Here is a 72,089-nt window from a genome sequence, read left to right on the forward strand (position 1 = left end):
CCTAATCTGTACAAACCAGAAGATTTTTACTTTTACCAGGCTTGAGTAAGGCAGTCAGTGGCAAGGTGATAGGGAAGACCAGGCAGAGACTTGAAACGAAACAGTAGAAGCTGGATTCGGGCTACACACCTGCACAGGTTAAACAAAACAGTCACGGAAAAGAAATCCTTTGAATTGACAAACATGACACCTGATCCGCGGTTCATCAGTAAGTCTGACCAAATAAGCGCTTGTAGACTGCTCCACCTGAAAAACGACATGATGGTAACGTGATGCCTCACTTATATAATGCCCTCTCTCTCCAGTATACAGGAGTCATACAGAACTACAGAGGGGATGCAATACACCTGCTGCATGATAGCCGACATCAGATACCGGAATACATAGCTGTCATAAAAGTCGAACTAACCTAGAACACAATCCTTTAGACTCAGAGAATTGACAGGCTAGTTGCTACAATAAAATCCGACACCGGAAAACAGAGCGTTTATGAGAAGAAACAACCGGCTTCAACCGTCTGATCCACGGCACCGGGAGGCGAGATGCCAGTCCAGATACCGGACGACACCGATTTCTTATCGTTCCGAGATCAATGTGAGAGTAATGACGGCTGGGTCGCCCGGTATAATAAAGGAGGAGTGACGGTGTGGTGTCGAGATGAGGAGTGCAAAACTGTCCAGAAACTCAAGGCAAGTGAGCTCGAACACCTCAATGCGGAATCAACAGACGCACAAACACGAATAGTTAGTCTTACCTAAACAGTTTGCTTTAGGTGATTCATTGTTTACATTGTGTTCAGCATGCAAAATTCACGTGCAATTCTATAGGCGCTAAGGCTATTAATACGTCCACATTTTGAAATATAATACGAAAATGTGTAAAAACGCAGGCCTATAAAATGTGTAAATGGCATATCAGCATCAAGCCTAAAGAAATGTCTTAAATTTTGAGGGACACTAGTAACATGCTCTAACATGATGAAAAGACCCCACTTCGGACCTGGTGTGAAACCATAACAAATCTGACATTAGGCTACTTTATGTAGCATTGTGTTAGAAGTCTCATAAGATACATGAGGCGACTCATTCCCTCAAAGGTTCTTATAAGAACCATGTCTTTCTTTTTAATAATCTTCTAAAGAAAAAATTGTTCCGCTACAAAGTTTTTTTGTAAAGCAGAATATCCCGGAACTTTTCAGCTACAAATGTTTCTTCTATTCTATGACATTGAACAACCTTTTAAAGCACCTTTTTAAAGGTGTGTGCACTCTCTTAAATATAAGTTAAAAATATATGCTATAGCCAGGGGCGTCGTGCACCTATTTTTTTTAAGGGGGCACAGTGTGCACAACACACAGAGACATGTCCTGTACGTACGAATACATACATTTAAAGCAATGTTATTGAGAACATCTCTTAAGCGTATTCAACACATCGCACAAACCATCTTTGATTGTAAAAAAAAAGTACATTTTAAGGTAAAATCTGGTGTATTTTGAGAACAAATATCTTGTATGCAATTTTGTGCTAGTAGTAAAAGAGTTATTGTTTGCATACAAATGAACATAGAGCACAAAAGTAAAAGCAAAAAAAAAAAAGAAATGAAGCAATTAGTTACCCTTTGTTAAACTGCCTTAATACAAATCTATTGTCGATTATAAAATTCCTTCTATTATGAAATACAAATATATAATGCAATATATTACATAATGAAAAGTGTCAACTCTTTATGTATTATTTAATATATTATTTTAACTAATATACCACTCTATGTATTGTTTTTATAAATTATTGATAGTTCATTTAGAGGAAAATATATTTTCTTTAAGAGTATTGTCAGTCTTTGTAGCATGAAATTTGAGTGTTGATACTGTAACATAAAAGTTATTCACTTTAAACAATGCTACCTGCATGCCAACTGCCAAGAGGTGTGTTTGACTGTGCAGACTAAACCAACGAGCCATTTAAAAGCATATGAGGCAGCATGTCCTCACAGTAGTTTCTGACATAAACGGATCGGTTTGGGCAGCACCGCTTTAAGTCAAAAACATGCAAAACTGACTGTTCAAAAATCTGAGAGGGCACGTGGCCCCTGTGTTTGAATGGGCATGACGCCTCTGGCTATAGCTATAGGGTTCAGTGATGAAATGGAAGGAGTTTCTAGCTCAATTTGTAAAGTTTTGTGTTTAGCAGGGCAGGTTGTGGGTTTGATCCCTATAGGGGAAAATATGGTCTCATAGAAAATACATACCTCTGTACACTTTTCGCAGCGCCACAAAATACGTACCATCAGGTACATATTGCTACAGTTTTAGACACTGGAGGCGCTAAACAGAAGAAATGTATTGGTCCGCTAGAGAATGCGTGTCAGTGTCACGATTTGCTACCGAAACGATTTTATAAATAATTATTATTTGTTCTCTAATAGATATTTTAGAGCGCCTAACCTTACTCCTACCCTAAACCTAAAACTACCCACTTCCCAACCACGTAAACACGCAACAAGACAATAGAAGTCAGACACGGGTATTTATTGCAAACACTGATCAAAAACAGTATAAAAACATTACAAACAAAAATATTGTTGTGTGAGCACAGCAGGTTTTAATTACTGACGATCGTGCTTAAGGAATACACCCAGAAGTGTTTTATTAAAGTGTGCACTCGAGGTTAGCTTGTGACGCAATCGGAGCGAGACAGCCAATGCCGTTTCATAACGTAAGTTAGCGTAATGACCCAACCAATCACAAGACACACGAGAGCCAATGCCATTTCACTGTCGCCGCTGACGTAACGGTTCACACACCGGCGGCAATTTTTACGTTCTGTCTGTGCACAGGCAACGCAGCCGGTCCGGATTGGAGTTTTATGGTGGACGCAGAAGGGGATCGCTTTCGGGTCTGTTCTTTTGCCTCGGAACGCTTGAAATAACTGCACGTTTTGAATGAACAGCATATGTAGCCCTATCTTTCTTTTTTTTAGGGGCGGGTTTTGGGTTACGTGCTCAAGTACGTCTAAATTGTGCGTACAAAATAATAAATGTAGGCCTATACAAAATACAACGTCTGATTAAATTCAAAATCATATATAATATGGTGTTGTTAACGTTACTGTTGTTGCAAATTGTGATACCAGGTAGCAATATGTACCTGATGGTACGTATTTTGTGGCGCTGCAAAAAGTGTACAGAGGTACGTATTTCGTATGAGACAGGTATACCTTGAACGCAGTGCCAGTCGTCTGCCAAATGTGTAAAATATAAGAACCGTTTTTGGTTTTCCCAAGAACCTTTTATGGTTCAGGCAATGGTTCTTAAAATAAAATTTTCTCTCATTTTGTCTGTAGTCTGTAGAACGTTTTTATCCACAACAAAGACCCTTTAGTGGAAAAGAAATGTTCTGTATTAAAGGGTCTTTGGAACCATACAGTCCAACCTTAGGGACCTTACTATTTAGACTCAACTTAACAGCTTTGCCTCTGAACTGCGCTTCCACAGAAGATCCCAGAAAAACAAATAGGGATATGGCTATGGGCCATTTGCCCTGGGAAAACTCCACAGTGTACGGTGAAGCAGGCCAGTGTCTGAGATGAAAGAGCGTTCTCTCAGGGACAGACTGCACCCATGAGATGTGCTGAAAAATTAAGAGCGGAAAACCGTGGTAACAGCAAGCTCAGATGAGGAAACCTGAGCCTCTCCAGCTGGTTTGCCAAACTTTTTATTTTCATTTTTAAAAAAGAGAACTTCTCTTGACCCATCTGACAATGGCTAAAAATCGTCCCAGAGCGAGGGCCTAAGACAAAGGCCTTTTCAGTAGCGATTCGGGCAGGTGTGGAGAAATTATTTAGTCTTCTGATATGGCCACAAAAAAATGAAAGGAGATGACAGACCTTCCTCAATAATTCATGTCGCTCTCCGGGGCACAGATGCGTTCTTTTCATGAATAATTAAGTGTCGTAGGCTTGACGACATTCCATTCATAGACACTAAATAAAACTTGTTCCAAGAAGCCTGATGGAAATGAGGAGGGACTGATCAAGCTGGGGTTGTAGGGGGTGTTAATAAATTATTAAATGCTGCCAGGCTAGAGTTGATTGGGTTACACGGTTGCTTGCGTTGTTGAGCCATACAATATCTGATCACATTGCATTTGATGTATTCATGCTTACCTGACCCTCCAACCAACCCAGGTACAGTAAAAGGATAAGGTAGCTACAGCTAAATCGGAAAAAAATGCAGATTTCACTCAGCACGTGTGCTGTGAACACACACACACAGAAGCAAACATGGTTAAATATAAAGCAAAACCATGTTTCTCACTCCCCCGAGAATCCTTTTACATTCACTGTGTCAACTTTTAGCTCATCCTAACCTATCAAGAGTTATGTCCAAAGCAGGGCTTTAAACGGTAATGAAATGAATAGATGGTTAGAAATAGAGGCTGGCTTTTGTCAGCGCAGTGAAATGGTTTTGTTTATCATCTGTCTGGTAACACGTTGCATTTTCCCCGTCTTTTTGCCCTTTCAGTTGTCCGTAATAAAAAGCTTAATTTTGTCTGTGCTGTTTTTTCTCAGATGAGAATTGTATGCAAGGATGTGACAGCAGAAACACTCTATGACGTCTTGCACGACACAAGCTACCGGAAAAAATGGGACACCAACATGATCGACACTTTCGATATTGGACGACTGACAGTTAATGCAGACGTGGGATATTACTCTTGTGAGTCACTCTTTTGTCTTTACTGAGCTGTTATTTCCACTTTGTTCGTCCAATACACACTTCAATCAAACGCCCATATTTGGCCGCATTTTAAAATAGTCTGAAGTAGTCTTTACAGGAGAATTTTGGCAGTTAAGTGCCAGAAATGAAAATCAATTGGGCAGACTTATGGTTAAATAACTCTCATACATATTTTCTAATGTAATGTTTATGGATACATCAGTAATTACAGAATGTATAAAGAAACATGGATGAGGGCCACTTTAAGAGATAGGAGAACAATGTAAAATGCAGAAGACAAATTATTTATTTGCTAATGGTGGTGAGTATTGTAATGCAATAGTTAAAAGCATACAAAACAACTTTGCTGTATTTTAGCCATGTGGTGTATACATATATACAGTATATATCATATATATGAAGAGTTTATTTCCAAAATGAGATAACTCCGTTTTTAAAAATTGTTTTAAAAAAATGTTTTTTTATTGTTCATTCCAAACATTCCAAACTGCAGTTGTTTTGATTTATATACTGTATATATATATATATATATATATATACTGTATATCAAATATATCATATACCATATGGTTAGTTTTTTTTTTTTTCGATGTATATATACAGTATATAAATACACAGTATATATATAACATTGATGTCTTCTGTATGTTGGTTGAAATTGTAAACATTTCTAAAGTTTTTCTTTTTTCTCAATTATTTTCTGCTGATCATGTGAACATTGGCTGAATAACAAAACCGTAAACATCGTATGGTAAAATAGATTTACTTTTGGACAGATACTAATGAGTCGACAATACTGTCAATTTACAGACAGCAGGGCCACCTAAAATGAGATAACTCTTTTGATAACGGAAAGGTAACATGCTCTTTTACCTGGTTGTTGTTTTAGTGGTATAACAGCACTGTAAACCATGCATTTTTAATTTACAGGGAAATGTCCACATCCACTGAAGAACCGAGACTTTGTCACTATGCGATCATGGCTCCCACTTGGCAATGACTATCTTATAATCAACTACTCCGTCAAACACCCGGTATGTCTGTGTTTGGTCTGGACTGTGAGGTCTGTAGATGTTCTGATTTTATTAGACGTTTTGGCAAAGGCATCAATGTAGAACAGCACAGTGTGTCAGCTGGTATGTAGGTCAGCTTTCCAGGTCTTGAGTCATTTGAAACAGAAGAGATCGGTGGCAACAGTCTGACAGGTATCAAGTAAACGGTCGGGTGACTGAATCCTCATGTAATAAATAATTACATGTCTAGCGTCCGTTTATCTTTCCACATTTTCTCCATAGGGCAATTTGTTAACCTTAGGCAAGATGATCAGTTACACGTCAGTATAAAGTCAGCTTTTAGTGCAAAGCGATTGTCAGTGTTGATGTTATATTGCTGTTTATTTGTTTTGTTTTTAATTAAGCATTGTGTCCCAGGAAACTCAATGCCCTTTGTTGGCTTTTTTCAGGAATACCCAGCGAAGAAAGATTATGTCAGAGCTGTGTCTTTACTCACTGGATACTTGATCCAAAACAATGGAGCAAACTGCTGTACTCTCTATTACTTAACGCAAGTGGATCCACGAGGTGAACATTTCTAGTTTTTATTAACAGTGCCAATTAGGGTAAAGCAGTGGGGTCTTCTGGACACACAAAAACACATTTCTTAAGCAGTTTTGTCTTGTTTTCTAGTACAAATAGACAAGAAAAGATAATATAAGAACATAAGAAATATGTAAAAAGTAAAAGAGTAAAAGTAAAAGTAAGTTTAGCATAAAAATCTGACAATGGGCTAAGAAAAATAAACCTAAATTGGTACTTAAGAAAAAGGTCAAACAAAACAAGTGGATCCCATTGGCGTGTTACAACGTTTTAAACCCAAACCTGCTTAATTCTTATATTTTCTTTTTATAAAACAACACTAAATATCTTGCGTCACTTTTCTTCTGAAGTAAATGTATCTTGAAATTATTTGTACTAGAAAACAACACAAAAATGCTTAGTAAGAAATTCATTTTTTGAAGTGTGGCCAGTCCGCAACCCCTAGAGGTCTGTGGAAGAACTGTGTTAAAAAAGTATATGACTTACTGTACATCAATTATTATTTGAATGGCTTTACATTATAACCAAGAATGGAAACTTATTGAAATTGCATGTTTTTAAATAACGGGCTTAAAGTTCACACCCCACTTCAATTAAGGTTTCACTTTTAAATATCTGTATACTAAAGCCCCAGCAACAGATGTATCGCTCCTCCTTCCTTTGGTGGAAAAGTACACAAATGCTTGTTTTGCAGGAACATACTGTATGTGCTTACACTCCACTTACACAGTTTACAGTTTCAGGCCTGTATCACGCTACTACATCATTCCAACATCTGAGGAGTGGTGCAGCTTTATCATAATGTTTTCTTTAAAAACATCCAAAAATGCTCATGTTTAGATTAAAAGTGCATTTCATGATAGCTGTATGGAATGCCCCTCTTCTGCATTTATTGCTGCTCCTGTGCTATGAAGTGTGAGGAGCCAGAAAGCCTTTGAAACTCTGGCTTTAGACATATTTTATGAACTGGCTGATGTCATCTTTTCCATGCTGCTTGGGGCGATGGCTTTGATTATTAATGTTTTCCGTTGCTGTGATGCACCAGCTGTTTTTGACCTGTGGGACAGACACACAAGTTTATAGCACTTGTACAGTATGTACAGTAGACTCTGCACAGTAGTTTAGTTTTGCATGCTGTTTTTTTATGACAGTATGATATCTAACTGTTTGTTCATGTTTAAACTGCAATTTGTTTCTAAATGTTTTTAAGCAGAATGTCTGATGTTAACGCTTTATCCTGCTCATAGGGTCTTTACCTAAATGGGTGGTGAATAGGGTCTCGCAGTTTGTGGCACCAAAGGTAACAGTACAGTGCATTACAAGATTATATTTTCTTTTAATATGAAGAGTAATGTGTACATTGAATTAAATAGATAAACACCTTTGTATAATAAACATAAAAACAAACATTCTGAGATTGTAAAAGATGTGTTTGGTAAAATAGGGGTTTACACTGGGGATAGTTACACTTTAACTCCAGTCTGTATTTATTATGGTAGGTTTATGCTTTAAGATAAGTTTTTAGTATGGATACTGTAGATAAGTTAATGTCCTGGCTATTCTTTGTACATTACAACCCAGAAAAAAAGGCACAGTTCATTCAAACATTACTGATTGCTGTCACCTTAATAATTATAACAATGTACTTTTGTATAAAAATCTGCTAATCATTTTCTGAATATGATAAATAATATTGTAATTGTAGTAGAAGATAATAAAATTAATTGATTAACACACAAAAAAAATCTAATTTAAAACGAGCATACAAAACCAATGTGACAACTAGCCCCGGTCTTCCCTATAGTTAGCTCAGCTTCAGAATGTTTACTTTTCATTTGCTGCCATCTGGTGGTTAAACATGTGCACATCATGCAGATCCAGACATGTGCAAAGGGCCACATCATGTTAAGCGTTCCAACTTTTTTCTCCATAGGCCATGAAAAAGATTTACAAAGCCTGCCTAAAATACCCTGAATGGAAACGGAAACATGACCCAAATCTGAAGCCTTGGAGGTATCCAGAGCAGAACATGCTACCCTGCATCAATCTGGCTGACCTGACGGTCCAGAGAGCAGATTCACTGGAAAACATCGATGAGAGCGCTGTGAGTGAGGAGAAAGCCCAGCACCACAGCGATGATGATGAGACCTAAAATTCACAATGACTCTCTCTCGGCCTGTGCGTGTGGCCTGTATATAAGTGAGTTTGTACCATTCTCTGTTAAGGATGGTTTCCTTAAATGTATTCTGTAAATGTTACATTGCTTTCATGGATTGAACAAAATTACATTATATTGTTTTGCAGAGATTCTGGCTTTTAAGACGCATCACATTGTATTAGACATGTTTAACAAACAAGACTTCAAGTTGTACGGTGTTTGATTAACTGATTCAACATAAAAAGTCTTATCAATAAATGTTGAGACATGGTTTTAATCTGTGTTTCATTTGTGGAATATCTCTGTCTGAAAGTGTATTAACTTTATCACTCACATGGCTATACAGACATTATTATGATGCACCTTTATTAAAGGAAGAATTTAGCCAAAGAAAATTCTGTCCTTTTTATCCTTATGTTGTTCACAAGCTTTTTTTTATAAAGATTTATGAAGAAGGTAGAGGGACTGTAAAGCTTGGAATATGATGCACAAGTTATTTGGATGCATTTTTATAATACTTTTCTGGTACTTTTTGACGTTGTGTGACAGACCAAGTGCTCATTTGAGACTTTTAGGCTATATATATATACAGTATATATTGTGGAAAGGAAGTCCTAATGGTTTGGAGCAACACTAGGTTTTGTTTGTGGGGTTGACTTGTCATTTCCGTGCAAACTATGACTTCACCAACATCTTTTAACAACTCATTCTGTCAAGCATTTATATGGAACCATCTTTCAGCCCTCGCTTTTCAAGTGCTGTTTTCCTGTGTGAAGTTTTGCAAACAGCACATGTCACTTCTTCATCTTTACTACTATCTTTACTTTAAGAGGAAATGTGTGTTCTTTTTAAATTAAGTAAAAAACAGTTTTGTTTAATAATACACGTTACGCGCTTTTGCCTCATAGGTCACTTGCTTAATTTGTTTCACAACTTTTCAAAAGTAAATATTTGGTTATTTTTTGGATTGTTTTTTTAAATTCTATTAAAAAAAATTGTCATATGAGATTTATATAAAATTCCAGCACAGTTAAGAAAAGTATTTTTAGCATTATAAAAAACAAAACAGTTCTGCTCCTCATGTTTATATATTTCGTCCGTTTTTGTTCAAGTAAACATGCTTTCCTTTTTCTTTTGGCAATAAGGAAAGTTTATTCACGACGGTATCCTTTTTCTCCTTCCATAAGCTTACAGCTGGAGACCACTCCTCAAAACCTCTATTGTCTCAGACACTTCCTGCTTCCCATTGGAAACAGTTCCTGCCCACATCAATCAGATTGAGCTCGAGAGGAGAAAAGGAAATTCTGTATTTGAACCCTTCGCCTTCTCCCACAGCAAAATTTCACTGCTATTTCTGCACAGATTTTCCTCAAATCCCACACATAAAATCGCACCCTATTATCTATCACACCTGAACACAAGAATCGTCATTTTACTTTAGGATTTAAACTAGCAAATCTAAAATGAGTAATACATACACAGTTTTCCACAGTTATTTACAGCCATTAGCGTATCTACTACTGTCAACAAAGAGCATTTTTTTGTTTATTTTTTAACTTTCGTTGTAGATTAAAGCAAACGATGTATTGTTTAAATCGACTGCTTTAACAGTTTTTAATCTTGTTGCTTTCCGAGACTGGTAAACGAGGTTTTTGCGGTTTAACCAGCGCAATTGTTATCGGCGGATATTCACAGACGCGTTCCCTTTAAGAGCCCACTCTCTACTTTTCAGTGTCGCTGTTAACTCTGCAACGTCCGACACAACAAACATAACTATCAGCAGCTTATCACCGCACAACACGACAAACTTTCACCGGCTTAACACAGAGTTCTGGATTTATACACGCTACCCATATACAACGAGATATGTAACATATAGCAGTTAAGGTAAGTTGCGATCCTTTTTAATTCAGAGTGACATTTGTCCTCATCTGACAAGTGTTAAATTATAACGGACAGTTGCATTAATGTCTGAATGGTGTCCAATGTTAGCAGGACGTTTTAACGGATGCGCGTTGAATTTCTTATACGAAACATTTGAAGTTCTTTCTTAATTTCCATACTCAGTGATCTGAAAGGTTGTATTTAAGTTAGTCTTGAGTTTAACTATTACCCAGCACTGTAGTGTTGACTGATCACATGGAATTCCATTATTTTCCTCACATCATGACCACCTCTCCCAGACGGACACACATATAAGCATCAGCTCTATTTATACTGTATTGTAAAATGTAAGAACGCCTCTTTCCTCTGTGATAGTTTTACTGTTGTTGAATGTAACAGTGTAGTTTATATAGTTTACATTACATACAGCTAATTTGCAAGTTCCGTGCAGACACAAGAACAGTGGGAGTCACTGGGGAATAACATGCTTTTCTATTTTGAAGGCCTCTGCAGAATCTACTTTCACTCAATGTATTCATATTCATGTACAGAAATCCTCCATAAAGACGCTTTTTGGCAAACAAATTGATTCTCTCATGACCCATGTCTTTGTAAGATTGTCCCTGCGTTCACTTTACTTTGTATGCCGTGTGTTTAACTGAGCAGATTTCCAAATGCAGATTAAGTACTCACAACATGGACAAGTATTAATTGTGATAAGTCTCTTGTTGCATAACCTGACCTGTATTTCCCTTTGAGGCTCTTCCTTAGACTTGGAGAATCGATCACTGTACTTCTTCTGAACTGATAAGCGTTATTTTTTATTTTATTTTAAACCCACAGTCTCAATTGTCAGAACCATCCGGTGTGTCTCATATGATCTCAGCATATTTCTGGCATGAATATTTTGAAAAAAGGTGACTCATGGTCACATGAAGGTGTACTCGCATATACATCTTTTCATTATCACAGGGAGAGGAAGTCATTCTTAATGTGTTATACATGTACAGTATGCAAGTACGTTTTATATAGGTTTCGTGCATGTTTTGGCGATTCATGCACAGAACATATGTGTTTATATTTAAGGTTTCACCCTGGTTGTACCATCAAGAGATAGACCTCAAATATAAAGAAAAATTAAATGATCATTACATTAGTGCATTTGGCAGATGCCATTATCCAAAGTGACATACAATTAGGGCTGTGCAAAAATATCGATACATGTAACTATCGGAAAAAATATATATTGATAGTGATACCTCTACTATCGATATTTTTTTATATCGACATATACATACGGCCAAAAGTAAGTGGAAGCGAGCATGGCGAAAAATATAAGAACGCTTGGAGCTCTTAGAGCTGATGTGTGGGTGTGCTTTGGTTTTCAAAATAAGTTATGGAGTAATGAGTTATATAAAATAATGCTGTTTGTAGGCTTCGCAAGTCATGACACAAGTCACTTGGCTACTGCAGTGCATTAGACAAAAAGTTTATTAAGAAAAGTAACAACTGTGCTTTCACGGATGTGACACCAGCACATTTACAGCACGGATGAACCAGAGGTTTTATACTGCCCATGTTCAGTGTTTTAACTGTAATGCACCACAACAGCCAAGTGACTTGCGTGAGCCACCTTATTCCCCTGTGCTACCCACTAGAGGGGCGCAATCCACAGTTTGAGAACCCAAACCTCTGATCTAAAGGTCCATGCATCTCACATCATGGCCACTCTGCAGAGGTAAGGGATGTTTTTACACTTATCCTTACAGAAAACCCCCGGTGGTGCACAGCATGTTGTATTTCTAGCTCTACTTTTTACATTTTCTATTTAAAGTATTGCAATATATCGCAAATGTGTATCGTATCGAAATACATAGCAATATATTGTATCGTGACCCATCTATCGTGATATGTATCCTATCGGGAGGCACTTGCCAATACACAGCCCTACATACAATGCATTAATGGTATACAGTTTGTCAGTATCTGAATCGAACCCACGCTGCTAGCCCTATGCTCTACCAAATGAGCTACACGAACCCAGAATGTTGTAGGTTATCTTTCGACAGTGTGCTGGTGGTGCATTGACAGAGCTGAGATCTCATATGCGTTTGAGCAAAGGGTGCAGCATATTAAGACACAAGTGTGTTCTGTCATCTCAACTACGCGGCCTCCACCAGTTGTGAACAATGTCGTATTGTGTCACACAATAGTGCTTCACTGTTATTTTTTACACCCCCCCCCCCTCCTTGTTACACTGCATCCCAAAAACGTCCTTGATTCCTGCGTTTCACAAATTGCTTTTGACTCTACAGCTTCCACTAATTGTTCATTCTGGAAGCTCTGGGATGTTTGAGTAGGATATGAGAGGGAAAGATGTTTTTCTCCTTTGCTTCTATCTTAACCCACAAAACAAAGCAATCAGCAGGTCATAAAGACATTTATACAGTATAGTCTGGTAGTGATGTTTTTGTTATTATATGCTAATGCAACAACAATTTAACGTACAAAGGATAAAACTTGCATGTGCGTTCTCACTTTGCTCCCATGAGACAGAATTACATTAGCTGTGACTTTACTGTATAAACATACGTTAGCTGTGTTAGCGCTTGTGCCATTTATTAGATGGATTGCTAATGTCTTCACTTCCTCTAAAATGTAGTAGATTAACAGAAGCTCTGTACTGGTGTCCTTCTGAGTCTCTGGAGCTTTTGAAACATTGTTGAAAATGCAAATAGTAATTTTTCCTCCTCGTCGGCCCAGATTGCAACCCATTCGGGAATAATTCTGTAATTCTGTAGAAGTGTTTTCCTGATCATTGCGTTCTGAGAAACAAGTCCCTTCAGTTCCACTGTGGTTTGAGATAGCTTTGCTTTTCAAATGAGTTTCCTTTGAATCAAATCAGTGAAATTGAAACACAGCATTTATGTTTTCCCAAAGAGGGCATACAAAATGTGGTTGTGTGTCAGATAGCATTGGTGCTCAGGATTTAAAGGGACAGTTCACCCAAAAATGAAAATTCTGTCATCATTTACTCACCTTCAAGTTGTTACAAATCTGTATAAATGTATTTGTTCTGATGAACACAGAGAAATATATTTGGAAGAATGCTTGTAACCAGACAGATTTTGCCCCCCATTGACTACCATAGTAGGAAAAAATACTTGATCATTTTATGTTGTTCTGTTGAAAACAGAAGAAGACATTTTGAAGAATGTAGGACAGCAAACAGTTGTGGGGCACTTTTGACTACCATTGTATTTTTTGCCTACTTTGTTCATCATAACAAAGACATTTATACAGATTTGGAACAACTTGGAGGTGAGTAAATGATGACAGAATTTTCTTTTTTGGGTGAACTATCCCTTTAAGGTATATGTAAAAACTTGTCCAGTCAAGTAATCCAAATAGACTACGTGCACAAGCGTAGCGACGAACTTCCACTGTCGCCAGAAGTCGGGATGTCAGTTTCCGGCTTGCTCTCGCACCACGCAAAATGTCAGTGTTTACAAGATGTCTTCAAGATCTGCCAAAAATAAGCATTAACGATGTACACCGCATCGTTGATGCCTGGTCTCCTGCTCCAACAAGCAAGCGGGACAAAGGATTTAAGCTCTATATATCGAGCTATATCCACAACTACGAGGATAAGTAGATTAATCTAATGTGGTGTGCCGACAACTAACGTTAGTGGCTAATTACGTACTAATTTAAGAGTTATATTAAACACGATTTACCTTAGCTAAATCCCCAGGAACGTTAGAAACGCCGGGTTATTAAAGTAACAAGATTATAACGGTTGGTTTATAAGTCCTAGCTTCACCATACACTCAAACTGTGAGGTTTCTCAGCTTTCCTCGTGGATCTGTAGCACAATGACTTCACCTGAGCATTGATCTTTATTAGAAACTATGAGGTGGAGAAAGTTAAAACAATTGATAGTTCATACTAACGTCGAGCAAACCAAAGTTCGTCGCTACACTCGTGCACCTGCTATTTGATCGCATGTTTTGCGCGAGTGGTTTTTATTTTGGGATGCCTGCCAGACATGCTACAGATCTAAAAATCTAAATGCTTGATAATAGTATCACAGGAAGAGAGATGTTGAGCTTGTGTACAAAATACTGAAGAGATCTTCGAAAAATGTGTTTACTGTTTCACCAACTTTGGTGTTTTAACATTTTTAAACTAATTTGTAAATACCATGCTAAAAGAATGACAGATGGAATGCTGATTTGTCAGTACCACTGATGTTAGGAGTGTAGAAATGAATAACTGTACACATTACAAAACCTCATCATTACAAAAAAACATGCATCATCACTTTAATTGCATTTGCTAATAACTTCTGAAGGGCTGGAACAGGAAACGTGCTTGCAAACATATAATGTAATGCCATGCAATGCCAGTTGTTTCATTAAAGGAGGAACTCTTAACTCAGAGTAATTATTGATGTCCCTACACTGCAAAAATGAATTTCTTAGTAGTTTTGTCTTATTTTCCAGCACAAATGTGTACAAAGTCTTAAATCAAGATACATTTACTTGGAGAGTACACGACATCTTGTTTTTCTGAAAAAATCATCAAAATTGAGTTTCTGCTTAAAACAAGCAAAAACATCTGTGAGTTGTGTAAGAAAAATAAACTTGAATTATGTTTATTGAATTAGGTTGAAAATTGAATTAAGTAATTTTTTTCTTGTTTTAAGCGTAACGTTTTTTTTCTCTCCAGAAAACAAGACTAAAGATTAAGTCATTTTGATTCATAAAGTAAATATACATTGATTAAAAATTATTCAGACATTTGGACTAGAAAACAAGACAAAAATTCTAATTTAGAAGTTCATTTTGTTTGCTGTGTTTGACTGTTGGAGACCCTCTTATGTTAGCGGCTTGTTGTATTTTGTGAAGGTCATAAAGTTATTTACATGATGTGTTATTCAGCTATATTGCCTTTGAAGCAAGTATTTGAGCTTTCACAAATCTGATGTGAATTTTTTGCACATCATGTCAGTGACATGGTCTGTCTACATTTCTTTTAGGTTCACCGTAAAACTTTGCTGTAGTTTTGCAGCAGGTTTGCCAGTAACTTACTGTAGATTTATTTACTTTCCTATTAGTACTGTTTTCAATTTGAGTTAAACTTTACTTTAACCAAAATTTAAACACTTTGATTTTTGAGATTTAAAAAGAGCAAGAAGTGACTGGTCTCATAACTGGCATTAGCACAGCAACACAGCAAAAAATGACATTCTTCCTAAGCATTTTGTCTTGTTTTCTAGTAGAAGTATTTCTTAAATACTTCTTAAATTATGATACGTTTACAAAACAAGAAAAGTGACCTAAGATATTTAGTCTTGATTTATGAAAGAAAATATAAGAACTAGGAAAGTTTATGTTAGGGATGCACCGAATGTTCGGCAACTGAAAATATTCGGCCGAAAATAGCGAAAATAGCATGACATTTTGACCATTTAGTTTGTGCAATAGTGAAAAAATTGGCTAAATAAATAGAATAAATGCGAAAAGCCATGTTGGGTATTCAGGCTTCTTCCAAGTGTTTCATTTTTATTCGGCTTCGGCCAAGAATTTTCATTTCGGTGCATCCCTAGTTTATGTTTAAAAAGTTGGTGGCAACTCAACTGCAGTCATTTTATAGCGCACAATGATCATCTTGATGTATTCCAGTCAGGTTTCCGCACGCGTCATAGTACTAAAACCGCTTTAGCAAGGGTTATTATTAATGACCTTCTACTTTTTGGTGACTCTTTTTGGTAATCTTTCCATACTCCTACTACTTCATCTCAGCTCTGCTTTCGACACTGTTTGTCACAAGCTGTTACTCAAGCGCCTCTCAGAGATTGTCATCTCAGGAGTAGCATTTTCTTGGTTTCACTCCTATTTGGTGGACAGACAATATTACATTACCATGCATAACTATAAATCTCCCACGGACTTACTCAAACAGGGTGTTCCACAGGGCTCAGTTCTTGGCCATTATTTATTATTTACATTATGCCAGTTGGTCAAATTATCCGCCGCCATGGTTTTCAGTACCACTGCTATGCGGACGATATTCAGATTTATACCTCCTTCCGACCTGACTCTATACACCAAACTGCAACACTGTTGTCATGCATTGATGAGCTTAAGTTTTGGCTAAACTCAAATTTTCTTAGTTTAAACTTGACTAAAACAGAAATCTTACTTGTTGGTCCCCCAAACCTAACAAAAATCATAACTAATTCTCCAAAACTCGATCTTGAAGCTACATCAATTATTCCATCGGCCACTGTTAAAAACTTAGGTGTCATTCTTGATTCTTCATTAAACTTAGATACTTATATCAGCCAACTTTCTAAAGCTGCATTTTTTCAACTTCGCCGTATTCCCAAACTCCGTCGCTTCATCGGCCAAAAAGATGCGGAAACATTAGTACATGCATTTATCACATCTCGCCTCGATTACTATAATGTCGTTTTTACTGGACTACCGGCGCACTCGCGTTTGGAATACATTCAAAACTGTGCCGCACGCATGTTAACTTACACTAAACGGTCTGCCCATATGACCCGTTCTATTTAATCTTCACTGGCTACCTGTGTCCTCTCGTATTATCTATAAAATCCTTCTGCTTACCTTTAAATCACTGTATGTGTCTTGCTCCTATTTATTTCACCTACCTTCTCTCTCCCTATATTCGCTCCCGATCACTTAGATCATTTGAAGGTAAATTGCTATCAGTACGATTGTAAGACAGTAAGATTTCGCTTGTCATCTCGGGGAGGCAGATCTTTCTCTATAATGGTGCCTAAACTTTGGAACTCACTGCCCCTGCCCCTAACTAGAAAAATGTCCACACTGCATGAATTTAAGACTAACCTCAAAACCTATCTGTTTAACCTATACTTCAGGTCATAATCTGTTTTCTTCTTAAACTCTTGTGGTTGTACTTTATGTTAGCATTGCTATTGCGATATACAACTGTTATCGCACATGTACTGACTTGTGTTCTCTGCAATGACTGCTAGCACTGTTGAGGTGGTATGCAATTGCACATGTAGTAACTGAGCACGTGTGTAATCTGTCTGTATGATTGTCTATACAGTATGTCTCTTGCCATGTCATTGTAAAGCGTCCTTGAGTTTGGGAAAGGCGCTATATAAATTAAACGTATTATTAAAACAAAATTGTAAATGAAATCTACAGTAAGTTACTTGCAAACCTGCTGCAAAACTACAGCAAAGTTTTACAGTGTGGTCGAAGTTGATTTTGTTTTTCCAATTTGGTTACTTTGCCATGGTTGGGTAACAACAACCCAGCATAGGTTAATTTATAACCCAATGCTTGTTCTGTCCATATTTAACCCAGCCATGGATTGAACCCTGCATTTTTTTTAGGTTGTTATAAGGTTTATTCTCAACTAAGATGCTGTCCTGAACAAAGCAACCGACTATGTCAACTGTACAAAACTGACATTTTTTGAAATCCAAATGTACAAGTTGGATGTAAAATAACATAAACTTTTCCTTTCTAAATTTACTTTACAACATTTTTTATTTTACCCCAGCTGCCGGAATATTACTGTTTTTTAATAGTTTAGGCAAAATGTAGCATGTTGGAATCAGAGCTGATGTGTCTATTTTAACATGGTGTGCCTGCTATTCAAATCAGTTTCATTTCATTGCTTGGCACAATGCTCAATGAGTCTTACATGTCTTGATTTTGATAGGCTGTGATGATTCCCAGTCGATTTGTGTATCAAGGAAATGATTAGGGATGCACCGAATGTTCGGCTACTGAAAATGTTCGGCCGAAAATAGCAAAAAACGCTGAATATGTGAAATGGCCGAATAAATTTTACCGAACATTACTCGTGATACGATCAAGCAGCAACCAGCACACAGAGAGAGAGAGACACGCGTGCGCTTTATTACTGCCGCAAACATTTTGTTGCGCGCGTGTGTGTGTGGAGCATTTTAAAGTGTCAGAGAAAGACACAGCACGGGACTTGCCGCACGGAAGTACATTTCCGAATGAAAGCGTCTTTACCGGTCGGTAACTTTACTTCAGACGGAAGCGGGCTGTCTGACAGTAGCCCCGCCGCTCGCGACATCCTTTGACATCATACAGTGGTCGCGTGCACACAGTTCCCTGTACTAAACAACTTGTCAAAGTATGTTCTGTGCACCTTCTGAGAGAACAGTCATCTTTTGTGGGCGGAGTTTGGAGGAGAGACGTGAACTGATATGGTTGTCAGTCAGCATCAGTCAGAATTGCTTGCATTGGATGTTTTTTTTTCTCAAATCATTTTGCAATGTAGCCTATAATAATTCAACAGTTTTAGTTTATTCGTATTTTTTGCTTATAGGCCTAATGTGGAATGACAGTTTTTAATGAAGTGTTTTGTTGTAGGGGTACAGAGTAACTTACATTACATTCTTTTAGCAGTCAGTTATAGGCCTAATTAATATAGGCTATTCATGAAGGGAGAGGGCTCAATTTTTTGTTTGAATTTACTTTGTTTTGCTCAATTTTATATTAAGTTGTATTGTATTTTATTGAAAAGCAAGACAAATTATAAAAAGCACATTTTGACTATTCAGTTTGTGCAATAGTGAAAAAAATAGCTTAATAAATAGAAGAAATGCAAAAAACCATGTTCGGTGTTCGGTATTATTCGGCCAAGTGTTTCACATCATGTTCGGCTTCGGCCAAGAATGTTCGTTTCGGTGCATCCCTAGAAATGATAATTTTTCCTCTACCTCAGAAGCAAGGTGGGAAGGGGGCTTTGTTTGAGGGACAGCTGTATCCTGTGTACTCAGTAGTTCAGAGAAAACCCAGATCGGCCATCCAGATAAACGAAGGTGGGGCGGAGAGGACAGAGCAGCTCTCTGTTTTCCCAGCAAAACACATGACAAATGTTGTTGGTGGTGGCCATCATCTTTACCTTCTCTAGACCTTTAGCTGCGAGAACAGGCCTGTCTGGGTCCATCTCCATGCTTCTTAAGGTCCTTCCTTATCTTCAAAGGTCCCTTCCCCCGGCATCCCCAGGGCACACTGTGGAGGGAATGTGGTCACAGAGCATTGTCCATTTTTAAGGGCTGATCGTTGTCCTACTTCCTTTACAGTGTGTTTTACTGAATGAAAAGTTAACATTACAGAGGTTTTTACTAGATTTGTACTAAAAGATGTGAACATTAAGTGGTTTCCAGGGTGTTGCTATGAGGTTCCTATGGTGTTCCGGGTGGTTGCTGGTTTGTTTCCGGATCAAGTCTAAAGAGCCACTAAAATCTTTTATATTCTGCTCTCCTAAAATGGCGTGAGCCACTGTGTAAGTGGAAGTCTATGGGATTTTTGTAAGCAAATCTGCTGCTTTTAGAAGCAACAGCACACCATTTCTCAGCACAATGCAAGATTTGATCATTTGTATCCTTTATATCCAGAGCACAAATGGATTAGCGGTTTATACAAGGATTTCTTTCCCTTACAGGCTTTCTTGTCATTCTGTAGTTGAGTACCATTTGCATTGGCAGATTGGCATCTTTTATCCATAGTGACTTACAGTGCATTTATATTTCTTCTCAGATCTGGTTTGCATCAGATCTGTTTCAAAATAAACACATCCATGATCTGAGCTATGTGTAATCAAATTGTAATTGTGGTTTTGATCTTTCGACGTAATGGTTCTGTTTCCTTTTACACAACAGTGGCAGATTTTGTCACACATACGTGTGAATGTCTTTTTATGTGAGGTTGAAAAATACTCGGTTAAGTATGTTCCTCGCACTTGGCCAATTGACAGTTTTGTTAATCTATCAGATATTTTTGCCACTGGTGGATGGCATAATTTATTTGGTGATGACAGCTTTCTGAAGTGAGTTTTTCTGCATTGCTGTCAGGGGGAGAGGACAACACCCGAACCCGTTCCTCTGCTTTCCTCAGGTCACACTTTATCAGTCAGCCTCACAAGCTTCCTGCCTCCCCTCTCCGAGTGGGATCCTGTGAATCAGAGCGCCCGAGCCAAAGGTTAGCATCCAGAGTCCAGACAAAGGAAGAAAAGGATATGACTCACCATCTTTTTTTAACAGCCCTTAAAGTCTGCTTTTTTACTCGGTCTTAGTGTCGTAGAATGAAACGGACCCTGTTGATGTCATCACAGCTTTTTAACATAGTTCAGTTTCTTACTTTGAACTTTTATACGTTTGTAGTGGAGTTCTATGGAAATTGACTACAAAAATAGGTTTGAAAAGTCTGCATGCACAATTGCACTTAAGTACCTCCTGTTTGAGAGTCCTTTGAGTATTGTGCTTCCTTTAGGGATTTGAGAGACAACTTCTGATGATGGTTCAACCAATCATCACGCCCACCCATCAGACTCCGCCCTCTTTAGTGTCATGCAATGTGGCGGCTCTGTTTTCTGGCTGGGTGCCATTTGTATCCTTGAGATTCTTGCAAGCCCAGTGTTCTCAAGTGCCGTCAACCTTTGGGACACATAATCAGGAAAATGTCTTTTGGTCGGGGAACACATTATAAATGTTTATCGAATGTGTTCACACAGGGTCAGTCTGCAAGTTATGCCACCCTCTTTAAACAGACGTGGTCCCACCCACACAGATTTTTTCCCAGGCCCACCCCAGTGGAGTCAGTTCTTTTCTCGACTTGTTGCTAGTTCTTGGAGTCCTTATGTTTACCAGATTTTCAGCGGCATTGCTTCTGTGAATTAATGTTTCTATAATAGTCTTCTGGAATCCTGCTTTATTGTGCATCTTTGTGCGTTTGTTGTGTTATATCTTATGATTTGTCAATGTGTAGCCTAATATTCTTGTGTTTCTTCCAGGAGTGCTCATTTAAAAAGTACAGATGTGTTATTGCACGGTTGATGACTTTGCTCATTGTTCTGTTACGGTGGTTTTATTAGTCAGGGAGTGGGGTCATGGCCTCATCTGAAAATGCCACAGTGACTCCATCTCATCCCCCTGAAAAATGCTCTCTGTCATGAAAGGCCATTAAACCCACTGCAACCATCAGACATGTCTTTTGTTTAAGAATTCCATTTTCAATTGACATGTTTATGTTACATTTTGTTATTTAAGAAGATAACTGCAACTTTTTTGTTAAAATAAACAAAAGTCAGTTGTTTTACACACTGCTGGAGAGGTTGGCTCTCCAATCATTTTCTTCAGCTCAATGGAAAAAAATCATATTATTCGGTCCCTCTAAGGCTAAAGTTAGAAGATATCCAACGCTCTTGCTCCCTTATAAATGACAGTGAAAGACAGTGTGAGAAATCTTGCCGTTATAATAGATTCATCTCTCAGTTTTGAAGACACATTTCTTCAGTCTGGCTTTTGAAGTAGGGAAAGTTTGATGTGGGAATCTCTTACAAATGCTGTCGTACGTGTATGTTGTTTATATGTGTATTTTATTGGATTTTAAATTTGTGAAGCACTTTGGGCAACAACATTGCATTTAAATGTGCTATATAAATAAATGAAGTTGAAGTTGTTTCATCGGACGTGCGCGAGCCTGACCTCCAGTTAACCTCCGGTTTGTTTGGCTAGTGTCTAATAATATAACTATTTATATTTAATTTAATTTATGTGTAATAATTATTTGTATTATTATTTTACTGTACAATAATTGTAATAAATAAACGATTAGTTGAATTTTGTTGTTTGTTCATTTTATTAAATAAACAATTTGTTGAATGGGTCCTGTAGTTTGGTCGCATTTAAACAAACCGTATGGTACATTGACATCTAGAATTTAGCTTGTTATCGGAGTCTAAAGTAGGGATGCACCGATCCGATACTCTGGGGCCGATGCGGGTATTTTTTGCTGGATCGGGTATTGGACTGACGGGTTCCATTCAAATCCGATCTGTTGCGTTACCCGTGGATGTTACTCTTAAGCGTCAAAAAGGACTAACTATCAGGAAACCACCGTAAAAGTTTTCATGCACTGTATTCCACGTCATGTATTTCGATAGCTTTATGCGAGGAATAAACCAATATAGCATAATTAAGAAACTCTGACCTCCGCTGGTGCTGTCAATCTCCATCCAGCATGCATGTGTCCGGTAACAGTCAGGACGTTACTCGTTCCAATGTTTTCATTATTCTTCATAATCACTAGATAATAGTCTATGGTTTTGTTTAAAAGCGGTCTATGTTGTGCGTCATTCATACACAATAACACTTTTTTCAACTGTTGGATGGATGCAATGCACTATGTGTTAAACACATAACATAGTATCTCTTCCCTTTGTGTTATAACTGTTTTGAACTTGAGGAGCAAAGATCCCCGCGACATCAGAAGGATCATCACAAGGACGCATCATTATGAGTCTGGGATGCTCGTGAGTGAAACGGTGCATTAAGCGCATCATTCTGCGTCCAACGCGCATGATTGTAAATAACGTAGAAGCGAATTTATTAAGCGCATCATTCTGTGTCCAGGATGCGCATGAGCAAGTCTGTTCCACTCTGCATTGGAGACTTTTATACAGTGATAGTTTTGTGCAATAAACAGAGATTTATTTGTTAAACATTTTTTAAGTATCTGTACTTTATGAGACCATATTGTAAAGCATATATCATACTCTTGTAGAATTTATAAATTCATTTTTATATGGTTTTTACCTTTAATACAGTACTTAATTACATTTAAAAAATCCTACTTTTCTACATTTAAAAGTAAAAATACTTAAGTAAAAGAAAGTAGTAGATTTTAATGTACTCAAGGATTAAAAGGTTGAAAACAACATCTATTTATGAAATGTAGTGGAGTAAAAAGTATGATGTGCTTTATAATGTAGGGAAGTATTTTTTGTAAGTAAAAACACTCTGATAAAGTACAGATATTTTAAAATGTACCTGAAAGTAAAAATGCTTAAGTACTATCCACCTCTGGCAATAAAAGATAAAAATATGCAATTCTACGTTGATCAAGACAAACAGTATAGTATCGGATCAGGATCGGTATCTGCCGATACTCAGAATTCAGGTATCGGAATCGGATCGGCAAAGGAAAATGTGGTATCAGTGCATCCCTAGTCTAAAGTCAAAATATTGGAGAGACAAGTTTAGCCAATCGTTCTTCAAGGTTTCTTTTGATTGTTATCAGAAATAATCTACAGGCACTCTACACTGGGTTCCAAATTATTATGCAAATGATATCTTTCTCTGGTTTTCCTAATTTGTCGATGCAAATGACAGTCAGTATAATTTTCAAGTAATCAACAGTTAGGGTACATTTGGAATTTTATTGAACAAACCTCCCACTGACAACAGTATTTATTTAAAAAATGAAAAACTCAAAATGCACTGTTCCAAATTATTATGCACAACAGAGTTTGAAAACATTTCATAGGTTGTAAAAAACTGAAAATGGTCATTTGTTGAATTTGCAGCATTAGGAGGTCATATTTACTGAAATCAAAAGCTATTTCAATCAAAAACATCCTAACAGGGCAAGTTACATGTTAACATAGGACCCCTTCTTTGATATCACCTTCACAATTCTTGCATCCATTGAACTTGTGAGTTTTTGGATAGTTTCTGATTGAATTTCTTTGCAGGATGTCAGAATAGCCTCCCAGAGCTGCTGTTTTGATGCTAACTGCCTCCCACCATCATAGATCTTTCGCTTGAGGATGCTCCAAAGGTTCTCAATAGGGTTGAGGTCAGGGGAGGATGGTGGCCACACCATGAGTTTCTCTCCTTTTATGCCCATAGCAGCCAATGACACAGAGGTATTCTTTGCAGCATGAGATGGTGCATTGTCATGCATGAAGATGATTTTGCTACGGAAGGCATGGTTCTTCTTTTTGTACCATGGAAGAAAGTGCTCAGTCAGAAACTCTACATACCTTGCAGAGTTCATTTTCACACCTTCAGGGACCCTAAAGGGGCCCACCAGCTGTCTCCCCATGATTCCAGCCCAAAACATGACTCCGCCACCTCCTTGCTGACGTCGCAGCCTTGTTGGGACATGGTGGCCATCCACCAACCATCCACTACTCCATCCATCTGGACCATCCAGGGTTGCACGGCACTCATCAGTAAACAAGACTGTTTGAAAATTAGTCTTCATGTATGTGTGGGCCCACTGCAACCGTTTCTGCTTGTGAGCATTGGTTAGGGGTGGCCGAATAGTAGGTTTATGCACAACTGCAAGCATCTGGAGGATCCTACACCTTGAGGTTTTCGGGACTCCCGAGGCACCAGCAGCTTCAAATACCTGTTTGCTGCTTTGCAATGGCATTTTTGCAGCTGCTCTCTTAATCCGATGAATTTGTCTGGAAGAAACCTTCCTCATTCTGCCTTTATCTGCACGAACCCTTCTGTGCTCTGAATCAGCCACAAATCTCTTCACAGTACGATGATCTCGCTTAAGTTTTCGTGAAATATCTAATGTTTTCATACCTTGTCCAAGACATTGCACTATTTGACGCTTTTCGGCAGCAGACAGATCCTTTTTCTTTCCCATATTGCTTGAAACCTGTGGCCTGCTTAATAATGTGGAACGTCCTTCTTAAGTAGTTTTCCTTTAATTGGGCTCACCTGGCAAACTACTTATCACAGGTGTCTGAGATTGATTTCAGTGATCCAAAGAGCACTGAGACACAATACCATCCATAAGTTTAATTGAACAATATAAAATTAAATGTTTACGACACTTAAATCCAATTTGCATAATAATTTGGAACGCAGTGTATTGTTTATGAATGTGTACCGGAAATTAAGTTGGGGTTACAAAAGTGTGCATGCGCAGTAACGTTTGTTTATGTCGTTAAGATGAAACGTCTATATAAAAGTGCATAAAACATTGTTGAAACTATCTTTAGTCGCAATAATAAGCTAAAAAATATGTTTTATAATTTCATCCATTGGGACAGATTTTACAGGAAATGTCAGTTTGACGTCCATAAAGATGTAACTGTAGTAACCTGCAGTTTTATTTTTCAAACACAGTTGGCGATAGAGAGGCAAACTTTATGGATTGCAGCTTTAAATAGTTGGTTATGCACTTTAGCAAATAAACCCTGATTACATCTACATCACAATATCAGATTTTACTACACAGTAATCGTGGCCAAAATAATTCACAATATTCATTTTATTGAATCAATCAATTCAAATTCACGTTACATTTTGTTGATATTGGCGCTATCGGCACATATTACTATTGCGCTCTTTAAATAACTAAAAAAATATTACGCCATTGACTTTAGACCAGGTTTCAGTTGGTCAATAGCGCAGTCTATTTCAGTTGCCTTAAAATAGCAACGTGCCAACAATGCGCCTGAACGCACCTCGTTTTCAGACCAGCATGCCCATGGGCGCACAAATGGGTGCAAACGCATTTGCTATTTGAACAAAGTGGCGCAGGATGTGAAAATGATAACTGCATCGGACTGAAATTAGCAAAAAACCCTTGCGTCGCAATAGGTCCCAATGAGTACCGCTGTTGTTTGGTTAAACATTCTTAAAAATATCTTCTTTTGTGTTCTGCAGAAGAAAGAAAGTCATACAGGTTTGAAATGTTTTTTGTGAACTATCACTTTAAGGCGACTTTTAAATGGGTGCTGAATTGTCTACAATATTAGGATAGGTGTAGTATTAACACAATTTAATATCACCATTAGTTGTCAATACTAGTATATTGTGAAACTAGTACATTTACATTTATTCATCTAGCAGACGCTTTTATCCAAAGCCACCTATCAAATAAGAAAGTATTTAACATTTTGTCTTGGATTCTAGACTAATTTAATTTATTTTTATTTAGGTGATTGGGTAATGTAAATGTGTTGTAATTGAAAAAAAAACATATACACATACAGTATTCTTTGCTTGTTTTCTCAGATGAAAAACTGCTGCCGTCTTCTCCTGGCCAAATCTGCTGCAGTTTTGCCTGCAGCCTAATGAGCACTCATGCACACTATGGCAACAATCGGTCCATGCTCGGATGCAGAGGACCTGTTGGCTTCTATCCACCTCGAGAGGTATCTAAACCACTTCCGTCAGGCCGGCTTTCTCCTCGCCCGAGACTTCTGTCATGTGGACAATGCAGCCCTGAACAGGGTAGGAGTCACTGCCACCGGCCACAGGAAGCGGATCCTCAAACTGGTGGAGCACACTCAAATGATCTGTCAGCATCAAAGGAAAGAGCCACTGCTAGATCGCTGTAATTCAGAGTCGGACATTCACGAGGTGACCCCTGTCAAAGCGGAGCCTCTTTCCCCTTCAGGACATTCTGGAACGTCCTTTGAAGCCTTACGTAACAGATCTGCCCCGAATCTTTGTGCACAAGTGAAACGTTCATACTCTGAGCGCAGTGCTACTGTCGTGAAGCCGGTACCCAAACCAAGAACTGTCTTCCACAAACTAACAGAAGAAAAGATTTCTTTACCAACAAAACATATAGCTGTAGATGATCCGAGTTTATTCTATACTACGTCCAGAACAGATATTGTTAAAACGTTTACTGAATCACCGCAAAGATTTGCAGAGACCTATGGACCATCACCCCCACTACCCCCCAGGTTAAATCGAGGAATCCTTCCCACCACATTGAAGAGAATGTCAGACGAGGACCGGCACAGCTCCTCAACCCTCTCCACCCCCCCTGACTCTCCCTCCGGTTATCAGTGTTCTCCTTTCACCAACACACCCGGTTCACCCCCAAGTCCTCCCTGCTCAGGGCTCGAGATGGTCTCGAATGAAATCTACTGTGGCACTTTATCAGACACCCCTCGCACGTCGTGGAGTCGCTCTGTACCCGTTCCCCCTCCGCGCCAGGAGGTCAGCCCATCTACTGAAAACCATAGGTAAATATGATTTTAGAACAGCACAAAAAATAATACCATTTTAATGTTTTGTTATGTGTATTTACACACGGATATATGTGAATAATTGGGAGTAATTGTAGTTACATGTTTAAATGTAGTTTATTGGACGCACACGCCGGGCCCGAAGTTAACTTACGGTCTGTGTTTGGTTATAGTATAACGATTTGTTTTATATTTAATTTACATTCATATTCATTCATATTAGTATTTTATTGTATATTAATTGTCTTAAATAAAATTAAAACTACTCAACAGTTATTGATTCTTAGCGGAGGTCTACCGGAAGTTAAGTTTGCACCACATAACATTTGTTTACGTTGTTGTCGCCAAAACCGTCTATTGGTTCTACTAGTGTTGTTTATTTATAAGATTCTATCATGGTTCAGTCACAACAATTTTGTTTGTATTCCTACAGCACTTTACAAAATGTTTTTGAAACACCTGCAAGAACGTCTGGTAGGTTTATTATAGCGACACAATTCACATATTATCATTCATGACTAGTTGTAGTTGTTAGTACCACTGGCAAATTGTTTTCTGTTTAAAAATAAACTGTTTAAAAATAAATGTAACAGTTTCTGTAAATTAGGATTATTATTCACTTTTTTATTTTGAAGGATATTGGTTACCAATACGTTTTTGTAAGGATATTGAGATATTTTACTGGAAAACAAAATAATGATTAAGAAAACATTGTTTTTGCAAAGTGAAAATTAGTTAATTCCCCAATAAAAATGAATTACAACTTTTGGTCCAAACAACACAGCATCTGCTGAGGAGGATGATGAAATGATCAACCCATACTGTGAAACAGTTTTTCAAAGCAAGAGACAATATCAACATTCAGAGGTGAGAGACACTTTGAAATGAAAGAAGAGTCTTTACTGCAGAAGTGGAGAAGAATAGAAGTGAGTTTATTGATGGTTGAATATGTTTAGGCTGAGAGGACCAAAAGTGAGGAAATGACTGGAACTGCAAATAAAGATAAATTAAGAGATGATGGGTAAGTGAAAGTGTTACCTGCTTGTATGCAAATGTTTTGCTGTGAGTGTCATATACAGCTATTTGTAGAGTTTTGCCTAAAACAAAGAATTCTGTGACTTCTTCAATCTCTGGTGGTGTAATGTGTCATTTTTAGGGATGCACCGATACTACATTTTTCCACCGATGGTTCCGAGTGATATCTGCCGATACCGATTCTGAAGACTAAAATAATATTTCTTAACCTTGTAACTTTGTTCTTAATGTTCTTAATTCTTGTAAAGACTATTTTCAATCATAATTTACATTATTCTGGTCATTCGCATGAATTTCCGTCTTTGAAACACAAAAGGAAAAGTTCGGCATAATATCCAAACAATTTCAAGAAATTAAAATAAATGGGGACTGACACTAAAAAAGTCACTAAAAACACTGATCTAAAAAATGTCAAGATCCTTAAAAGTAATTTTAATTTGTAAGTTTCATTTGGAGTATTTTCATCACGTTTTCTAACCTTTAATAACATCAGTCCTTGTGTTTATAAAAGTACAGCTTGGAGATGGTAAACTTCTTCTTTTGTGTTCACAGAGGACAGTTAAACAGGTTTGGAGCGATACGAGAAAATGATCAAAGAAATGTCATTTTTGAGTTGAACAAGATGTCTGTTTTGGGCTGTACTTCACTTTTTTTTGCAGTATTTATCATTTCCCACAATGTCCCTTTTCTGCTTTTACAGGCAGCGAAATCATTCTTGGTTGAAGCGTCTTGATTCTCCAGGTTACTGTACAGTGGGTGAGCCCGCCCCGGCCGCTCACTCCTTCTCCCTTCCTTATAACATCTGCTCCAATGAAGCGGACGAGGACCACACCATCTCTCCCTATGCCAGTTTTACCTCACTGTCCGAGCGGGTGGCACCCATCCTCAGCGGCTGGCTAGATAAACTCTCTCCTCAAGGGTACGCCCCAGCGGGTCTGCTGCTCTCCTCTCACCTGCTCACTTCCTGCTGTCTCCTCACAGACTGTTTCTGCCCTCTGTCTGTCCTCTCTAGCCGGTTTGTCCTTCTTCATGTATTTGTCTGTGTCTCCTGCTGTTCGTTTTTCTGTCCTCTGCTTATCCTTTATGTCTAGATTCACTTCCTTGTGGTTTGCAGGCAATTTCAAATGAGTAAAAATGACAAAATACATTTATGTTGCGTTAATGATGCATTATTACAATACAAGTCTAATTTTATGCTGTTGCTTTCTTATATCTTCTTAATGTTTTATTTTAATGTACACACAGCAGAGTTATTATAGTTTTGTTTTTAGTCTTATTGTAGTTTTAGTCATATTTTAAATTAGCTTTTAATTTTAGATTTTTAGTTTTTATGTTAATTTTAGTCATTATTTTGATCAATTTTGTTATATGCTTTTGTCATTTTATTATTTTTATTTTTTTATGTTGCTTTATTAGACTAATTAATTTTTATTTTAGTTTTTGTTTAGTATTATAATTTTAGTGCCTTAAACTTATTTCAGATTATTTCCGAGGCGTCATTTTTCATTTACTTTAAGTTTTTATAATAATTTTTAGGTCAATATTTGATTTGATTTTAATAGACAGAAAAGTTTTATTTTAGTAAACTATAATAACCTTGACAGATTGTATAGATTTAAAGCTGAAAATCTGTAACTTTTGCCTTTCTATCTATCTCTGTTTCAAAACAAAATAATTGTAGAGTACTTTTTATTCCCATGTCTTTAAAAACAACAGACATTGTCCCACGAAATCCCACCTGACAGTTTAAATTATTAGTCATTATTACACCTTAGCATTGTAAATTGGGGTAAGGTAAGGAGACAGTTTAAAACAATGATTCAAGACACTGATGTACTTACTCAACACATGACAGGATTTTTTACAGCGTCTGATGTAAAATCAAATCTGTGTTTCTGTCTTGTAGAAACTATGTATTCCAGAAGCGATATGTGAAGTTTGATGGGAAGAACTTGATGTACTACGGTAGTGAAAAGGTGCTTGTACACAAACAAACTCATGGCGTGTTTTCGTTTTTTAAAGAAATCACATCATACATTTATCATTTGTTGTGATGAAATATGATCCACTTACCATGGCCAAGTTTTGCACCAAAACTGTAAAAATGTAGTTTTTCATACACTCACGTACTGCAAGTTAATTTGCAGGTGCTACACAACCAGAAAGAACACATCGACAACACAACATTTTTTACTTTTTACACTCATTTTTTTCTGATGTCAAGGAATAATACATATCCTGCTTTTACATTCACACAGAGTGACATTGAGATTTCTGGTTACGTCTGACATGACTTCTGTAAGTGGGTGGTCATGTGTCCATGACATCAGACATCCATGGGTTTTCAGAACGAGATAATTCTTCATACCGTATTAGTTTAAATAGATAATCCTGTTTCACTTTTCAAAGTTACACTGCGTTATTTCACGATATGACCTCTTTTAATCTGAAAACCTTCTGCATTTAAACTCCTGTTGTTTATCTGCCGAGGTCACACATGCTGGTACATTCCTAACCCAAATGGTTTTTTTTGTTTCTCACAGGATGCTTATCCCAAAGGCGTGATTCCCTTAGCTGCCATCCAAATGGCCCGTCTAGCCAAAGACAACAAATTTGAGGTCGTGACAAGTCACAGGACATTTATCTTCCGTGCCGACAGTGATGGTATGCGCATTCTTTTAACACCTTTCTGTTGTTGACTGAAAACATTGAAATTGCAGCTAATCATTTTTTTATGTAATAATTTGCTGTATGTCTCCTTGCAGTCCAAAGGAGCAAATGGTGCATCACATTGCAGGAGCGAGTGAAGGAACAGCTGGTTTTCGGCCGCCCACGTTTTGGCCCCGGCAGTCACTGCCAAAAGAGTGGTTTCCTGGAGCTCAAAGGAACCAAGTCAAAGATCTTCGCTGCCATTATAATGGAGCAGATCTGGTTGTACAAGAGTGAGCAGGTGATGGGTTAATGCTTTTAAAGGCACACTACTCTTGATTCTGGTCTTTTTTATCCTATTCCTGTCCGGTTTGATGTCATTTTGTTTTGGGGCGCACATACTCTGGTCACTAATACACTCATAAAAAGCCCTGTATTGTTTTCCTAATGTGGTTTAACGGTCCATTCTCCCTTAAGTGACTTGTGTGTGGTATGTGCTCTGCAGTGCTTTAAGAATGGGATTGGAATTACTGTAATTGAGGCCAGAGGTGCTACAATTCGTGATGGGAAGGGCAAGAGCTTTGATCTCATTACACCTTATAAAACCTTCAGGTAAATCGCTAGTCACGCTATGCTTATCTGTTAAGTAAGCTTGCTCCTGTTGCAAATACTTCTTCCTGATTCTTAAATATTACATTGAATTTAAAGGGCAAGTTTACCCCCCAAAAATCTGTCTTCATTTATTTACTATCATGTCTTGTATATGACTCGTTCATCTGTGGAACACAAAAAAAGATATTTTGAGAAATGTCCATAGGGACAATTAATAGGATCCTCAGGTTGGAAGTATTAAGCAGGTTGTGTGCTGTCTTGCAGCTTTACGGCAGAGTCAGATCGAGACAAGAGGGACTGGATGGAGGCCATACAGGAATCTATAGCAGAAACACTATCTGATTATGAGGTGGCGGAGAAGATCTGGTCCAACAGATCCAACAAGATCTGCGCTGACTGCAAAGCCATCAATCCAGACTGGGCGTCCATCAATCTCTGTGTGGTCATCTGCAAGAACTGCGCAGGTGTGTGCGTGACTGATGTGAATCTTATCAGCTTGATGGCTTATTTGTCATCATGACTTATTGTGCACAGACTATCTTGACGGTGTTGACTGTTTTTATATCCAAGAATTCAAATGTAAGAATAGAACTATGTCATATTTTAATCTGTTGTTAAATTTATTAAAGTAATTGCAGTCAAATCTTATTAATATTTATTTCTTTTAATTACCAAAAAATGTCATATGAAGCATCCCACTTTTTGTGTGCAGTCTTGGCAACCAAGGTTTTGCCCCAAAAATGTAACATTTCATAAAATTGCGACAGCCATGATTTTCAAAATTTTTACACAGAGTTGTGTAAATTCGAACACATTTTTCATTACTTGTTTGCAACGTTTTTCTTTTATTATTGTTTTTTTTCAGAGATGAAAGGTGAGCTTGATTTTGATGTAGAAGTTCAGAAACCTGCCAGTTCTTTGTTTTTGTTTTCACCACGGGGAAATAATAATGTGGCATTATGTAAACAAACTAGTATTTAAAATCCCGAAAATGAATGAAAGTTAGGTAGTTATGATCAGGACTGGCTAAAAAACAAGTCAACAAAATTGGGAAAAATATAATATTTTTTTTACCTCAGTTTAAAAAAATGAATGTTGTTGTTAATCATTGTAATATTCAAGACTGTGATAATAATAAAATATTTATAATTTTTAATTGATATATTTTCATCAAAATTATTATGTAAACAAACCAGCATTTAAAGGGTTAAAAATCTGAAAATAAATAAATAATTGCTGCTTATGATCAAGTAGGGAAAATATTAATATATATATATATATATTTATGACAGTATTTGGGCACTCGTGTTTTTATCCTCTTAAGACAATTGTGTTATTTTCTATAATTGATGCAAAAGGTTTGTTTTGTGGCCTGTTGCTGGAAAGTGTCGTGTAATGGCAGTGCAGCGTCTTGGATTAATGCAGATGCTGTTTAGAGTTCTTAAACTCATTGGAGAGATAAAAGTGGCTCAGAGGCACCATATCAGGAAGTCATTGTGTGCCAAACAGAGTGAATGGTGTGTGGAGAGTGATGTGATGCCTCTTTTGTTCTGTTTGCCTGCAGGCCAGCACAGAGGTCTCGGCACAATGGTGTCGAAAGTGCAGAGTCTGAAACTAGACACCAGCGTGTGGAGCAATGAGATCGTTCAGGTGAGGGTGACCGGCAATTGTGAGACCCTGATATCCCGCTCTGTTTTTTTTTCAAAATTGACAAATGAGGTCAACTTGAACCCTCGTTCTCATGTGTTGTAGCTCTTTATAATGCTTGGCAATGACAGAGCCAATGAATTCTGGGCGGCCAAACTTCTTGCGAATGAAGAGCTGGACTGTGATGCCTCTCCAGAACAGCGGAGGGAATTTATTACCCACAAGTATCGTGAGGGCAGATACCGCCACCCGCATCCCAGTTTTAACACACAGGAAGAGCTTCTTAAGGTAAAGGATGTGTCTTAAAGTTGCAGTAGTAAAATTAGCATGATGAATTCTCCAGGTCAGACAGAGGATGGAAATAGCGAAGAAAAACCTAAAACCACTGTTGTTGGTTCAAGTCATGCTTATTATTAACATTATTAAGTAATGTTATTAAATTATTATATAGCATAAGCCCTATTTAAAATAAGGTGTTTTAGATTTTAGTATACTTATTTTAGTTTTAATGAGATCTTAAGGGATAGTTCACCCAAAAAAGGAAAATTCTGTCATCATTTACTCACTCTCTTGTCATTTTAAACCTGTATGACTTTCATCTGCAGAATGCAAAAGAAGATATTTTGAAGAAAGTTGGTAACCGAACAGCACTGGCACCTATTCCCTTCAATTGTATGGACACAAAACCAATGCAAGCGAATGGGTGCCGGTTAACAACATTCTTCAAAATATCTTCTTTTGTGTTATGCGGAAGAAAGAAAGTCATACAGGTTTGAAATGACAAGAAAGTGAGTTTTCATTTTTGAAAATTCTATATTTAACCCATAGTTCAATGAGTTTACCACAAAAATTCTTATTTTCATGCCTAAGATTGTGGAAGTGAATGAAATCACTAAAGGAAGAAATGCAGAACGTATAATGTTTTTTTCCATATTATTCTTCAAAACATTTCATAGACTATGAATTGTTCTTTGTCAGACCAGTCTTTGTAAATAAAGTATTCTTTTTAATTTATTGAACTCATTTTTTATCCAATATGAATAACTGTAATGCCCGGTTTCACAGACAAGGCTTAAGGCTAGTCTCAGACTAAAATTAATATTTGAGCGGTCTTAACTGGATATAACTTGCCCTGAAATATAATTGAATATGTCAGTGCCATTGTTTTGTCTCAAGATGCACACCAGTAATGATTTATTTTAAGACAGTTTTGAAAAGTGACTTAATTATCCTAATTTAACTAAGGGATAGTCCTGGCTTAAGCTAAGCCTTGTCTGTGAAACCGGGCCTAAAAGTCGCAGATATTCAGCAGTCAAGAGTGATTTCCCAATAGACTGCAATAACCGACACCGTTGCGTAAACCTCGTTCACATGAACCAAGCCTTTTGCGCAGAGGTCATGTTTTCGTCAAAGCCGTATAACCCCAAAACCTTTGCACAAATACACAAATCCGTTTCCTCTTTCCACCACTACAGCAGACAGGATATTTTGAAATACCCAAACACTTCCTTGGAATCGTTGTAAACTATTGCATTGAGCAACTTTAATTCATCCTTTACTGGAGCAGCAAGGACATATTTTCTTAGTATAGCCAAAGCCATCCAAAGATTATGCCAGCGGTCAAGCCAAGATTTGTGTGTATTATTCTTCATTTCAGGCATACCCCTGAACAGGCTGATGGATGTGCTATGAATTGTAAATAATGAAGAAAGCTAAAAGCACTGCTGTGTATAAATGGGTTTTTGGAGGATTGAACTCTTTTAATGTCCTTTGGCTGTATGTGCTGTTATCGGTGCATTTGTTTAAGTGCATGTGTGTAATCGCCCCGCAGGCCCTGTGCACCGCGGTGACCGAGCAGAACCTGCTGAAAACAGTCACTCAGATTTTTGCCGAGGCCGAGGCCGTGCGACTCTCCAACGCGAACGGAAATGACAAGCGCGTGTCTCCACATTACTCATACACGCAGTCTGCAGGTACGATGACATCACGGAACCTCCTCTCTCACTATTTCGCCACAGCAGATGTGTCAATTATACTTCGTACGTGACGTTTTTGTTGAATCTTGTTTTGATGCAGATTCCTGTGTGTATGATGAGATCATGCAGGCCATCCTGTACTCGGGCTACCTTTACAAGTCAAGCTCCCTCAACAAAGGGACATTATCTCGCAGAACCAGAGACGGTAGGCGAATGTGCCAAGCACAAGCCAATTGGCAGAGTTCAAGGAGCAGAATATACCTCTTCAGACAAAAAATGCCGTTTTGTACTGTTGCACAGTTGCACATTTTATAGCAGCGTGGTGGTGCAGTTGTGCATTGATGCTGCTACACAGTTTTCCTGGGACTTTACTCTATAAACGCATATGTTATGTATCATTTTTTCAGGGATCCTTTATTATTATACTGAAGTTGAGCTTCAGTTTACACTCCTACGCAAGCTACACAATACACATGCACCATTTTTAATACATCTTTAATGATAAAAAGGGAAGATGTTTACAGTTTTCCATCACTTTTGGCCACTGTGGTAGTAGTCCATACGGTCATATCTGCCGGCATCACAAATCCTGTGAGGGGATTTTCATACCTTTTGATTTATGTTCCTCAGCAGATTTTCAAAAGTACTGGTGTTCGGTGGAGAAGTCCATCCTCTTTTATGAGTCCGACAGATGTCACGAGCCCAGTTTGAAGATCGATGTTAAAGACATCATCTGTTTAGGAGTCAGCAGGCCTGACTCCAGCAACAACAGCGGCTTTATTGACAAGTGTGTTTCACATTCACAACTGATCGTAATATCTTACAACATGTTACATAATACAACATTCCCTAATTCATCCTTTTGTTCATTTCAGATTTCGATACACTTTCGAGCTTTACCTCACATCTGATAAACTGGTCCAGTTTGGCCTGGAGACTCCGGATGCGTTGCACAGTTGGGCGAGAGCGATCGGGAAGGTAAATATGAATCAGTGGAGCTGTGCTCTCTACACACATAGGAAATAGCTTTTCACACCAGTGCACTAGAGCTCGACTCTGTTTTGATCGCTGGCAGGCCACCACCCCTCTCAGCTGTCACTGCCTGCTGGCGCGAGAGTTCGAGCGAGTGGGCGTGCTGCGATACAAGGCCATGCTAGACCCACAGCAGTGGAAAGAAGGCTTCTTTGTTCTGCAGAAGTCCAACCTGTTCATCTGTCCTGGAAATGACGGCGCCGCTGAGGATATCATAAACCTAAAGCGCCTCCAGGAGCTCAGTGAGTCTGCTACCTCAATCACACGATAGTGTGTTTCACAGATAAACATGCTTCTCAGTTCTTTTTTTAAATTTGCCCTCTGCTTGAATAGTATGTGTTTACGCGTCTTTGTCTTGGTTTAAAAATCAAGGTATTGCATCAGAAACTGAGAACCATGAGAAGAAGGACATCCTAGTTCTTGTTGAGAAAGGAAGGTGGGTGTCGGTCTTTATTTATACACTTTATTCCCACAACCAAGTTACACTTCACATGAAATCAAATAGTTCACTCCAAAAATGAAGAAGTTCACTTTATTTGTCTTTTTTGTTTTTCAGCTCATTTTTTATTTATTTGTGTTTTGTTTGTTTATTATTTGGTTTGTTTATAAAAAGGCAAAATAACAAACAGAAAGCTAGAAAGAGGAAAGGAGACAAAAACGAAAATATAAGTCCATTAGTAAATCAATTTTTTAGAAAAAGTACTTACGGTGATATTGTTATTAACTAGTATTTTACAGTCAGACGTGTTTCTGTTTCATGGTAATATGATGGGATGCAATGAAGGAATGGAGTCCAAATCTTGTTGAAAGCATCGTTTTGGATTTTATGGACGCTATAAGCATCAGAGTTATTCCAAATCAAAATGTTGTTCTTTTTCTGTCTTACACAAGAAAAAATGTTCAGATGTTAAGCAGGTTGTAGTGTTACAGATGTTCTTTTTCTACACAGCAAAAGTGAATGGAGATTGACATTACACCAAAACAATAGCTGTTATGACTTTTGTGCTGTATAGACGGTTTATAGGATGCACATGCTGGCCCAATGTTAACTTCTGGTCTGTGTTTGGTTATAATACAACAATTTATTTTAGATTTAACTTATATGAGTATTTTATTGTATATTAATTGTATTCAATTAAATAAAAACTTCTCGGCAGTAAGGTCTACCGGACGTTACGTTTGGGCCACATAACGTTGTATGTCGTTGCCTCTGAGACCGTCTATAATCCAAGTTACATGAAAGCATACAAATCATGCATTGTCAATTCGATTCTATTCAAATATGGCTGAATATCCAGAAATGTCAATTTGATTTGAGAGCATCAGGATGAGTTAATAGTTTTGGGTGATTCCTTTGAGTGCTGTTTATAATTATCATTGTCATGAAATGGTTTTGTCTTCAGGACTCTGCATCTGCAAGGCATGGGGCGGACAGATTTCTCTCTGTGGTGCACAGACATCCAGAAAGCTGCTGGAGGAAAAGGAAACACTCTTAAAGATCAGCAGCTCAGCAGAAATGACATCCCCATCATCGTAGACAGTTGCATTGCCTTTATAACGCAATACGGTAAGACAGACTAATATACATTCCCTGTGCTTTGATTTTTAGAAATTCTACTCTGTCCAAATCTATAATTTCATGCAGAATGAAAATCGCAACGATTTTATCTGAACCGCACAGGTTTGGCCCATGAGGGTATATACAGGAAAAATGGTGCTAAGTCCAGAATCAAACTTCTCATGGATGAGTTTCGTAAGGATGCCCGGAATGTGAAACTTCGTATCGGAGACAATTTCATCGAGGACGTGACCGATGTACTGAAGAGGTTCTTCCGGGAAATCGACGATCCCATATTCATGGCTGATCTGCACCCCTTCTGGAGAGAAGCTGCCAGTTAGTACAGCTTTCATTCAGACTTGAGAAAATGATCATGAATTTGTCACACGCATCAGATAGCATGTTGGTAAATCTAAATGAATAAAACATTTTTAATATTGCGAGTTATCTCAGTGATTTGTTATACTATATGCAGAGACACCGCAAAAGACACAGCGATTGGACCGATACAAAGAGCTGATTCGTGGTTTACCGTGGGTCAACAGAACGACATTAGCTGCGCTCATCAGCCACCTCTACAGGTCAGTCAGATCTCATCTTCTTTTTCCAGTCCGATCCCACCGGGCGTATCTCACTATGTCTGTCTCTGTCTTCCTCTCTCAGAGTACAGAAGTGTGCTGACCTGAATCAGATGTGCACTAAGAACCTGTCCTTGCTGTTTGCTCCAAGCTTGTTTCAGACGGATGGGAAAGGAGAACATGAGGTCAAGATCATAGAAGACCTCATTGATAACTACTTGTATATTTTTGATGTAAGTGGATCACTTTAGATTATGATTTGTGTTCTCTTCTATCTTTAGTAAAAACCCTACAAGATGCGTTCTTGTACCATGGTGCAATTTGGTACTCTCTTGTCGGTGGAATACATTTTATATGAATATAATTCAATTGTTTTATTCATTGTTATTTGTCGTTTAACCTCTCCTTTTGTTGCTTAGATCGATGAGGAACACCAAACACAGATTGAACTGGAAATCAGTTTGATCACCACCTGGAAACACACGCAGGTACAGTAAACCAACCTGCTTTTATTTCTGTTCAAATTTCACAAACGTTAAAATGTCGTTTGCTGTGATTTCTTCAGCTCTCACAGGCAGGGGACCTGATCATTGAGGTTTATCTGGAGGAAAAGATGCCAGACTGCTGCATCACGCTAAAAGTAAGATCAGCAAAAAACTTGACTGGAAAAAAGCTGCTGTTGCACAACACCACCACATGGCGGCACACACAAACCATTGATCACATAAAGTCATGCCTGTTGTGCTTGTATGACAGGTGTCTCCCACAATGTGTGCTGAAGAGCTGACCAATCAGGTGCTGTTCATGAGAAACATCCCTGCAGGGGAGAAAGACGTGTGGATGACATTTGAGGCCATTGAGGACGGAGAGCTCGGTAGAAAAATGCATACAAATTGACAAATTCAATTTGGAATGAAAGAACATACAAATATCTTTAAAAAATACAAATAAAGTTAAATGCAGGATGTTATTTTCACAGAGCGACCTCTTCACCCCAAAGAGAAAGTTCTGGAGCAGGCCCTGCAGTGGTGTAAAATGGCCGATCCCAGCTCTGCATATCTGGTGGTGAAGAAGGTGCCCAGAGGAGAAGCAATAGACATTTTCACAGGTGAACTCAACACCCGTTTCAGACAAGTGAAGAAATAAAAACGAAATAAAATAAAGTTGCGAAAGTATTCAAACCCCTTCGTTTTATTCACATTTTTTTATGTTGCTGCTTTATGTTAAACTAACTTATGACCAGAGTTATGATAGTTTTGATTTTAGCTTTATTTAGTTTTACTAATATTCAAAATTAGCTTTTATTTTTAGCTTTTTATTTTTTATGTTAATTTTAGTTAAAGTTTTAGCAATATTGGTATATGCTTTTGTCATTTTATAATTAAAAATGTTATGTTGCTATGTCATATTAATTACTTTTTATGTTTGTTTATTATTTTAATTTTAGTGCTTAATTAAGTAATTTTAAATATCTTTGAGGAAACGTTTAAATTTTTCCTTTGGTTAAGTTTTTCCTAATCGTGTTTAGGTCAATATTAGATTTGATTTCAATGAACAGAAACATTTTCAAAGTTTTAATTTTAGTAAACTAAAATAACCTTGCTTTTGTCACATCTATCACTCCAGACGTTTCAAAATTGATTAAAAATAAAAAACTGAAATAATTGCATAAGTGCTCAAACCCTGTACTCAGTACTTGGTTAAAGCAAACCTTTCAATGTTAAATTTTTGTATTAATAGTAGTTTGAAATAAGGCAGCAACGTGACAAAATGTGAGTTAAATGAAGGTGTTTGAATACTTTCACAAGCCATTCTATAGCACACACACAGACATTTTACATGTCATGCGTGTGCTTTAAATTATGAGTACTAACATTTAGAGCATAAACTTGTTATACATGTTGCATAAAGAACACCGACTTTGTATTTTTTGTATTGTTGTTTGTTTCTGACCTTGTGTCTGTTCTCTGTGTTGTGGTTCACAGCCTACAAGAGTGAGATAGTAAAGTCTGGAGTTCTGAAGTGTCGGGATGAGCCGCCCAAACTCCTGCACGGAAACAAATTCCAGGAGCGATTATTTCAAATTAAAGACCACAAACTGCTTATGAAGGACAGAAAAGTATGTTTACAGTACATCAGCAAACTCTTCTAACTCATTAAAAGTTGTTAAACGCATGACTGAAGGCAAAAGTTAAAAATGTATTTTTATTTCTTTACACCTTCACAGAGCATCAAGCCAGAGAAAGAGTGGCAACTGAAAACCTTGAAGATATACATGGGGATAAAGAAGAAACTAAAGCCACCCACAAAGTAAGATGCATATCTCAAAAGTAAAAAGAAGCCTTTCATAAAGGTAGATTATTTAACTAGAAATAACCAAAATGATTGTACTTGCAGATGGGGACTCACTGTGATATTGGATAAACAGCAAATGTAAGTAACAATAATAAAAGTCTGATGTTACACAAAAATGTGTTGCAGCAATTTTTGATGCATCCAATATACCGTATATAATACAATGCATTTTTAATGGATTATAATTTGTGTATTGTATGCATTATGACTGTTCATTAAGAATACAATATATAATGTCAGGCATCATAGCCATCACTCAAAGAATGACTCTCTCTGACCTAACAGGTATCTCAGCTGTTCCTCTGAAACTGAATCATGGGACTGGATGACAAATTTACTTAAAGCACAGGTACACATATACTTTGCACATAGAGCAAATGCTTCCTTTATTCAACAATAACAATCAACTAACACTTTTCTCAGAACGATGACCTGCGCCCGCCCGTGATGAGACGGCACTCTTCCTCTGACATTTCCAAGCAGAAATTCGGCACAATGCCACTGGTGCCCATCAGAGGAGAGGAAAGCAATACCAACTCCACCATGCTCTCAGCCAATCAGACTCTGGTAGGGCACATGGGCGTCCTCTAGTGGTTCAGCACATGCATTACACACTAGTTGTACATTTTGAGACTTAACATTTGTGTGTGTATTTTTGCAGAGGAAGCTTCACACGAGAAGGGCACTTTCAATGTTTTTTGTAAGTATTTCTTTGGGTTTATCTGCAAGAAAAAAATTTTTTTCCCTCTTTGGCTTTCACACACCAATGCTGGTTTGCAACACAGACTTAGTCACAGTTACTCAGTTTACAGCGGCTGGTCAAAATGAAAAAGCGGGGGGTTTAGAAAGTATCAAATTGCGTCTAACAAGCTTTTGAGAGTTTAGGAGTACGTTTCACAAAACAAGCTGTACTTAATTGAGGAATTCCCTTTGACTTCCTCTGTTCTTCCACCCAATTCCTATTGGGAAACCGGGTTTCCTGATATGACAGGATGCGTTTGAGGGAAGAATGCTTCTGCTGCATTGTTCTGCAACTGTAGCCTTGAGGGAGGGAGGGACCTCACTTCACCTCTTGTGTTTTGGGAAAAATGCCACTGCCTCTGGTGCGTCCCAGCCCAAAAGCCTTCGCGAGCAAATGGTCTGCGGGCTTCGCGCTTTTGTTCTCTGTGTATTCGGCAATTATCTTGATGTTGTCGCTCTGATACTGAGACAAAAGTTTGAACTCAGAAAAGGAAGTCATTTCTTTTGGACATTGTTGAGGGGTGAATCCTTTTCTGTGTGGGTCCGGATAAACACAAATACTTTTGTTGTTTGCATAATGCTATCTTCATTTAGCCTGACGTTGAGATGAGGTATTTTCAGGTGGAAATAGTCACTTGTTTGGTCGTAATCTAAAACCACACGATTTAGGATTAGATTCTGTTAATTTTGGAGATTTAGGGATTCATTCAAACACACAGACACCTTTGTGTACACAAGGAATGTGAGCTTGCTTGTGTTTATTAATCTGATTGAGATATAAAATCTGATTGGACGCACATTAATTTGATTGATATTGAGTCATACCGTGATAAATCAACCAAATTTTGGAAATTTCCCGTGCTACAATTTTTTATGTTATTTTGTTTTGATTTCTTCCTGAAGAAAGACAAACATATTATTAGATCAGTATTTTCTTACCATTATTAGGAGGGTCAAAATGACCAACTGTAACTGAGATTTGGAGCCAAATTACAGAGGGTTGAAATATATGTTTTTACTCTTTTACTTTATTTATGTGCAATAAATCTTGAGTTACAGGCATGCAAACTTTGAAAAAAAAAAAAAACCCTTCCAATTAAATAAATATATAAATAAAATGTAATATTTTGGCTGATGATGTCTATATATATATATATATATATATATATTGTTTGTTTATATATAAATGTATGTAATTATATACACATTTATTGCATTACTGAATTCATTGCATTATTGTGATGTAAACTTCAATTGTGAATTATTATTTTTTGTGCATTTTTGACATTATGACAGATACTCTTGATAGCGCTTACCTTATAACATTCCTTTAAAAACATCCCCAACCATTGTCAAATCATTGTAATGTATAACTTTTTATGTCTATTTCCTTTAATAAGCTCCTTTATATTTCTTGCATTTCTTTTTTTCTCGCTTTTTTTTCTATCCAGCCCATGAAGATGCAGCAGGACTCGTTTGAGGAGCGCATTGAAAGTCCCGAGCCTTTGTATGAGGATGTGGGCGACTTTGGCCTGCAGGTGCTCAAGTCTTTAGAAACAAGTTTCCTATCCAGCACTCCTGCTGAGACACAGGAGGTGCCAGCACGGCCCGTCAGCCTCGGACAGAGGAAGACTGCCTCCCTGGATCGCATGGTTGGCTTTAACTCGGCTCACACTCTGAGCGGAGAAAGTACCTTGTCCTCTGGTGAATCTATAGACATTCTGGGACAAGAAGATCACAGTGACTCTCTGCAGGTCACTGGCAGGCCCAGGTCCCATAGATCATGTAGCCCATGTAGCCCCCAACAAGAAATGCTGTTACAGGAACTCTCCACTATGTTCATCAAGAAACCAGAGTCTAAAAAAACAACACACTACTGAGAACCTTTTCTGAATCCACAGATCATTAGAAAATTGGCCTAGATTGGCCCCAAGTGCAAATTTGCTGTGGAACCTGAAATTTTCCTTTATCTTACTGATATTGGATAATAAGAATGCAGTATTAACATGGTTTGATTATTATTGTAAGTACTGTGCCAAAGCGAACACCAAAATTAAGAAACAAGTCTGTAAAACTGCTATTGTTGTTTTTAAAAAGTGGGTTAAATGTGCTTTGCCATGTGCATCTCTTTGTCACACTACACTGACAAACCTCTCAGCATTTTTCAGCATGTCACCACTTATTTTTATATGTCTTTTTATTGTATTATTTGTACCTAAAGATGAAATTACATTTGATTTAAATTTAATATCTGTTTTAAATATTTTTTATTGTTTCTTGGCTCAGTAATGCAGTGTTTTCTGTATGACAGTAAGACGTGAACCTTAATGCATGTTGTGTGCATTACATAAACAGTAGTCTTGTTAAAACATTTATGTGGGTATTCCTTGGCTTCATACAGAAAATTAAATGACTGTTGTTTGGGATCAGTTCTCCTGAGACTTCAAACTGTTTTGATACAGTTTATTGTATTTATTGAATTATTTATATAGACTATTTGAAGAATGATCAAAGAAGTGAAGGAAATGAAAAAAATGAAGGCAATCACTGGAATTATTTTCAGGTTTGACAATAGAGGGCAGTATAGATACATGTCCTGACAATCTGCTTCAGCATTTTCAAATTTTCACTCCTCTTTACAGGCATTTATTCAAGGCATGTACTGTATAAAGTCTAATAACAAAATAAATATGTGATTTCACCCCAGCCTTCTCTTTTATTTTATCAATGAAATTTCCCTGTTTTTGCAAACCTTTGTTTTAGTTCTCTTTATAAATAATTGAACATTCAATTTTAAACACATTGAAAGAGTTTTGTTTTAATTAGATGCGTGATTTTTGTTAATATTGTACTCACTTTTAATGTGTATAATGTATGTGTTTTGGGTGTCTTTACTGCATTTACCAAATATTGTGTTCAATAATTCAGAAAAGTTTGTTTATAAAATTTGCTAATTGTTTACTGAAGATAAATAATGTGCTAGTTATGAGTATCATGAAATTCAAAGCCTCACTCAACCTAATGTGTCACCTCAAAAGCTGTGATGGATTTGATGTTTTAATTTGAAACATCAAATAAAGTACATGTCAATAATTATTGAGATTTAATAGTGTAATAATAATTTAGTTACTTTCCTAAATACTACTAATGAATCATGTATCAGAAATATTATTACTTGTCAAATAAATAAAATGATGTCTAATTGTATTAAAATTACTTCAGATATATACTATAAAAAAGATTTAAGGTAAGTTGTGAAAACATTACATTATAATGAAGATTTTTTGGAAATCATTTTTGCTCCTGAGGGCAAACATGTCGGTCTGGTTGAAGATCAGTCAATCAAAAGTGTCTTCTGGGGAGATTGGATTTAGAGTAATCTTATTATCTAGGCTTTTAACAGCCTCTCATTTCCTGAAGATAATCCATAATCTTTATGTCCAAATCAGTGAAATATCTATTTAATATGTAGCAATATTGTACACGCTATAAATAAAACATTTATTAATCCTATTATATTAGATGATGATAATGATGATTATAATGGCTAATGTTCTTATGTTTGATTTGATTGTTTTATAGGAAATAATTTCTTATACTTTTTATTAACGAAGAATATTTTCCTCAAAATAAGTGAAGTCATGCCGGTGTAAGTCATTAAACAATGAGCATTTTTAGGCACTGATTTCAAGAAATATACAACTTTTGTTATATTTATATCTGTGGCTCATATATGAGGCGTTTCACTAATACGTATTTTTTTCTAGAAACATTACATGCACAAATTCTGTGTTTTTGTTGTTTAGTAGATAAAAATAAGTAAATAAAAAAATCTGAATCATTTAAATGTGTCCTACTTTGCAACTCTAGCTATTGTTATTTACCACAAATGACTCCGTTTCTTAATTCTTGCACAAATTACAATGTTCACTGTGTTTGTCAAGGATCAACTTTCAACCCTGTAACTCAAATTATTTGAAGTGTTTCTTAATAACAACAAACATTTCATCTAGTCCATACTGCGTGAAACCTTAACTGACAACCAACTGTTATAAGTGTGTGTAGTTTTATTTTATAATTGTGATTTTTATTTACTTTCTATATTTATTTAGTCACATTCGTTGCTCGAAAATCACATATATTGTAGGTTTTATTTGCATTTTCAAGTAACAGATCTGCAAAAATAGCAAACCTCCTACAAAATGTTAAATACATAAGTAACAGTTTCTATCTAGTTGCAGAGTGACATGACATATCCTGTCTTGACTCTTTTCCTGCTATCGGTTTTCCAAACCGATCATCTCAGAATCTGACAGAAATATTGCAGCTCCATTCATTTCCCACACAGATGTGTGCGCGGGTTTTATTTCTGTGAGCATTCAGCGTGCTCAGAGTGGACCTCTTGTTTGAGTTGCTTTGTAAGTTTGGGGTCTTTTCTGGGGAAGAAGGGACAGCAAAGACAAGCCCCAACAAGAGCTTAGGGGATTAAGTTCATTCTCACTGCCAATTCGTCACCTTCCTAGTGCCCTCTGCTAGTGGTCTCAATGTGCTGCAGTGTTTTGTGGTGCGTGATTCACTCCAGTGAACAATTATAAGAAACATCAGCTCGTCCGAAAGCAGGAGGAAAAATATCCTCGGGGTTTTAGGCCTTCATTGAGAACAAGGGGACAAAAAAGCTCTAAATCATGAAGTTGTGTGCGAGCCGCTTGGGCATCGACCGGAACAATGTTGGGGTCTAGAAGATCCTTTGTGCGCCTTTGTTCCCTTTTAGTGTAAAAGTTAATGTATCAATTCTGTATGACTAAAGAAAAGAAAGATTTATTCGCCAATGTGATGCTCTTGTGACAAACACTCTCCGCACATACACTAGGACAGATATTTGAAGATCATTGGAATGCATCGCTGACCTCAAATAGTCAAATGCCGCTTACTTTCTCTAATGGCCCGCTGAATCGCTTTAAAAGTAAATGTTGAGATGATGGACAGTTGTCAAGTGATGTGATACACGGGTGCAGGTCTTCCTGCGCCAAGCGGGCTCTTGTGAGCAAACACTTATTGTTGAGTCTGTCTGTGTATGAGTACCCCACTCTGAAAGGCTTCATTGAGTCCATGGATGAGTAACCTCAGGCTGCTGCGAACTGTCCGCTCCATCTTCAAAAGGATCTTCTAGTGTGTCTTTGAAAGCAGACTCCTTCAGCGTGGATCTGAAGGGGGACTCCAGAACCATTTAATAGTGTTTTTGGAGTAAGCCTCACACTCGGGGTGTCTGACCCAATGGAGAGGTGGAAGCTATACAGAAAGGTGAAGAAACTGCAGGAATACCACAGACCGGGATCTCGTTTCATTCTTTCCGAGACCCACGACAATTGGGAGTAATTGGGACTTTTGTCCGAGTTGCATTTCTTCAGAGACGAGGCAGCCTCTCAGATAACCTCCATTATAGTTGTCCTTTGGCCTAGTAATTAGGATTTCAATTGGATGGTCACAAACCAAACCTCTCGACTTGGTTTGAAGGGATAGTTCAGCCAAAAATAAAAATTCTGTCATCATTTACTCACCTTCGAGTTGTTCCAAATCTGTCTAAATTTCATTGTTCTGATGAACACAGAGAAAGATATTTGGAAGAATGTCTATAAGCAGACAGATTTGGCCCCCCATTGACTCCCATAGTAGGAAAAAATACAATGGTAGTCAAAAGTGCCCCAGAACTGTTTGCTGTCCTACATTCTTCAAAATGTCTTCTTTTGTGTTCAACAGAACAAAAAAAAATGATAAAGTAATTTTTAATTGGGAGTCAATGGGGGCAAAATCTGTCTGGTTCATCAGAACAATGAAATTTATACAGATTTGGAACAACTCGAAGGTGAGTAAATGATGACAGAATTTTCAGTTTTGGGTGAAGTAATCCTTAATATTGACCCAGCCTGGTGTACAGTTGATCTGATTTAGGGGGGAACAGTGGTCATGATAACAACAATACACTAATGTGAATACACTTGTCTAGTATGTAAACAGTATTGTAAAATGATTGAACACTTTCGGACATTGAATTGCATTTGAATATGCATTTATATAACATGTAGCGAGATTTGTCGAAGAAATAATGCTTAACTTTTGAGATCTAACTTTTCTAGGTGATGTTTTTAACCAACTGGTGTCAAGGTTATTTCTAGTGAATGCATAAAGTGAGTTCGCCATAAGTTCACTGGTTTATCTATTGGACATGTTTCACTGACAGCTGACACCTTGCAAAGTGTCACAATCGTTTTTTCGTCCATTGTTATGTTGAAAATTTGCATGCGTTCCATATTTTCTTCAAATAAATGTTGATATTTTGTCATATAGATGGTTTCAGCGGCAACAAAATGAACAAGTGTTATGTGGCCTAAACGTAACTTTCGGTAGAACTGTGCAAAGAATCAATAACTGTTGACTAGTTTAATATACAATAAAATATTAACAGCAATTCAATATTAAATAATTGTTATATCATAACCAAACACAGACGGCCAGGCAAGTACATCCAATGAAACCGTCTATAATGAAAGGTATTATTAGATGTGGCTTAACTGTCTGTGAAAAAAGTCAAAATCACAGGTGTTAACATCTCAGTTATTTCTCCTAGGCATAAAGAAAAGAAAATGTTTACTTAAGTTTCCTCTCTCTCAGATATTTATCCTAAAAAAAGACCTAGAAATGTCACAAATATCTCCATTATAGTTTCTTTAGAGATCTCAACAATGTCAGAAAGTGAGCTCAGATTTGTCAAATTTGCTACCAAAAGTCAATATTTTTGAAGATTTCAATACAAACTAAAACAAGTGTTGTCAGATTACTTAACCAAATCCAGATTATTGTACCTCTACAAACTACATTCATTTTACACCTCCATACTTTTAATGTATTTAAACAATTGTCTCATTTGTTTCTGATCTATTTCACTTTGATACTTAAATGAAACAATTGAGAACTCCATCACATCTCTTGAGCTATGAAAGAGCAACATCTTAATAAAATTTAAATAGAAACCCCTTTAATAAAAGGTCAAAATAATCTCCGGGTGGGACCACTGAGTGGTTGAACAGTGTTTCTCTAAACACAGTTTGTCACTCATTACATCAACAAAATCCAAATTGTTAGCAATTTTTGTGTGGGCATTTCAGAAAAGTTCAAATCTAAAATGTTTCGCATTAACATGTGGCTTAACAAATGTGCAGATCCACATAAATAAACAGCTCTGGTCCGAATAAAACACGCTTAAGCACATTTCTACGTGAACTTGATAAAAAGGTGCACCTGCACATTTTTCACGATGGCGGCATGCGCGCATGCTAACGAGAATAGGATTTGTCTTTGGTTACCCACAGAGAGAGCCTCCCTTACAAAACAATTGCATCCTGTTAGTTGCCCCAATTATTTAAAACAACTTGAGCCTGTTTAGATGAGAGCGAGTTATGCAAATGTGCAACGGGGCTGCATTGTTGCACACATATCCCTGGAGGGATGAGCCGGTAAACACCATGGCGGCATTCTTCCCTCTGCCCAAATTTCCCCCTCAGCGCCCAGTCGATAAATAAAGGCAACGTTAAAGGGGTCTAATCCTCGGGATGACCCCGCTTTGTCACGTCACCTCTCCAGAGCTGAAGGGGGGCGGGCCCCCCCAAAATGGGAAAAATGGTCCGCATTAAATTCACAACAGTGCACATCTAAGCTGTCCTGTCACCTCTTTAAATGACCCCGGGGCTCAAATGGGAGAAGATGGCCAAAAAGGACACACTTTATAACTCGGGCTCAATTCAGCCCCGAAGGCTCCACCTCTTATTTTGCCTGCACAAAGTGTTGTTGCGGGCTTCTCCGTACATTAATCTTCAACCCCCCGGTTGTCCCCCCCCATCTCCACTTGGACGGCTCCCTCTATTGTAGCCAGCCTCATTGTAATGTGAGCCTATGCACCGACAGGCACAACTGTCTTTTCCCCTGTCCTACGCTCCACACTGCCCCCTCCCCTCTGCCTCATACCCCTGCCTTAATTGCCCCAGACCACCAGTATGTTTCGGCTGCAGATGTCTCTCTCCTTAATTTGCGTAGGGAGCACAATCAGCCCCATCTGCTGCAGTTTTTCCTTTCCACCATTGCCCCCCTCCCAACAAAAAAAATCACCTCTGCTCTCCCTTAAGTCTCTGTGGTAAGCCCCCCCAACCACCCCACCGCCCAAAAAAAGCCACAACTCCTACTCCTCCAAAAGAAAACCTTGTCAGTGGGGCTGGGATTGAAAGCCTATCAAAAAGCTATAGAAGAGTGCTTTGGTTTGGAAAGGCACAATCGAGGGTTGGTGTGAAATGAGGGCCCCCTACTAGTTTACTTTTTTCCACGGATACTCCCTGTCAGGCTTATGAAAGAGGCTCAGGCCACAGAATCGTGGACAGATGGGAAGACTTTAGGGTGGAATAATCAGAACGTGGTGCAGCCGATAAAGGTAGTGCGTTGCGCCGTTGTTTATACAAAACAGAATAAAGTACACAAGCATAAATCCTCTCAATGGGCCGTGTGACACTCCACCAATGGCTGCCACCCCGCAGACTTGCGCCGTGTCTGGATAGTTCAACTTTGTGGAGTGCGTGCAGATGGTGCGTGACATATCAGCCATCAAATGACTTCTGTCTTGTCAGGTGTGCTCCTGTCACACCTTTATTCTTTTGTGTGTATACATAATACAGTCGAGGTCAAAAGTGATGTCCACTTGCAGAGTTGTACTTTTAAGGAGGCTTGGCAGAAAGAATTACTATAAGAAGAATTACTATAAAATATTACTACAAGGGAGCATCAACAAATATTTATAATTTATTAAATTGTAGAATTTTTTTGTCGCCAAATACGTTTGTCCAATAAATAGCAAAAAATTCATAGTTTGTCCTTTTTGTACCATACACCCCATATGGCTTACTCTAACCTGAAGGGACATTAAAGAAAATATTGTATATATAAATATGCCCCCCCAGACATCACTTTTGGCCACTTCTATATAAAATTCTACACCGTCTGTGTCCTTCCGAAATCTTGGATGTCCAAATTCACTGTTTTTCAGGAAATGGAAAAAACACTGTACTTTTTGGATGAATGAAAAGCTTTATTTTGAACATGTAAAAATAATAAAATTTTAGCTAATAAACAAAACAATAACAAAACAAAATAATCTTAACATGTACATATCCGAAAAGGAGTAGGAAGAAGCATCAGCTTATATAGTCCTACCCTCTTCTCCACTACTCAATTATGATCATCATATTATTAGTAATTCTGTCACCATAAACCTATATTAATAAATTAATTACAATTTGCTGCATATATTTGTTTTTATCCCCATACAACTAAAAAACTCAAATAGTCACATTTATATCTACCGCAAAGATGAATAATGTAAGCAAAACAAAACAAAACAAAACAAAACAAAACAAAACAAAACAAAACAAAACAAAACAAAACAAAACAAAACAAAAAACACAACAACAGCAACAATACAAGAAATAAATAAATAGTTGGTGAGAACACCTAGTCAAAACCCTGCTTTTACAAGTATTACCCCAAACCTCCACACAGTAATTTAAATATGGTAATATAAGTGCACACTAAAGAATGTGGAGTAAATTCTAGTTCAGAACATTCCTTGCTTTATTCAGTACTGCAACGCTTTTAGAAAGTTTATTATGTACATGGTTTATATGAGATTTCCAACTTATTTTATCATCTAATATCACCCCAAGAAACTTATTTTCATTAACTCATTCCATGTCTACACCATCTACCTGTATCTGAACTTGTGTACTCTTCTTTAAACGACCAAATAACACACATTTAGTTTTATTGATGTTTAATGATAATTTATAACTATCAAACCATCTTTTTAATTTGCAAATGTCTGAAGTTGTAGTCTCCAATAGCCTTTTTAAATCCCACCAAGAACAAAACATATTTGTGTCATCTGCAAATATAACTAATTAAAAAAAATTGATACTTTGCAAATATAATTTATACAGAGCAAAAATAATTTTGGACCCATCACTGACCCCTGGGGGACGCCACAAACAATATCCAAACATGAAGATGAGTATTCCCCCAACTTCACAAATTGTCTCCTGTCTCTTAAATAACTTTCCACCTAATGCAATATTACCCCCGATCCCATATCGTTCCAGTTTTTATATTAATATGTTATGATTGATTGTGTAAAAGGCTTTTTTAAGATCTATAAATACTCCAACAGTATATTATTTTTTATCTATAGCTTTTGTAATTTCATCAATAGAATCAATTAATGCAAGAGACCTTGAGCTGTTTGATCTAAATCCATATTGACTGTCTGAAAGTATTTTATCTTTATCAAAAAATTTGTCTAATCTGTCAGTAAATATTTTTCCTAAAATTTTTAGAAAATTGTGGAAGAAGAGAAGCAGGCCTGTAATTTGTGAAGTGGTGTTTATCCCCATTTTTAGTGACACAACTTTAGCTATTTTCACTTTGCTTGGAAATTTACCAGTTTGAAAAGATAAATTACAAGTAAATGTTATTGGTTTTGGTTCCCCTCAATTACCTTTTTTCCCCCTCAATTAAATTTTCATATCAACTTCATTGCAGTCAGTAGATGTTTTGTCTTTACATTTATTTACTACATCTATAACTTATTTTTCTTCCACCGCTGTAAGGAACATTGAGTTGGGATTCCTTTCTATTAAGTTATCATTCCAATCTTCACATGACAATGGATCGGGAATTTCTTCTGCAAATTTTGGTCCAACACTCACAAAAAAGTATTAAAGCAATTAACCACCTCACCCATATTATCCTTTATAGAGTTGTTATCAATAAAATACTGAGGGTAACTTTTTTACCAGAACCTTTTGTAATAATGCTATTTAATATGTCCCATATTCATTTAATATTATTTCTGTTATTATCTGTTAATATTTTGCAGTAATACTCCTTTCTACATACCCTTCTGATATTAGTTAGCTTATTTATATATTTTTATATTTATTTTCTGCCTCTTTAGTTCTTTGCTTTATAAATTCTCTATAGAGTGTGTTTTTTTACATGCGTTTTGTAATCCCTTTGTGATCCATGGTTGGTCTGTGTATTTTTGTTTACTATAGTATTGTATAGTTGGACAGATTTTATCATATAATGATGTAAATATACTTAAAAATTGATTATAAGCACTATCAACAACATTTTCCTTATATACGATTTCCCAATATTGTGCAAGCAAATCATTCTTTTATGCATTCATAGTTTTTCTCAGTTCTCATGTGTCCATATTTTTGTTTTACATCTGAGTGCTTTCTCTTATATTTACTAAAACCGGTAGGTGGTAACTAATGTCTGTGATTAGTAGTCCACCCACAGTTTTGTGTACAATGTCATTGGTAAATATATTAGTAATTAGCAGCCATATCACCCTGTAGCCCAAGACTGGTTACCCACTGGAGCTAAAAAGGGCTGAGCCTGGTCAGTACCTGGATGGGTACCTGCTGAGGAAGCTAGGTTGCTACTGGAAGAGGTGTTAGTGAGGCCAGCAGGGGGTGCTCACCCTGTGGTCTGTGTGGGTCCTAATGCCCTAGTATAGTGACGGGGACACAATACTGTCAAAAAGCACCGTCCTTCAGATGAGACGTTAAACTGAGGTCCTGACTGTGGTCATTAAAAATCCCAGAATAAGAGTAGGGGTGTCACCCTGGCATCCTGGCCAAATTTGCCCATTCGCCTCCATACATCATGGCCTCCTAATCATCCCCAGATGTACTAACTGACTTTTCTCTGTCTCCTCTCCACAAGTAAGCTGGTGTGTGGTGGGCGTTCTGGTGCAATATGGCTGCCGTCGCATCATCCAGGTGGATGCTACACATTGGTGGTGGTTGAGGAGATTCCCCTCTTCCATGTAAAGTGCTTTGAGTGTCCAGAAAAGTGCTATATAAATGTAACAAATTATTATTATTATTAATTAAGGTGGCACAATGGGGTGTAATTCTAGGTCTGGTAATTTTTGGATAGAGACTCGTACTATTCATTATATTAAAGGGGTCATATGGTGTGAATACGTGTATTTCTGTGTCTTTGGTGTGTTATAAGTTGCCCATGCATGTATTAGACACGTAAAATTGCATAAAAAGTGTCGGAACAAAAGATGCATTCTATCTAAAAGCGATAGAATCTACGTCATTTCGTGGTATGACTTGACTAAGACCGCCCAAATGTATACACAAGTAAGGTGGGTGTACTTGTAAATCTCATTGTATAGTCGCCGCCGCAGCCATGTCGTGGAGACACTGTGTGTTTCGTTGCGAAAAGAAAGCCTCTTTGTTTGCCCTTCCAAAAGATGAGACAACTAAAAACGAATGGTTACATTTTATTTACAATACTGTTCCAGAACAGTATAATCCGAATATTGAAGTGTGTGCAGCGCATTTCACAGATGATTGCTTCATGAACCTGGGAGCGATCAAGGCCGGCTGTGCACGAAAGCTTTTGTTAAAAAGTGGGGCAATTCCAACCATTAAAACTTCGCAAGGACAGTCTGGCGCTTCAGATTCGTAGCCTGTAAGTATATTTTCATTGTAAAAGACTTTGTTACGGACTAACGCGAGTTGAGTTTGTCGTGTGTTTGTGATCTGCAAATGCAGACACGCGCGTGTGCAACGTGAAAAAAGACAACATAAGTCCTAATAATCAGTAATTAAGTTCCAACTAGACGCAACAAATGTCGTGTTTATAATGGGGTTTATTGTCTTTGTTGAGTAGCGATGTGACATGGCATAACACTGGTTGATCACTAACGGCAAATCTTTATAACGTCGTATATAAAAGGTAAAACTGTTAGTTATAGTTTTTAACTATTTAACATAATATAAAAAAAAAAAAACTTTTTCAATCCTTTACATCCTGCTCAAGTCGCGCTGGCAAAGTTGATGTATCGGCTTGATCATCTTCATTTTCCATATCAGATTCAGGCTCGAATTGATAAGGAAAGTACCGATGACATTTTATCACCTGTCAGTACAATTGCTCTGAAACCTGATGTTCCAAATATGGTAAGAAGCGTTACATTTCCATCACACGCTTGCAGTATTCGACCAATCACTACGCACTGGTTAACTGGCCAATCATAGCACACCTCGCTTTTCAGAGTGATGAGCTTTGTTAAAAATCAGCGCGTTTCAGAGAGGCGGGGCAAAGAGGAGATACAAACATGCACGGTATGTGGAAAATACAGTGTTTTTGAACCTTAAATCGTGTATACACATTGCATTACATCTAAAACAAACGATAATATTGGTTTTAGCCCTGTCATTTGACCCCTTTAATGTATTCGTCAATCGTTTTATGCTTGATTGGATATAGTAAATCAATGTTAAAATCACCACAGATTAATACTTTTTGATTCATTTTTGAAAACATTTCTTCTATCCAGTCCTTAAATACTTCCATACTAGAGCCTGGTGCTCTATACAAACAACTAATGATAACATTATTCTTTTTTTCCATACATATTTCAATTGTTATATATTCTAATAAATTGTCAATCACAGTTGTCATGCTATCTACCACTTCATGTTTTTATCCACAAACATAACCACTCCCCCTCCACTCTTATTCGTTCTGTTTATCCAGTTTACTTCATACCACTCCAGTTCAAAATCCATACCTTTATCAGTATTGATCCATGTTTCGGATATTGCAATTAATGAGAATGGTTTCGTAAATTGTTTCAGATATTCCTTGATGTTGTCAAAATACAGGCTTCTACTATTGAAATGGATGAATGACAGTTTACTAGTTTTAATGGACTGATTAAACTGTTCCTCTGTATAGTAGTAGCAGTTATTGTGATGTCAGAGAAAAGATTATATTATAATATGTCCTTCTCCAATTCAAATAAATTCAATGAAATGTTCTCAGTTCCAGTTTATCATAAACAGCACTAATTTGACCATTGTTGTCTCCAGATATAAATGTATGAGTTCTTTCAGACTGTGTCATGGTTGCATGATGTACATTACAACAATTAAGTGTTCATACCTCAAGCTTATGTTGATCATTCGTATTTGTCTAATTCCTCTATGTTTTGGATGACCAAAACTTTAACTTGCTTCTGCGATCCATTCAGTTTAATGAATATTTAGCAATTTGTGGTCCATGTGTTTTGAATTCTTCCCTGTTTTAAAGAATTAAACACTGTGCTGTTAAAGTTGACAAGCACTGTTTACTTTTTATTGGTAATAAATTTGCAAAACCCAGTGACAAACATAAAGGGCGACTAATAATAATGATTTATTACAGAAAATAAAAATCACGAAATATGGAGATATGAGGTTTCAGAAGGACAGCAGCGATATAATAAATAATGCTGTATTATTTATAATTCACATGTAGGGTTATGCAATTCATAATATAGTGGACATAACATTGAGACACACAGCCAAAATAGACAGACAGGGCAATTACTCTTAAAGTGACAGATGAACAGAACGGAGGTTTGGAGTGACATGTCAACTTCCAAATACCCATAGATTGTATTGGCATGGGGACTGAGAGTTCAGAATGATTGATGGTGCATTGGGAGAGAAGGAAACTCCCTTTTTGGTGCATTTTCATAATTTTGAGGGGCAACTTTTGTTCTAGCGAACAAAGCTCTTTCTATTTTTTACTCTTTGTCTTCAAACTATAATGAGGGTGTGAGATGTGTGAAGCCACTGTCACCCGTACAAACCCTTATTATGGAGGGTTCAGTGAGCAGTTGTGTCAGTTCATGTGTCCAAATGATTCCCTTTGCTTCATTTTATTTAAACTCTTATTCCAAACAAATTATGGTATATTTGTGGCTAACAGTGTTTGAGATTGGAGCGCTGGTTCGACTTGGATGTTATGGAATTGTGTTTAATAGTGTAAAGGAGTAGTTCACCTCATGTAGTTCAAAACCTGTATATGACTCTTTCTTCTGTGTTACACAAAAGAGAATATTTTAAGGTTTTGTGTCCATACAATGGAAGTCAATACGGACCCATGTTGTTTGGTCACCAGCGTTCTTCAAAATATCTTCTTTTGTGTTCTGCAGAGAAAAGAAAGTATACACATTTGTAAGAACATTTTTTTTAGGTGAACTTCCCCTTTAACATGTTGCAGAATTTGTACTCAAAGTGTATTTTTTAAAGCATTAAGTTAAGCCAATCAAACCCAATCCAATATTTTTAAGAGCAGTTTATTAAAAAATGTCCATATTTTATAGTTTATTAACATTAAACATCTTTCATATCTTTCAAAAACAGGTTGTTAGCATGTTCTCAAAGGTTTCTGGGTGGTTTGTGCAGTCAAAACTGTCCATTCACAAGTCTCTATGATATTCTAATCCTTAGATACTAGGACCACTTTTTAAATGTAAGCTTACATTTTTTTTTAAAGATTTATACATTTTAGATTTTGGCTTGTTTTACATGCAGTGTCAAAACTAAAGGTCTAATCACTGTCTCATCAAGCTGAACAACTGATGAAAAACAAGTTAATAAGAAAATCATTTTAAGTATCTCTTGCCTTTGCAAAATAACAATAAAAGATATAAACCTCAAGTTTTGCTGTGGCCCACACATTGACCACACACCATGCATGCACCACTACACAAGTGTGTCTTCTGAGGGGCCCATGGTGCTGCAGCACTTCATACTCTTCCAGCCAAATGCACACGAGCTGGAGCACGGCCCACCTCGGCCCTCCGTCACGGTCCCATCTAAATCAGTAACTGTTTGCTCTCTATTAGACGCCTTTGTAAAAAGATGAATGTCTTTTTTGCTAACTTTTTTTCTGCCATCTGGGAAGTGTTTTTATGAGGATAAAAGACGTGGCATCCACATTCTCATATCAATGATTCCACTTGCCTGCAATTAAAGGTAAACAAAAATTTGTTTATTTGTAACTTTTGCTCATGGCGAATTGCATTGCAATTCCTGCATGGTTTCAATTCATGCCATTGTATGACACTTTCTTCTTTCTGCAGAACACAAAATATATTTTGAAGAACTTTGGTAACCAAACAACATTGGCCCCCATTGACTCCCATTGTATGGACACAAACCCACTGAGACATTTCTCAGAATATTTTCTTTTGTGTTCTGCAGAAGAAAGAATGTCATTAATGTCGTTTTTTGTAAGGATCTTTTGACAGAAATGCAATATAATGTACATAACTCTGTCTTCAGAAGTGTATAAAGACCTTACATAATGAAGCATTATGGTTTCATTACATTATGAGCTATTTCTATCCACATAAACTGTCTGTCCCCTAGCATGGAATTTGTAATGTTGTTTCTACAGTAACCCTAAACGGACAAACTGCTCTACAGAGCGCGTTTCGTAAATACGTTATCACCTTCGGCAAAGAAGCGAAAACTTGACGACATCTTAGTTCTGTGTCAGCCACCGTAGGGCTTTGAAAGGAAAAGGGAGGGGTGGAGTGAGCCGTTGGTTGCAATTCGCGACCTCACCTCTAGATGCCGCTAAATTTCATTCACTGGACCACTGAATAAAGGTATTTTCAGCTGCACTTCTCAGAAACGCCAGTGTGTGAAGCATCTCTGGTCACATGACTTGACTATTCTGGCACTCGTATTTGTGATCTTCACCCTCTTTGGCACTTACACCAGATGGCACAGCTTAATCCACTGAAATTAGATGAAGAACTTAATTGACAAATAGATGCTTCTTAACCATGCACAGACAGCATCATAATCATGTTCTATGGCTTTAATATGGTCATATGATAGGGGTTGCCTAAGGTAAGAGTAATATACTTTGTGCATGTTTCTCAGCATGCTTACCCCATAATCTAAACTCTTCGGTCATTGCTAAATTGTTTTAACAAGCTGTTGTCGAGCTGTATTCCAATGAGTGCAGTTATCAGGAAAGTAAAGTGCTAATTGTGCCATTTTCCACACCAGAGTCCCTATGAGAGACCGTCTGACAGGGGACAGAGAGACACACAGTTCAGAGGTGCGATCATCACTGGGGCTCATAATGGAGGCTGGAGGCCTCGGCCCGGTTTTAGGACGTGAGCCCCCCACAGAGCCTGCTTCGCTGTGAAGCACCGCCTTTTGTTTGCCATTTATTTACCTTGCTTGCCCAAGCCATAGTAGTCAGAACAATGAGGTCTAGATGAACAGCTCCTTGAATGGTGGTGGCTTCTTTATCCTTTAGCCTCTGAACACTGGTTACCTCCAAAAGCCAGTGATTAAGATCCCGACGGGCTATCTGCAGTTCAACAGCACAAAAGAACTCCACTTATCCAATAAAGAGTCCCACATTCTGTATCCGTAGCTTGTTGCCCTTAGATATGGCGTTCAGAGTGTCACGCGAGTGGGGCGAGATTTCTGTGACGATATTGGCACTGGAATGCTTATTAAAATATTAGATGCAGAACTTTGTGTTTAATGAATATCGTTCATCTCCATGAGGTTTGTTAACACATTAAAAGTTGTGTAACCGTGATATCTGGTGGCTAGTTATTGGGGGTTATTTTGGCTGCATGGGGTGGAAGGGAGGTTTGGGAACCGGCGGTCTGAACCAGCTGCATGGCAAAACGCCGCCCATTCCCTGCTCAACAACAAAAGATGAAAGCATGTCCTGCTGGGTGGCAAAGACACCAGGTGACTAGAGCAACCTGAAGGGTATAGTCCTGCGTTCCCTAATGCAGAAAAAAGCAGGATCCCATTCTATGGCCACCATTTAAGAATTTTGCAAAGGGGAGTTGTTTCCCCAAGCGTTTTAAACATGACCACATAATCCTTTCCCTCTCGTAATACACAATAGAATGGTAAGAAGGTGGCACCACGGAAATCTTCCCATAAGAAAACCAAGCATTCTGGACCAATGCACACAGGTCAGGTTTCACAAGGAACTCTGGATCGCCATTGACATCCCTGCTGAGTTTTCATTTCTAGATTTATTGTTTATGAACAATGCGGTTGTTAATTATATGTACAAAATAAAAATTCACGCGCATAATTTTTTTTAGATCATTTCAAAATTATTTTCTGTTTTTCTGAATTTACTATTTATAGGTGTGTGTTTAGGTAAAATGATAATTTTTGTTTCATTCTGTGAACTAGCAACATTTCTCCCAAATTTCAAATTAAAATATTGTTTCTATTTGCATTTATTTGCAGAAAATGAAAACTGGAGAAACAGGTCAAAATAACAGAAAAGACGCTCTGTATTTTTTCAGCTCTCAAATACTGAAAAGAAAACAAGTTCATATTCACATATAAAATACAACAGTAATATTTGTATGTTTGTATAATATTTTTTGTATATTTGTTTTTAGGAAAAGTTGTGTTAACCTTGATTTTTATCACAGTTTTCCTCAACAGTCTTTCACATTGCTGTTGGATGACTTTGTTATTCCTGAGGTTTGCTTTTGTTGAAATTCATCGACACTGGACTGGAATGACCACAATACACCTAGAAATGACAATTTGGTCTCTTAATTTAAAATGAATTTTCTTTTAATTTTTTCAAAGCATCCCACTGTGCAGTCACTTTACAATCAGAGTTTATTTAAGGTAGCAGATATATGATCTAATTTACAAAATCTAGTTTACAGTACGCCAAAATATTTGCCTTATATTTGAACAGATAACGGATTAGCACAAATATAATAAAACATCCTTGAATCTTTTATTTAAAAAAGGCTAAGATGCCAAGTGTCTAAAACCTCCTCTATAGGCTCTGTTGCTGAATTAAGTTTTTATTCAGATTGCTGCTGATCAGATCTGAGTCAGCAAAACATTTAGAAAGTAAGATGCAACTCTAATTTTGCAATAAACTTTGCATTAGAACACAACTTGCAGAAACGTAAGTAAAAGATAATGGTTGTTAGTCTTGAATTTTCATCAAAAACAAACAAAACAAAAGTGGCAATTTCGCACACTTTCTGGACACACAACAGAGCCACTAAATGCAGTTAATAACCAAAGTATACTAAGCTTTTGTTAAGATATGTGTTTCTATGGTGTGAGAGTTTGTCAGAGTTTCTAGTTTTGTGTTTACACAGTGGTCAAAATGGGTTCAGAAGTTCATTGATAAACCTGCCAGTTCACAATTGTTACTGGGAGAAAAGCAGAATCATAAATGTGACAATAGCATATATATCTTTTTTTTCTTCATGCTATATTTCTTTCATGGCGTGATATTAAAGGGACAGTTCACTCAAAAATAAAAATCCTGTCATTGTTCTGATGAACACATAGAAAGATATTTGGAAGAATGCTTGTAAACAGTTCTTGGCCACCATTGACTAGCATAGTAGGAGAAATGACAATGTCAAAATTGGCCCAGAACGGTTTGCTTTACTACATTCTTTAAAATATCTTCTTTTGTGTTCAGCAGTGTTCATTCAATTTTTCCTACTATGGTAGTTAATGGTGCACCAAGAATTGTTTGATTACAAACAGTTTCCAAATATCTTTTTCTTAAATGGTGCATTACAGTTAAAAAGGAGTATCATAACAAATAATAAATGAACAAAAGAATAAATTACCCGAATGTAACAGCAAAAAAAAATTGCTTCATAACTAGAAATTACTTTTAAACATAATTATGTGTGCACATATTATTAAATTAAATAAATGGAATTCAGTTCCTATGGGATTTATGAAAACAAAAGACTTTTTAATGAGCATTGATGAGACTGACCAAATTGACTTAACCCTATTACTGGGGCATTTTAATATCATCAGCATTGTTTATTGTTAATGTTTACATATTCATATATTAACCCTTAAATGATACTAATGCTTTTCTAAAATCTATAAATATTCCATTTGACTCCTGTAGTTCAGTTTGTGTCAAAATTTACAGTGTGTCTATTAGATACAAAATTAGGGTGCACATGTCAAAGAAAAATACATTTTGCATTTGCACAAGGAGCCGACAACAAAATCGTTTGTTGTGATAATGTATGTATGTATAAACTGTGTAAACTTCTCACATCAAAACCTTGAAGCAACTTCATCTTCTCACACAGGCATGGCAATAGGAATGAAGAAGAAGAACTGATGATTCCTCAGCATTACCCTATGAAAGAGAGGTGGCAGGTCTAGTTAGGTTAGAAAGGCTAATCGGTACTGTGTTAATCATTCTCGTGACAGAGTACTGGCATGAACCCTTCAAAAGACTCACACTGTCAGGTCCTCAGGACGAGTGATGGATGCTGGCCCCTCTCTGAGCTTCCAGAGGAGTGATCAACCATCTCCTCTGGCTTCTCAATAATAAGAACAGGAAGCCCAGTTTGCAAAAGAAGTGCTACGTCAAGAGTGGAGTGGGTTCCTCTGTGCTGAATAAGAAAAAGAGAAGCCGCAACTGATCGGCAGCTTCATTGATCACTGCTCCCACTGTTTTGCCAATCCGGAGGTGTAAGCGGAGCAGCTGAGGCGTCGCACGTATGTCACACCGCAGGCACTGTCCTCTCACGGCATTATTCCTCTGACACGAGCCTCTTTAGCGTGCGCTGGAAAGTACAATAGCAGAAATGTCATTGGAGGAGAATGTTTATTCATGATATATGAAGATATATTTAGATATACAGACTAATAACAAAAGATAAAAAAATATGGAGACCGTCATATTTCATGTCCTGTAAAGCTTCTCACAATCTATTTTGCAAGAAAGTTACAGAGAAACACATAAACAAACAAACAAACATAATATTTTTTGTATATTTGTTTTTAGGAAAAGTTGTGTTAACCTTGATTTTTATCACAGTTTTCTTCAACAGTCTTTCACATTGCTGTTGGATGACTTTGTCATTCCTGAGGTTTGATTTTCTTGAAATTCACCAGACACTGGACTGGAATGACCACAATACACCTAGAAATGACAATTTGGTCTCTTAATTTAAAATGAATTTTCTTATAATTTTTTCAAAGCATCCCACTGTGCAGTCACTTTACAATCAGAGTTTATTTAAGGTAGCAGATATATGATCTAATTTACAAAATCTAGTTTACAGTACGCTAAAATGTTTGCCTTATATTTGAACAGATAACGGATTAGCACAAATATAATAAAACATCCTTGAATCTTTTATTTAAAAAAGGCTAAGATGCCAAGTGTCTAAAACCTCCTCTATAGGCTCTGTTGCTGAATTAAGTTTTTATTCAGATTGCTGCTGATCAGATCTGAGTCAGCAAAACATTTAGAAAGTAAGATGCAACTCTAATTTTGCAATAAACTTTGCATTAGAACACAACTTGCAGAAACGTAAGTAAAAGATAATGGTTGTTAGTCTTGAATTTTCATCAAAAACAAACAAAACAAAAGTGACAATTTCGCACACTTTCTGGACACCATAACAGAGACACTAAATGCAGTTAATAACCAAAGTATACTAAGCTTTTGTTAAGTTACAGAGAAACACATAAACAAACAAACAAACAAAATCTAAGAAACGTTGTATGTCCATTTCAGAAGAGTGATTATTAACTTTGTATATAATAGAGCCATAGCGTTTGTATTCATCTTAATATTTTTGTTACCCTTGCATACCAACCACATAACAACTCCTATCAAGACTCAAAAACATGGAAATGATTGTTACTGACAGACGGATTGTTTGCATAGCCATTCAAGATCAATAAGATCCAATGGACAATGTTCCAGCGTGGTTTACAGACATGTGGACATTGAGTCTGTGTGTCATTCAATATTTCAGCTGAAACATTGTTTTATAATTCAGTAGGCGAATGTGTCTCTTATTTGAGGAAATAAATAAGTTATTGTTATTCAGTCCTCGGATCTGATTGGACGAGAAGTGATAGGCCCAGAACATCACTGGGACGATTTATTGCTTTGTATCACTCCGCCGCAGTTACCTGTTCAATCCATAACGTGTCAACGTAAACGATTCCGTATGCCCAGTGAACACTGCAATACTGCAGCAGTTCGGAAACGCGACACCTCAAAAAACATTTGTGAACGTGTCGCGTGGCGTCTGTAAGCAGGCCAGTTGCCGCGTGCGGGGTACTGCACGTGCTCACGCAAAGACTAGAGGTGATCTGCATCTTTTTGCTGCCATGTAGTGCCGAACTAAACATACCAAAGCAGGCAAATTCTGCTCATGTAGTTGGCACAAAGCATCAGCAGAGCGGATATATATACGGCAAGGTAATATTTCTCTCTCTCTCTCTATCTAGCTGGCATGACAAAAACTGTACAAGGAGTGCAAATGTATACAAATTAAAAAAGAAAAAGTAAGACGTTGGAGATATATATTTAATGAAATAGCAAAATAAATGGATATATAAAAACAGAGTTTTGGTGGCTTTGCATAAAGATTTATATACTTGAACTGTAACTTTGATATTGCCTAAGCTGTTTCATCTTTTGCAAAAACTCTTCCCACGGTTATCCTTATCCAATTTAAGCTTATCACAGTAGATTTCACATTTACAAAGCACTTAAACTTCCTAAACACTTTATATATGCCTTAAATAATTATTCCAGGTAATTATTCCATAATACTAAAGGTTGTCACTGGACAAGCACACTTTGTCACTGCTAACAACCACTTCTCATGTTTATAGTACAAAATTATAAGTTGTCCCGTTTTATGGTAATGAAATTGAAACTGTAAACCCCTGTGTAGCCTGTTCAGCAACAACAGGAATAGGAATCAGCTGTGGTATCATGTTTTATTGATTGTATTTAATTTTGGAATTGTATAATTTCAAAAACAAACTGTTTTTGGTCATTGTGTGAAGAGTTTTGCAAAAGTGAAACAATTATTGAGAAATGTGTCCTATAGCAATTTAAAAAATCTTTATAATTGAACTTAGACTGTTATACAATAGCAGTATTAATTTTTCATGCATCAATGAAACTGTGTGACACCAAACAAAATCTTTTTTTGTGTAAAACATTTAAAACATGTTTTATTAGACAAGTGTGCATGCTTACATTACATAAATGTATCAAATGTATTGATTACACTATTTTTGTCCAAAACCACGCTTAAATATTTTTAAATATCTTACCTTTTATATTTGTTTTATTTAAATTAATCTGGCAGGTGCCACTGTGGCAACCTACCACATTTTGTGACAACATTTCTAAAAGGTCAACATTTTCTTGGTCTTCCCTATCACTCCTACTCATCCATCTGTATGCATGTTTTGGAGGCTATGATTTTAGGTGTTTGAAATCTTTTTGTATTTTCGAATTCTACCTGTAGGTCAGCAAATTTTAGTTAATACAAATGCTTATTCAGTGGTATTTGTTATTGTGCTGTTGGCATTTAGCATTCAGCAATTTGGCATTTATTAATATTTAAGAGTCTCATGCTTTCATTCGTTCTTCTAAACAGCTTTTTGTCGTTGGAAATGTCAGGCCTACTAGTTGCTTACTTAAAATTCTTTTATTATTTGATGTTTACATTATCATGCCCTGGCCAATATGAAGTCCTGCTGATCCTAAAAGCTTAAATAATTTAAAGGAATTTTAAATTTTTGCCCACATTATTAAAAGCTTTTCTGTAGGCACATAAAGGAAAGTTGCCTCCATTTTTTTTTTCAAATCTCTATGACTTTGGGTCTTCCATTAAACACACTATTTTAATACATTCAAAAGTAAAAAGTGACTGAAGCTGTTTTGTCTCGCAGTAGATCTTACTGGTTTAAAACGACTTATGGATGAGTCCATTTTGACAGATTTTTTTGAAAACCCTTTAAGAGAGAAATCAATGAACACATTAAAAAGCTCTGACATTTGAAGAACTGTGGCATTGGTGTCGGCCTCATGCATTCAAAGGTCCAGTGTGACAAATCCTCTAAATTCCACCATAGAAATGCCTCAGCTTGGTCATGATATGCAGTCTCAATTCATTTTCCACTTTTTAACCGTATAAAACAGAGATGCCTTTCCAATTTGACCATATACCATTTTCGCTCTTCTTCATATGGCCTTTTGCCCTGATCACCTCACCCTCCCCTTCTCGCCTTTAGTCCTGCCAGCATCACAGAACTGGCAATAATGGCCGATTTTTAACTTCCCCTGGAACTAATGTGATAAAATCTAAGAAAAAGACAAGGTAGACAAAGAGAAAGATGTAGCCCTGGGCAGAACGGCTAGCAAAGGTCTAAGCCAAGGCAACAAGTGGCTTTGGGACCTAATGGGATTTTCAGGGGCTTGCATTGATCTCCTGCATGCCCATTCACAGAGTCTTTTGGCAGCCGGACGGCACACTTCAGCCCCCCAGCTCTTCCTGGTGCACACGGAGAGGCCCCCCGCACAGGAGCAGATCAGCCGCCCTCGGAGGTCAAAGCTACAGGTGATGCTAATGCGCAGAGGATCCGTCATTAGGAAAAGTGAGCTGAACCGTTGCATATAGCATCTGTGACTGTTGCCGACTGGTCAAGAACCATGTGCTTCACATCATGCCATATCACCCTTCAGTTATGACTATATTCATTGTTAATTGTTTTGTGCTGTTTTTAATTATTTTACAATATTGTAGGTTGAGTAAAAATGATTTGTAATAAAAAAATTAGGACACACTTTGTTTTTAACAAGTATTAGCAAGGTTGCCAGATCAGCATAACAATATCCGCCCAATGGCCAATCAAAACTAACCTTAAACTATCCTAATGACCTGATCACGAATACCAAAACTTAAAATATTCCACTATACCTAAAATACAAATTTACACTTATGCATTACACAGAGTTTCTTCTTGACAATCACTGAAATCAATAATCATAAAAATAATCATGATTTAATCATAAACACAGTGTGTTTTCATTAATAACTTCATCTTACCTTAAGAATTACATCTGATGAACAAAATTCTTGAACCCTGGGGAAAAAAAACCCTGGCAACAGTTAAAGGTACTTCATTTCTGCAGAGAACTGCAGACTTGGCAACCCTAGTTATTACGGACAAATTGTTTCTTGTGGAACAGTTGAAATGTGTAAAAACGGAAAAAACACACATAACATAAAACTGTCACGAGTGTGGGTGGTGGGTGAGACAACAGACAAGGATACACAGACAGAGGACCCAGATGCAGACAGCGGGTAAGGGGTTAACATGGACGTTTAATAAAATAAAACACAAAATACAAAACAAAGACCCACGTGGGGGTAAACAGAGGGAACAAGAACAAGACTAACTAAACTGACAAGACTAGACTAATAACATATCACATAACTACAAAATAAACCAGACTAACTAAAAGACATGAACTCTAGACAGAACACAGGGGCATTAAATAAAGGGACAAATCAAAGGGGAACAGGTGTGGGGCATGAACTAATAACAACGAGAGATACAAAAGGGCGGGAACAGAGACGCCACACGGGAGAGAGGGAGTATATGGAATGCCAAAACGGTCTCTCTCCACATAAAACAAGAGGTTCTGCCCCACCTTGTCTTGCTTTTCTTGACCTAGTGGCAGAACCATGACAAAAACATAAAAACAAAAAAAAAATTACTTTCATGATGCAGTTTAATAGTTTAAAATTTAAGGTCTAGGTTACATCAGATGCATTTAAAGGCCCAGTGTATGAAATTTAGCGGCATCTAGCGGTCTGATTTGTGAATTGCAACCAACGGCTCACTCAACCCCTCCCCCCTTCCTTTCGAAGCACTACGGCTGACACAGAAGTAAGATGTCGTTTCGTTTTCGTTTCTTTGCCGATGGAGATAAAGTATTTACGAAACACGCTTTGTAAAGCAGTTTGTCCGCTTAGGGCTACTGTAGAAACAACATGGTGAATTCCATGCAAGTCGACCTGTGGTGTATGTCAATAAAAATATCTGATTCTAAGGTTATAAAAACAGAACGCTTCATTATGTATGGTCTTTATACACCCCTGAAAATATAGTTATATATATATTTCTGTCAATACATCCTCCAAAAATTGCACACAACACCTTTAAAAAGCAACAAAATAAATTATAAAATGTTTTTAAAAGCAAAAAAGTTATTCTGTGAGATTTAATAAAACCAATTACCGGGACAAAACGATGCATCACACCTAAGGAAACACATTTTGTTTCAGTGACCACATTGAAAAGATGTTTATATGGTACTGCAAGGTATAAGATTAACATAGTAATGCTACAGTACATCAGTACATGTTTAAAAACATTTTAATATTATCATTAGCTTCTTGAAAGTGAAACCTTCTCGACTAACTATGGGTTAATAAAAATGACATTATTTCAGCTAAATTTTAAAAAGTTTTTGTGTTAAATCCACAAATCCAGTACTTAAAGGGATAAGAATAAAATGTAAAAACCAAATACAACATAAGCACTAATAGTAATAGAAAATTTCAATATGCAATTACTTTTGGTTTATTGTATCCACATTTGGAGAGAACTGTCACCTCGAGCAGCGTTCAGTAGCTCTGTCTGTTAGCATAACACGAGTACACACGCACACACACACACACACACACTTGTTCATTCATCAGTCTTGCCATGTCTGTTGTTACAGCATGTACTGTATATAGACAAGTGGGTTCATTCTCTGCGACGAGGCCTTCCTTTGACGGCCAGAGAGAGAGAGAGAGAGAGAGAGAGAGAGAGAGAGAGAGAGAGAGAGCTGCAGGGCTTGATCTGAGGGTGGGCAAATCTGACAGGCCACACTTTGAGTTGCTGCCGATAGGAGGGGGGAAGGGATGCAGTAGCTCTGTCAGGCAATCTTCAAGTGGCAATGCTTTTCAAAGCTTTGTTATCCACTTTGGGATGCCCCCGCTGACCTCACTGTGGACATGCTTAGCCCTTCAAGGAAATGGAGAGGGATCTAGGGCGTTCTGTATTGTCGTCCGAGGGAAGCAGGGTTCAGACTCGCATGACCGCCAGTCCCCAAGGAGCGGTTGGGGTGAGGACCCGGCACAAAGGTGAACCAGGGGAGTTGTCATCGGACACATGAGAGAGGCAGAGCGGCAGAAAGATTTAGGCGACCTCCTTGTTTTGCGAGGCTGTAATACACAGCGCCTATTCTCTCTTTGTTTTACTTTGCTTGTAGAGCTGTGTCTTCTCTCTATATAGTTCTCGTATGGCAACAAAAAGTTCCAATGAATTGAGTAGAGTATTGAGTATTTTCATGCTCTTTGGATGCTTGTAGGTTAAGAAAGGAAATCCAACACAGTCTCACGGCAAAAACGCGTAACTATTTTAAAATGTTGCTAGGCTAATTCGTATGAATTTGGTCTCATTCGTACATTTTAGTATGATTTGCTTTCACGCCTGTATTGTTAGATTTAGGGGCAGGGCTTCAGTATTGCTTTTTTCTAGTAAAGTGTAAAGTAAGGTGTTTTTGTACATTGCTCAACTACGGATTCATACGAATTAGCCACCTCGTGAAATAGGTATGAATTCACGGGAGATCGGGTGGAAATTCAGATGGTTAAGGAAGAAAATCTGATGAATTTGGTTCTTGGATTTTGGGGCAAATATACGGAGCCGTGGAAGGGACATTGGCGAAAATAAAAAATTAGAAAAGTTTCTTGAGCGCACGCGATAGTTTCTCATGCGCAAGTCTTCTGATTTATTATTTTTGCCTATGTCCCTTCCACGGCTCCATACAAATATGAATTTTGAGCCCATTTTTAAATAGAAATGTAAAAAATCTTTATTTACCCTCTCATGTTTCAAACAAATATGACTTTATCTTGTAGGAAAAATACTGCCCATTCTTTTTAATATAATAGAAAAGGGTAGGAGCTGTCAAGCGGCAAGATAACATAAAAACACCTAAAAAATAGCATAAACTGTCATAAAAGTTTGATTCCACATGATATGTCTTTTGTCTTATGAAGCCGTATGTTTTGAAATGTATGAACACTGCTCTTGCTCTGCTTCATGAGGGAAAAGACAATTTGTTCTTTCATTCAGATTTTTTCATCTTGCCTCACACTGTAAAACTTTGCTGTAGTTTTGCAGCAGGTTTGCCAGTAACTTACTGTAAATTTAATTACTACTTAATACTACTTTCCTTTGTACTGTTTTCAATTGGAGAAAACTTTACTTTAATCAAAATTAAAACACTTCAGAATGAGCAAGAAGAGACTTCTGTAGGTAAGTTTATGTTTAAAACAAATTTGTAAATTAAATCTACAGTATGTTTCTGGCAAACCTGCTGCAAAACATTTTACTTTTTTGATACATTTATGGTCCATTTTGTCAACTTGACAGTTCTAGTTCTTATTCTCTGTCATTATTTAGAAAATAGCATCCAGGATATTCTTCAAATATTCACGCTTTGTGTGCCAAATTTTTTTTATGTGATTTATTATTATGTGGATTTTATGTGAATTATTCTGCTTGTGTTGTTTAAGGAACATTCTGGTTTCCAGAGACTGAAAATGTGAAGAGTTAATTTGCAAAAAGACATAATTTCAAAAATCATGTTTTGTTATTGTTATCATATTTTTATTGTGTTTCAGTTAGCTGTATATTTTGAGTTATTATTACTTAATTAAAACAGCCCAATTGCAGTTTGATTGATATTACTTGGAATGCACCATAAACAAACAAGATTTTAGAAAAAAATGTAAAACTGAGTTTTCTGTTGAAAACTGAACTCTTCATGTGCATTTATGAACAGATGAAAAGAGAAACAATTTGTAATTACTAAAAGATTTATTTATTTATGATTCAATTGAACAAATAGTGCAACGCTGCAAATGTAATGTAAGCTAAAATCAAAGCAAAAAACAACACTGCCAAAAAGCATAAACACTTCTCCATACTAGAAATGAGCTAATCACGTCAAATAAAGCCCTATTAGGATGCTGGGTGGCAATGCTGGCAGTTCTCTTTTCTCAGTGGTTGTCTCTCTCATGTCTCAGTGGTATCACGAAGGATCATAGAAGAAGCAGGTGTTACACACTTCTCTATGTGCCAAATCAAACAGCCACCCAATCCCCTGCCGACATCACCCGAGACACCCAGTAACAAATGTGCAACAGTTGGCTATTTCCAAATCTAAAAGCCTCCACCAAATCCATCATTGCGGTTCATTCATCAGCAAGGTGAAGAGTAAAAGTTGCGCTCCATCTCCTTTGATTTAACCCTTGCTTTCAGATTCTGCCCAGTCTGGGGTTCATCCCTGGCATGCCAATAGCGACACACAAAATGCAATTAAAGAGCCTGCCTTCTCTTTCTCTGTTCTAGACACTTTCACTCAGAGCTTAATCCGTCCCCCAGTTTTAAGACCCTTATGTGATCTGGGACACACGGTTCCCATTCACACCGCATCATCCTGCCCTTTTGTGTTCTTAATCGTTCTTCAGTATTAAGCAGCCTTGGCAGCCCAATCCCCTTAGGAACACACAGCCGCCGAGCTTTGTTAGGTCCAGGCCTGCCTTTGCACATCACCCCCATTCTCTGAGCCCCACAACGCCCCTCCGCTGCCCCTCTCCTGCCCGAGAGGCCCTCTTCACACCGCACGGCTTATCCCCTGTCGATTCACGTGCCTGTCGTGTACCCCCGGATAGCGAGAAAGGGACTCAAATAGTGGAATCTTATGAACTTCTCAATTATTACGGACATCGTGTGCCCTCACGACTAGAAATGCGAAATGCAGGGTGTTCGGAACGTGACAGTTTAATGGTTTCAGTTGTATGTTGAAAATGTATCAAATATCTAAAATAAAAATAAAAATAAAAAATATGAATTTGACACATCCTAAAACATGCATGTTTATTTGGCACAGCTTTGCTTTTATTCACCGAAATTGAAATATAATGTCTAGCTATATTTATTGGTGGGTTATAGTCATCTTTTCCACATCCACAAGGACTTTTTTACTTATTGGAGATTTAGATGATGTAAAACTGGCTGACATAAAAAGATGCATTCATAATAACACACACAAAATATTCTAATGCTTTAAATGACAAAATATGCAAATGTGTAACATAATTCAGTCAAGAACAATTCAACTTGTTGATGATAAAATCTTGAAGCGTTTGAAGGAATCCATAGTTGCTCAAAATAAAGTTTTCGAGGAACTTTTCTCGGACACACTGTTAGATCATAAAAAAACATTGTTATACAGACGTAACAGTTTGGTAAATCACAACTTTATATACCTATTAAGGATAACAATAGCTTCTATTTTGACTAATTGGATGTATATTGCACGTCTTACATTCTTTATACGGAAGCCGATTTCATTTTCCTCGTCTATAGGTATAATTTTCAGGTTTGTTATCCTCCACTTTCATTCTTTGAAAACCACCTTTATTTCTGAGTGCCATCAACTTGAATGAGCAAGAAAAACAGTACAGACCATTGTAAAGCCATTAAAAGAATATTTTCCCCTGTCTTTGTTTTTATTTCTCTCTGTCTCTCTACGAGTGCTCCTCCACGCAGCTCTCAGCCACACAAACAAATGCAAATGGCTCAGAAAACTTTACATAATGTAACTCGGAGCCCTATTTTAGAACAGGGCTTGAATGGCTCTTAAAGGGGGCCTAATTAATCTAAGTATAGACGCAATGGGCCCTCTTGGAATTTCTTCCCTTCTTTCTGTGTGCGGAAAAAGAAAAGGATCAGGCCTGCCCTTTCTGTCTGGCGAGGAGTCCGCCTCATTCACCCATTTATGTTAACATTAGCGAATGTTATACCCCGTGGGTGAGCT

General features: G+C 37.3%; 2 protein-coding genes across 5 annotated transcripts; both read left to right on the plus strand.

Annotated features, from left to right (window-relative positions):
* Positions 1 to 341: 341 nt before the first annotated feature.
* stard15 (StAR-related lipid transfer (START) domain containing 15) lies at positions 342 to 8,717 on the plus strand. The gene is made up of 6 exons (XM_057349861.1): positions 342 to 689; positions 4,572 to 4,719; positions 5,671 to 5,774; positions 6,203 to 6,320; positions 7,583 to 7,635; positions 8,269 to 8,717. Exons 1-6 carry the CDS (start codon positions 543 to 545, stop codon positions 8,485 to 8,487), a joined length of 789 nt encoding a protein of 262 aa, XP_057205844.1. The 5' UTR covers positions 342 to 542; the 3' UTR covers positions 8,488 to 8,717.
* Positions 8,718 to 10,231: 1,514 nt separating this feature from the next.
* Positions 10,232 to 44,156, plus strand: arap3 (ArfGAP with RhoGAP domain, ankyrin repeat and PH domain 3). Of its 4 annotated transcripts, none has more exons than XM_057350035.1 (34): positions 10,232 to 10,380; positions 26,249 to 27,213; positions 27,650 to 27,690; positions 28,001 to 28,083; positions 28,173 to 28,237; positions 28,952 to 29,266; positions 30,158 to 30,227; positions 30,795 to 30,915; positions 31,017 to 31,201; positions 31,406 to 31,512; positions 31,777 to 31,976; positions 33,077 to 33,162; positions 33,265 to 33,447; positions 34,991 to 35,132; positions 35,236 to 35,340; positions 35,766 to 35,922; positions 36,011 to 36,113; positions 36,211 to 36,409; positions 36,540 to 36,603; positions 37,571 to 37,734; positions 37,849 to 38,061; positions 38,201 to 38,306; positions 38,389 to 38,536; positions 38,723 to 38,791; positions 38,869 to 38,943; positions 39,060 to 39,177; positions 39,283 to 39,411; positions 40,289 to 40,422; positions 40,531 to 40,613; positions 40,701 to 40,736; positions 40,944 to 41,007; positions 41,082 to 41,225; positions 41,320 to 41,358; positions 42,851 to 44,156. In XM_057350035.1, the coding sequence occupies exons 2-34, from the start codon at positions 26,318 to 26,320 to the stop codon at positions 43,277 to 43,279; spliced, it is 5,073 nt and encodes a 1,690-aa protein (XP_057206018.1). In that variant the 5' UTR covers positions 10,232 to 10,380; positions 26,249 to 26,317; the 3' UTR covers positions 43,280 to 44,156. The 4 variants fall into 4 exon arrangements, with proteins under 4 accessions (XP_057206018.1, XP_057206019.1, XP_057206020.1 ...); XM_057350036.1 differs by having other exon boundaries at positions 35,769 to 35,922; XM_057350037.1 differs by having other exon boundaries at positions 28,952 to 29,170; positions 42,851 to 44,155.
* The last annotated feature ends 27,933 nt before the right edge of the window (positions 44,157 to 72,089 follow it).

The sequence above is a fragment of the Triplophysa rosa genome, linkage group LG13 (genome assembly GCF_024868665.1).
Source record: "Triplophysa rosa linkage group LG13, Trosa_1v2, whole genome shotgun sequence".
In the NCBI taxonomy this organism is placed as follows: Eukaryota; Metazoa; Chordata; class Actinopteri; order Cypriniformes; family Nemacheilidae; genus Triplophysa; species Triplophysa rosa.

Bases quoted from the DNA above. Each gene is read 5' to 3' on its own strand.
- stard15 (XM_057349861.1), top strand. From the start codon at position 543: ATGCCAGTCCAGATACCGGACGACACCGATTTCTTATCGTTCCGAGAT. The intron at 4,720-5,670 runs GTGAGTCACTCT...TTTAATTTACAG, and splicing joins AGACGTGGGATATTACTCTT to GGAAATGTCCACATCCACTG. The intron at 7,636-8,268 runs GTAACAGTACAG...TTTTCTCCATAG, and splicing joins CGCAGTTTGTGGCACCAAAG to GCCATGAAAAAGATTTACAA.
- arap3 (XM_057350035.1), top strand. From the start codon at position 26,318: ATGCACACTATGGCAACAATCGGTCCATGCTCGGATGCAGAGGACCTG. The intron at 28,084-28,172 runs GTGAGAGACACT...GAATATGTTTAG, and splicing joins GACAATATCAACATTCAGAG to GCTGAGAGGACCAAAAGTGA. The intron at 38,307-38,388 runs GTCAGTCAGATC...TTCCTCTCTCAG, and splicing joins CTCATCAGCCACCTCTACAG to AGTACAGAAGTGTGCTGACC.